We start from the raw sequence: 72,089 nt of genomic DNA, 5'->3' as shown, positions 1-72,089 counted from the left end.
AACTAAATGTTTTAATCATGACTTTTATGATACCATGGCAGATGTTCATAGTACCGCCCCATGAGTGAAGGCGGGCCTGTTTGAATGTGCAGATAAAGCGACCCATTATTACTCCTAGAAACCCTGGAGTAATGCTTTTGGGTACAGTCACTGATCCCATAGGTTTCTACAAGAACCAATTGATCAGGAGTAAAAAGATGATTAAAGACATAAAAAGGTACTATCTTTGAGGACCACAGCCCCTACTTTGGTCTTGTTTGCACTGAACTATTAGGACTGAACTATCGCTGTTTAAAGACAGCAGCATCTTTAAGGTACTACTCCATATGATCTACACATATTATGCCACAAACTTTGTATTGTGATTAAAAGAAAAAAAAGTTTTCTTGAAAATATTTTCAGATTTTATTTTTTTCTGACAGCCACCATGCAAAGATGACTGATTGCTATTGTTCTCAAAATGCTGACGGTAATGCTCATGAAAGGCCAGAGTACGAGTGCGACCCTGTTTTTGATTGTCAAACAAGGTCTATTGTGGACGACATATTTAAACACCATTATAGGGACCATATGGTCCTTCTTCTGGAGAAGATCATTAATGATGCGTGTAATTCTAAACATGATTGTACAGGAGTGGCAATCCTGTGAGAAATCTCAAGAGAGAAATGGACCTTGTGACAGGGCGCCTTAAACTCATGGGCCGATACGATAAATCAATTGACACACCTGTGTGTTCGTAGCAATGGTGCTGTCTGTGCAACCATTACAAAAATTCTGGAGGTGCTGACTGAATTGAGTGATGAGATGAGTTAACGCAGGTTCCCCTTCGGGGGGAACTTCAGCACTATAAGTGGATTTGATTTGTAAAATCCACGCATTGGGAGGATTCGGATCAGAAGCCGCTTGTCTGGAGAGTATTGAACGGGCCAATGAATTAAATTAATTGGCAGCGTAAGCTTGCGCAGGTGTGCGACATCTGCAATTATCTCAGCATATAAGCACACCTGAAGCCAGCAGACGCCATCCTTTTCGCTTCAGATCCTTTCTGAGTGAGTCGATGAGGGTTCCTCTTGCTGATCAGCACTTCAGAGCGAACGAGTGTGTCTCCCGGTCCAGAGTGGGTCTTCGCGGTGGCAGACGGTCGAGCTGGGTTACTCCCTTGCCTGCGGTTCTTTGGGTCCGGTCCTCCAGAGCGGTGCGTATAGTTGCAACTTTCCTAAAAGAGCAACACAGTCGTGCAGCACGTCCTTTTCAGGATGGCGCTCCGACTGTGCGTTTCTGGATGCGGGGGTTTCCTGGCTCCGGATGATGGACACGATCACTGCATTGCATGTTTGGGGGTCCAGCATGTTAATGCGGTGCTCGCGGGCGGTTCATGTCGTCATTGCGATGCCATGACCGTTGCACAGCTAAGATCGCGGCTAACTTTCGCAAGAGAGCAAGCCACCCCAGTTGCCTCCTGTTCTAAAAAAGCAGCGGGCGCTCGGGCAGATCTGAGGGTTTCAGCGGGAGATAATCCGCCGCCCACGGGCTCGCGGACCTCTCGCTCCTCACGGCGCTCCATCCAAGCTTCGGGTGGTGAGAGTGATCCGTCTAACCAGATGGTAGCTCTCACACTCGCTGACACCGGAGATCAGATGTCCTCCGCGGCATCGGAGGGTGGGCTTTCACTGTCCGACGAAGATCCGGACCCGCTCGCCCCCTCCGGGCAGGTGAGCGCTGTCAAATCGGATCCTGAAGCGGACATGTTAGCCGTGCTTTCCCGGGCTGCTTCGGCCGTGGGGTTGGAGATGGTTTATCCCCCAGCTCCGCGGCCGGACCGACTAGATGGGTGCTACGTAGAGGACAAGAAGGCGAAGCCTTCGAAGCCTCTCGTCCCCTTCTTCCCGGAAGTGCACAGTAGGCTCACGCAGTCTTGGAGGGCACCTTTCTCTGCCCGTGCTGCGAGTGCCTCCGCCCTCACCGCCCTTGACGGCGGAGCTGCCAGGGGGTATGAGGCGATCCCGTCAGTGGAGCGCGCTATCGCGGTCAATCTTTGTCCGCGCGGCGCCTCTACGTGGCGGGGTTTGCCCCGCCTCCCGTCCAAAGCCTGTAGGTTGTCTGCCTCCCTCGGAGCCAGAGCTTATAAGGCTGCGGGCCAGGCTGCTTCTGCTTTGCACGCGATGGCCACCTACCAGCGCTACCAAGCGCAGGCGCTACCAAGCGCAGGCGCTGGCCGAGCTGCACGAGGGCGGGTCCAACCCAAGCTTATTACATGAGCTGCGCACCGCGACCGACTATGCTCTTCGGACAACTAAGTCCGCCGCGTGTGCGCTGGGGAGGACGATGTCCACACTTGTGGTTCAGGAACGCCACCTCTGGCTAAACCTGGCCGATATGCGCGACGTTGACAAAGTTCGCTTTCTTGACTCGCCCATATCCCAGGCTGGCCTGTTCGGCGACACCGTCGGTGAATTCACCCAGGAATTCAAGGCGGTGAAAGAGCAGTCGGATGCGATGGGCAATGTCATCTATCGGCGTGGCCGTAAGCCCGCTCCGCCCGCCGAGCCATCCACCTCCGCTGTTCCTCGCCGAGGGCGCCCACCAACGAGTGCTGCCCCGCCCCCGCCTGCGCCTCCGGCCAAGCGGGCGCGGCGTTCACCTCGAAAGCAGGCAGCCCCTCCTGCCCAGGGCGCCGTTAAGTCCGGTAAACGGACCGCGAAGCGTCCCTGAGACAGGCCATCCGGAGAAGAGGAAACTTGCTCTTTCCCCGCTGGAGGGCGGGGCCCCGATAACAACGGTACTTTTCAGTGCCACCAAAACATCAGTAAAAGAGCACTTTTTCCCTTCCCCGGATGTGACTGCATGAGTTCTGCCAGTCCGGGACGCGCTGCCTTCCGGCTCGCAGACTCTACGTGCTTCGCCAGTGGCTCACGAGCGCTGGGGGGACGGTCTCCCTTCCCTCAGCCCTCCAGCCCCCTCTCCGGAGTCAGGGTGCAGAGCCAGAGCGAATCGCTCTCCTCCAGCTCTTCCGCGGGACCCTCGTGCTTCCCGGATCAGCACACCCACTCCGCGCTGCCCCACCGCTGGTACGTCAGCGATTGTAGCGATGACTCCATTAGCGAGGGCTCTGCCTGCCTGGTTAGCGCGGGCCAGCCCCTCGCGGTGGCTCATACGCACAATCAGACTCGGTTACGCGATTCAGTTCGCGAAACGGCCCCCCAAGTTTACGGGCGTGTATTTCTCCAGGGTCAACCCCCTGTCCGCCCCTGTCTTGCGAGAGGAGATTGCTGCCCTCCTGGCGAAGGGTGCAATCGAGCCGGTTCCTCCAGCCGAGATGGAGAGTGGGTTTTACAGCCCATACTTCATCGTACCCAAAAAGAGCGGTGGGTCACGGCCAATCCTAGATCTGCGCGTTTTGAACCGCTGTCTGCACAGGCTGCCGTTCAGAATGCTCACGCAGAGGCGCATTCTCCAATGCGTTCGTCCTCGGGATTGGTTTGCAGCCATAGACCTGAAGGACGCGTATTTCCATGTCTCCATTCTTCCACGCCACCGCCAATTTCTGCGGTTTGCGTTCGAGGGTCGAGCGTGGCAGTACAAGGTCCTCCCCTTCGGGCTCTCTCTGTCTCCGCGGGTCTTCACCAAACTCGCGGAGGGTGCCCTAGCGCCCCTTCGGCTCGCGGGCATTCGCATACTCAATTATCTCGACGACTGGCTGATTTTAGCCCACTCGCGGGAGCAATTGATTATGCACATGGACAAGGTGCTTCGGCATCTCCGCCTACTGGGGCTTCAGGTCAACCGAGAAAAGAGCAAACTCGCCCCCGTGCAGAGGATTTCTTTTCTCGGGATGGAGCTGGACTCGATCACCATGGTAGCGCACCTCTCCGAGGAACGCGCTCGCCTGTTGCTGAACTGTCTGAGGGAGCTCGACAGCAAACTAGTGGTCCCACTGAAGTTCTTTCAGAGGCTCCTGGGGCATATGGCATCCGCAGCCGCCGTCACGCCGCTCGGGTTGCTCCATATGAGACCACTTCAGCACTGGCTTCACGATCGGGTCCCCAGACGCGCATGGCACGCGGGCACACACCGGGTCTCGGTTACTGCGCTGTGTCGCCGCGCCCTCAGCCCTTGGAACGACCCCTCGTTCCTACAGGCCGGTGTGCCTCTAGGACAGGCGTCCAGCCATGTTGTTGTTTCAACAGACGCTTCCAACACGGGTTTGGGGGCCGTGTGTCGCGGGCATGCGGCTGCGGGCCTCTGGAAGGGTGCCCAGCTGCATTGGCATATCAATCGCCTAGAGCTGTTGGCAGTGTTCCTCGCTCTCCACCGCTTTTTACCGGTGCTGGAGCGGCAACACGTGCTGGTCAGGACGGACAGTATGGCGGCGGCGGCGTATATCAACCGCATGGGGGGTATGCGCTCTCGCCGCATGTCTCAGCTCGCCCGCCGTCTGCTCCTCTGGAGTCACCCGCGGCTGAAATCGCTGCGCGCCATTCACGTCCCAGGCACGCTCAATCGTGCAGCCGATGCGCTCTCACGACAGCTGTTACGTCCTGGAGAATGGAGACTCCACCCCGAGTCTGTTCAGCTGATATGGGCGCGATTCGGGGAGGCCCAGATCGATCTGTTTGCTTCCCCCGAGAACGCTCACTGCCAGTTGTTTTTTTCCCTGACCGAGGGCTCTCTCGGCACGGATGCACTGGCCCACAGCTGGCCTCGGGGCATGCGCAAGTATGCGTTTCCCCCAGTGAGCCTGCTCGCGCAGTTTCTGTGCAAGGTCAGGGAGGACGAGGAACAGGTTCTGCTAGTTGCGCCCCTTTGGCCCAACCGGACCTGGATATCAGAGCTCTCACTCCTCGCGACGGCCCTCCCATGGCAGATCCCTTTGAGAGAGGACCTACTCTCTCAGGGACAGGGCACCATCTGGCACCCTCGCCCCGATCTTTGGAACCTCCACGTGTGGTCCCTAGACGCGAGGAAGACTTAGGTAACCTACCGACTGCGGTGGTTAATACCATCACTCAGGCTAGAGCCCCCTCCATGAGGCGCGCCTACGCCCTGAAGTGGAGTCTATTCACTGAATGGTGCGTCTCTCGCAGAGAAGACCCCCGAAATTGCCAGATTAGTGTTGTGCTCTCTTTCCTTCAAGAGAAGTTGGACAGCAGGCTGTCGCCCTCCACTCTCAAGGTTTACGTGGCCGCCATCTCCGCTTATCATAGCGCGGTAGCTGGCGGCACCGTGGGAAAGCATAACCTGGTCATCCAGTTCCTTAGGGGTGCTAGGCGAATTAATCCATCTCGCCCCCCTCTCATGCCCTCTTGGGATGTCGCCCTCGTTCTCACGAGTCTGCGATCCGATCCCTTTGAGCCACTCGAATCAGTATCTCTAAGATTTCTGTCCCTGAAGACAGCTCTGCTGGTTGCGTTGGCCTCCATCAAGAGGGTCGGGGACCTGGAGGCATTTTCGGTCAGTGACTCGTGCCTGGAATTCGGGCCGGATTATTCTCACGTCATCCTGAGACCCCGCCCCGGTTATGTGCCCAAGGTTCCTACCACCCCCTTTAGAGATCAGGTAGTGAACCTGCAAGCGCTGCCCCCGGAGGAGGCAGACCCAGCCCTTTCTTTACTTTGTCCAGTTCGCGCTCTGCGCATTTATGTGGACCGTACTCAGAATTTTAGATCATCTGAGCAGCTCTTTGTCTGTTATGGCGGTCGGCAGCAGGGAAGTGCCGTATCAAAACAAAGATTATCCCACTGGATTGTGGATGCCATTTCACTCGCTTATTCGAGTCGAGGTCAGCCGTGTCCCCCGGGAGTTCGTGCACACTCCACTCGGAGCGTTGCATCCTCTTGGGCGCGTGCACGCGGCGCCTCTCTAACAGACATCTGTAGAGCTGCGGGCTGGGCGACACCCAACACATTTGCAAGGTTTTACAATCTGCGAGTGGAGCCGGTTTCCTCAAGGGTATTAGGTAACCCTTTGGTGATTGAGGAGACAACTCGGTAGGGTGTTGAAACACGCTTGCTGCGCCATTCTCCCTAACACGGAGGTACGTGCGCCTTTTTTATCTGTCAGTAAAGTTCCCCGTCAGGTGAGCCCTGCAGATTCCTCCATGGCCCCCAGCACTGACTCAGCGGAGGAGTCACTTGCTGGCCCACTACGTTGTAGGTCTGCCCACTGGTCAGCCCGCGTTTTGGGTATAGGTGCCTGCTATGCGTGATCCCCACTAGGCGATCCCATATGCTTATTCCGCCACGGTTAAGTCCCCCCCCTGGGCGGACCCGTGTCTTCCCTCCCCGCTAACCACTCTTTTGCTATGCGTACTCCCCCTTTTTAGGGCTAGTCCATATGTAAATTCTGCCATCTATCCCCCCCTTGGGTAACGGATGGCCTCCGCAGCGTCCTCCCTATCGGGATGGCACGCTTCCCAACGTACTGTCGTATTTCCTAGAATTATCTAGATGCTCACGACTTCCCAAAAAATATATCTAAATCCGTAAAACTTCTGTTGAAGTAGGATAAATCAGGGCCAGGGACACGTTGGAGGACCGCGCCCCCCATGATGTGGGTGCGTCACGCTTGCTTGACTATATCCTCATCGGGGGTGTTGGTAAGGTGCAGTCATTATGGCGCTTTCAATGGGCTCCCAATGCGTGGATTTTACAAATCAAATCCACTTATAGTGCTGAAGTTCCCCCCGAAGGGGAACGTTCGAGGTTACTAAAGTAACCCTTCGTTCCCCGAGGAGGGGAACGGAAGCACTATACTCCGTCGCCATAATGACTGTCCCTTAGCTGTTTGAAAGTCTCTTCAGCTTAAAAGGATGGCGTCTGCTGGCTTCAGGTGTGCTTATATGCTGAGATAATTGCAGATGTCGCACACCTGCGCAAGCTTACGCTGCCAATTAATTTCATTCATTGGCCCGTTCAATACTCTCCAGACAAGCGGCTTCTGATCCGAATCCTCCCAATGCGTGGATTTTACAAATCAAATCCACTTATAGTGCTTCCGTTCCCCTCCTCGGGGAACGAAGGGTTACTTTAGTAACCTCGAACGTTCTATGTATGTCTACATATATAACAGATATTTGTGTGTCGCTGGTTTCACAAAACAAAATAACAAATATTGCTGAGATGACCAGCCACATACTAGAACATGACAGAATGCTTTTAGCAGCATTTCTTTGTTGTTTGGTAATATTCAGTAATATCTTTATTGTTCTGGTGTACCCTGTTTTTTCTTCAATGTATGACTGTATATATGTTGTTGTTTTTTTCTTAGTTGATTTGTCTTTATTATTGTAATGCAATCCATGTTTTTTCATTATTTACTACTCTTTTTTAGTGTGTATTTGTTTGAAATAAAAGTTTATCAACTCAAGTGTCTATGCCTTTCCTGTAAAAAATAATCATAAATAAATAAATAAAAAATGAGCTATGTGCAAAACATGATGGTGTGAAACAAATCATAGAAACATTGCCGAAACTGATTAAAGCCCTGTATTTATGCCAAATGTATATTTAATTATTTAGAAAATTAAAATGTTGCATAGTGTGTCAAGGACTGGTCACTTGTTTAAAGCATATGTATAAACTGTAGAACATTTATTAAAATTGGTTAACGTTTAAGACAACCCAATAACACACAGTTCTCATGTATAATGGTTTTGTAGTCAGTTTAGAAAGACAACCTAAAAATTTTTGCCCAATTTAATTTTAAATCTAGATGTACTGACATACAATTTCATAATTTCTCTTTCATTTGAAAAAGTATTTGAACAAAAGGTATACATAATATTGTTGGTTGTCTCTGGTTTAAAACCAAAACATTCACAACTCAAACTTTCATGACAGTTCAAAAGAATACATTTTAATACTCAGTACATTAGACACTGTTGCAGTAGAAATGGTTATTGTGACATTTACTGTATGCATTGTAACGGATGCTATAAGAGTTGTGTGAAATTAGACTTTTAACACATACGCAAAAATGTTTCCAAAGACATTTTTTGTTTAAAAACTGTAGCACTGGTTACTTGAATTAGGTCAAATATTTTGGTGCCCGTGGTCATAAAAACATAATTAAATGTTTCAAAAACATTCTGCATCAGAAGGTAAACAAAATATACTTACTCATGCATTAAAGTTTACTGCAAAGTATTCTTAAAATAAAAAAGTGTTTACTCTTTGTTATTATTGTGCTTTGCTGTCAGTATTGAGTGTAGCATTCAACTACGATACAAATAATTGTGGCTAAGTGTTGTTATTAATGTTACTTGGGACACTTTAGCGGTAAAAAAAAAAAAAAACATAAAAAAATCAGGAGTTGAGCCCCAGCCGTCTGGATGAAACCCAGAAATTCTAACCATTACAACATATTGGTGTAACCAATGTATTTCAAAACATCACTTTTTTTTTTTTTTTTATTTCCCCCAAATGAACCATCGTTGTTCCTAAAAACTCCAGAAGAAAGGGGACAACGTTAAGTAACTTTTGAAAACTGACAGTTTTAAAAACATGTATGTGTCAGGGTTCTGCCACTCTGATCTTGTAAATTCTTGTTTTGGTGGCAGATCTCTGACACTACCCATGTCCGGTCCTGTTTCTGTCTCTGTGTGCGCGCGCGCCGTCGTGGGTGTACGCAGAGTGTGCGCGCTTCTGCTTGACGCGGCCGCGCGCGCGCCCTGCGTCCCTCAGACGCGTGCGCTCTTGTACTCGTGTTTGTGTTTTCGTTTGTCAGCAGCGTGGTGTTTCATTCCCAGCGTCTCAGTCTTGTTGGTTTCGGTTTTGGTCGGCGCTGGGATGAAGCATGCACGCTGCGTGTGTGAGCGCGCGGTGAGTGCTTTCATTCATCCTGTGCTCGTGTCTTGCGTCTTTTGTCAAAGCACGTGGCTCGGTGTTTACATTGTGGTCACGTGCTTTTGTCGTGTGCTTCAGTGTTGTGTTATGTGAGCGCATGGCTTGTATTGTCTCTCTGTGTCATGCGCTCTCCCGTCTATTGTCTAGTCCCACCCTCCTTGTTAACCCATTATTAGTTAATTGTGTTCACCTGTGTGTCAATTTACTTTTTGCTTTATAATCCCCCTCATGTTTTCAGTCCTTTGCCAGTTCGTACTGTCACGGTTGGGTGAGGGGAAAAGGAGCGAGGACTCAAGTGCAAAGAAACAATGGGTATTTATTAATAATAAAATAAAAATAAAAAGCAAAACAAAACTACCCCGAGGGGGAAAACATTAACAAAACACACAAACTTGGCTCAACAAGAACAAGGCAAGACTGGAGCAGGAACACGGGGAGTGTAGACAACGAACTGGCAAAAACTGAAAACATGAGGGGGATTATAAAGCAAAAAGTAAATTGACACACAGGTGAACACAATTAACTAATAATGGGTTAACAAGGAGGGTGGGACTAGACAATAGACGGGAGAGCGCATGACACAGAGAGACAATACAAGCCATGCGCTCACATAACACAACACTGAAGCACACGACAAAAGCACGTGACCACAATGTAAACACCGAGCCACGTGCTTTGACAAAAGACGCAAGACACGAGCACAGGATGAATGAAAGCACTCACCGCGCGCTCACACACGCAGCGTGCATGCTTCATCCCAGCGCCGACCAAAACCGAAACCAACAAGACTGAGACGCTGGGAATGAAACACCACGCTGCTGACAAACGAAAACACAAACACGAGTACAAGAGCGCACGCGTCTGAGGGACGCAGGGCGCGCGCGCGGCCGCGTCAAGCAGAAGCGCGCACACTCTGCGTACACCCACGACGGCGCGCGCGCACACAGAGACAGAAACAGGACCGGACATGGGTAGTGTCAGAGATCTGCCACCAAAACAAGAATTTACAAGACCAGAGTGGCAGAACCCTGACAGTATGCTTTGTTACATACAAACTCTGACAGTGGTGCAAAATTCCAGATTTTTAGCACATGCATAAAACATTTACATTTTGTGTTGAAAAACTGCTAATCAAAAGTTAGTGGAAAATCAAAAGCTTGAATTAGGTCAATGCTATTGGTTTGTAAAAATGAAAACTCCAGTCATGCAGTAAGTTTAATGAATAGTGTTTTAAACAACACTTTTCCAAGTGAAATGCACAGATAAAGCTTTTATATTCAGAGTGAAAAACATTCAGTTAGATTTTAGTTTGATCATTTGAAAATGTGTTTGTCAATAAAAAACATTGTTTAAAGAAACATATACACTCCCAATAAATTGTGTTTAGTGACAATAATCTTGATTAAGTCTATTGGTATAAAAAAAGCATCATTTACACTGTAAAAAAGTAATCAGTCTACTTTTAAGAACTACTTGTAAACTTAACTAATTTTGCCAAATTTGTAGACTTACTAGATTTGACACTGTTTTATGAACATATAAATGGTGGATTCAGTATAGTTAAACTAGAACATTTTACTATTAAACATTAAATAGATTTACCTAATGGCTGGATCTGTACTGTTTTTAGATAAACTGAGTCATTCTTTTCTTCTTTTAATAAATATCAGTGTTATTTCATTATTCTGAATAATATACATATTTCTCTTTATATGATTAAGTATTTGTAATGAATTAAAAACAGTTTGAATCTCAGTAACTAAGTTGCCTAGTAATGCAATTACTACAAGCTATACGTTTTATTTATCTATTTGAAACAGAAATAACAATAATGTCTAAAGATTAATAAGTCCTTTCTGTAAATCTTTTATGTTGAAATTTGTTGAAATTTATGTTGAAACCTTTTATGTAGAAATTACAGAAGATGTATGTAATTAAATTGAAAACATGTTAGTTAAAAGAAAACCATTCATTTTAAAATGTTTTCATAATAAAAGTTTTCATTAATTATAAAGACAACTTGAATTTACATCTGTGTTTTTCAACCAACAGTTTAGAACATTACATTTTTAGATAACATTGTTTTAAAAGGTGTGACAATTTGTTGTCAATAAAGATTAAGATTTGTTATTTACTGGATTAATATTGTAAACATTTTCCCAGAGATGGGCTGAAGGCGCTACGTAAAAAACTTGCTGGATAAGTTAGCGGTTTATTCCGCTGTGGCGAACCCGGATTAATAAAGGGACTAAGCCAACAAAAATATTGTAAACATATTTTAATTTAATACTCCAACAAAGATACATTAAAAAGTTTATGTGTCTTAAAATATGTATTAATGTAGTAATAATGTGGAAAAACAACATAACCTATTAATGAGCATATTTAGTAAATACTGTGTCGTGAATTCCAGCATACAAAGCCAGACCCAAGTTCGCTCGAGCGAGTGCACACATACACACACACACACGCACACATACACACACACACACACACACACGCATACAGTTGACTGCATGTGGATATATAGATATCAGCACACTTTCTAATCACCTAACAACATGTAGTATTTAGGGGGAGACACCCACCACATACAATCAGATATACATATTCTACATCTGATATAAGTCTATCTTTCACAAGCAGTTGATGGGGTGTTATCCAAAGTTTTCCTTATCATCACTCACACGGTTATACACAGACTGTCACACCGAGGAAACACAAACAGGCTAAACATAAAGAAATGTTTATGTTAATAGTTTATTAAATATAATATAATATGATATAATATAATATAATATAATATAATATAATATAATATAATATAATATAATATAATATAATAATGTAATGATATAGTATAATAGAATAATAATGATATATAATATAATGTAATTTAATTTAATATATAATATAAAAAATTATATTATAATAATATAATATTATAATATAATATAATATGATATAATTATAATATAAGTTAATAAAATAATGATTAAATATAACTTAATATCATATAATATAATACAATATAATATTATTTAATAAAATATTAATTTCATATAACCTAATATAATATACAATAATTTAATGTAATATAATAAATAAAATTTACAGCACTAATTAAAATATTAAATAATGGTTCTGATAACAATAATTTACTTACCGTTATTATTATAATAATAATTTTATTTCAGGTTGATTAGAATTTAATTACCGATATTTTTATTACCGGAATCATTAATTTAATTAGTCTGATAAAAATCTAATTACCAGAATTATTATTTAATATTAAACAGATAAGAATCTAATTACCGGAACTATAAAGTTCATATAAAAGGGGCGGGGCTTAGACCGGAAGTCCCACCTTAGGGGCGGGGCTACAATCCATCAAACTTTTTGACAGGTGCCACCCTATAAGACTCTCTCTTTGGTGCATGCGTTTCGAGTCTGTGCATCAGACATTTCAATAACATTGCCCAAATCAACTGAGAAGCACAAGATGACACAATACTAAGAATTTTCTCCGCCCAACATCCTTGATGAGATCGACACATTCAGGGTTTCAAATTGAACTGATGACATGTGCACGTGAGACTGCTAATAGAGAAGAAATGACTCTTTCCTAATGAAATACATTTTAAATGTCAATACTGCACTCTTTTCTGTGTGGCAAGTTTTTAATACTGCTGTTGTATGATTCATATTTCCATGCAAATACAGTAAGAGTTTGACTTCGAATGGGGTGTTATAAACCAAGACAGATGGACTTTCAGGCTGTTGAAACTCTGCTGATAAACTGTTTAAGAATGTTTAGAAATTTTTAATCAAATGTGTAAAACTGTTCGATCAAAAGTGTTTTTGAGATCTAAAATGATAAAGGGTATACAATAAGTGACATGTTTCAATGTACTGTATGGAAAAAGATTGCTTTAAGATTCTTGATGCTTTTAGAAAATGTAGAATGCAGTGCACTAACAAAAATGTACTTCATGAGGTCTAGTGCTGTTTTAGAAAGATTACTTTGTTACATTGGTAAAAATGCTCAGTGATATGGGATGTACTGGTGTTGAAAAAAATAATAATATTAAGTTTTTTTGCTGTTTCATAAAATGTTTTAAAATGTTTAAGCAGCTATTTTTTAAGTTTATGCATCTAGTATGACTGTGATAGTTTAAAACTTTCATCCTCTAAAAAGGTGACAATGTAATTGTTTTGAATCTTTCAATGAGTGTTTGTGATAAAATGTTACAGGTATAAAATTACAATTATCGTGCAGTTTGTACTCATAGAAAAAGATTGCTTTTAATTATTTTAAAATGATGTAATGTTTAAACATTCATCCTGTAAAAATGTTGATATTTAATGTTAAATAAATGTGATAAATGAAATTTAATGTGTATGGAGTACAAATCTGAAATGAAAGGGTACAAAATTCATCCCTATGGAGGAGAAATTGTACCTTTTTTAAAGGTACATTATTGTACCATAGCCCAAGTAAGTAAATTAGTCAGCAGAGGTACATATTTGACCCATGAAGGTACATACTGCTAGGGTACAAATATGTACCCATGTGAAAGGGTACAACAGGTGTACCCTTGAGGGTACTGCCCCAGTGACAAGCCATTGTACCCTTTAAGGTACAAATTTTGCACATTTTTTCTGACAGTGCAGCTGTGCTCTAATCAACCTGAGGTACAGAGTTATGAAATATGTAGTTCATGGGAAGTTACTCTGGTGATGGTGACCTGGGCTGCTTCTTAATTCCACAAATGCAGAAAATGGATTTGTGTTCTCATGGAGACCGGTCTTGCCAGATTAGTTTGGAAGACTGATCTGGGAGACTGCGAGAACACAGAACACTCCGGTGAGAAATGAGACGCTGCATTCTGGTTGGAAAATTATTTAAACATTACAGTACTGATGCAACTATTTATTGTTTTTCCCTTCAGTATATATAACATACACAGAAGCCTTACAAATACACGTTGCACAACACAAATAAAACTGATTTGAATATGAATTTCAGCAAAAAAGCTCCTGTAATGTGTTTATGCCTTTATTAAGATTTTCATGTTAATGCACTCAAAAAAAGCAACTAGGCATGTATTGGATTTACAAAATAAAAATTTGTCAGATTGAAAAGAACAAATCAAGTTTACGTATGTTAAATGATTAATTCATGTTATTTGAAACTGAATCAAGAAATAATCAAATGAATTTGATCAGAACATGTTGATTCAATGAGACTGAGACGCTTCAAATCGACAACTCTCACTCTGGAGAGTCACTTCGCGCATATCAGTAGGTGGCGGTAGTGCGTTTGGATGTCACCATACGAAAACAACAAGAAGAAGTATCACCGCGTGTTTTCGGCACGGTTTGGGAATTGGTTTTCCCAAGAGCTTGAATGTTATGCATGTTATGTTGTTGGCTATATGTTTCCTGTACATTTTATACATTTACATTTTGAATAGGAGTACCAAAGTGAAGAAAGCTGTTTAAACTCAATTGGTAAAAAAAATGATGTTAACGTCCTACAGGTATTGCTTGGGGATCAGTTTTCTTAAGAGCCAAGGTTATTTTATTGGCTAAATGTTTCTTATACATTTTATATTACATATTACAATTTTGGATATTATATAACATTTTGTATCAGAATATTAAAGAAGAAATTTGTTTAAATGTGATTGGTGCCTGCTAAAGGCTATAATAAAAGAAATATATGTATGTATATATATATATATATATATATATATATATATATATATATATATATATATATATATATATATATATATATATATATATATATATATAACATGTTTTCTGTCCTTTTTGTGTTGAATTACTTAATTTTAAATCTTGCTTCATAGTATTGTCATTTAAAAAATGTAATTTAAACATCAATATTGAACAAGAAATTTACTAGCTGATTTAACAAGACATAATTTTGTTAAAGTAAAGCTTTAGTGTTACATTGAGTAAACTAGAATCATTTTAATTAGAATAACACAATACAAACATTTTGAGTCAATTATTTGCAAAGAAGTTAGACTGACATATTGAAACCATGTTATCTACAAATGTGCTTTGTGTTCATACAACATGTTCAAAGCAGTTCAGGTTTACTTGACTGGATTAGATGCATAATGGGTGCCAAGATTAAATCATGTTCATTCAACAAATTTTTTTTTTTTTGAGTGTGTTTACGTTCACAATCTTTTTTAGGGAAAATCCTGAGATAAATTAGTTATATCACTGAGCTTTTACAATAAACAGGTATAAAATGCTGTGTTTTCCACCTCCTTTATTCAGCCACAATGACTTCAGGGATTCTAGAGCAAATTTTGTGCTTAAGTCTGCATCAACACGCCCTCAATATTAAGAACACATCTGGGAACTTTCACACGTTCTCTAATCTTGCGGTCTTGAGTTTTGTAACTGAACTTTGGCAGTGCACAGCAAATTTATTAGAGCAAAATTCTCGGGGTTGAAGCATTTCAGAGCAAAGTGTTGACTTTATGGAGTTAGATTTTAATAAATGGATATAATCAGAGTTAAATGCTAATTTCATTCAGAACAAAATAAAGGAGTTATGTAACCAACACTTGGTAGTGTTATTTCCAACATCCGGGAATCCATGCAGCCCCAGTCACTGAAGAATTTTCCAGATTACATTTTCCAAGGGGGGTGTCAGAACAGCAACTGGTGAGTCGAACTACCTCAATGTTTGCATTTTACTGACTTTTTCTAAGGAAATACAGTTGTAAATATATTAGGTTATTTACTTTAGAATGGAGTGACAATTTAAATCTTGGCACTTCATTTGAGGTTGTTTGTGTATCTAACTGCATTGCTATTGACTTCTTTTCAAGAATGTTTTTCTACATGCTTGCGCATACATGCTGCATTTAAACATCCAATGTACATGTTCAACACCATATTTCTGTCACAGTAAATGCCATTTTGTGCGTTGTTACCCATCAGTACAATAGAATCAACACTTCACCTTTAATTCTTAGTGCCTAAACTAGCAAGGGCTATCTCCTGCCTAAATCCCCAGGGCTGCCTCCTACCACAGAAAGTTTTCCCTTGCTTTGGAGAGTTTCTGAAACATATCTGGTGAGTAAATCAACATATGCTTACTTGTAAAAAGCTTCCTGAATAGAAATATAATTGTTTGGTATTCATGTATGTTATTTGGTTTTTTTAATTTAGATTAGTTTGTAGTCAGGGACATCTTAGTCAACTTTTTCCTCTGGCATGATATTGTGCTTAAAACTATAGACTAAAAATGTGAGTGTGTTAAAATGACTGGGTTTCATGCCTTTTTAGAAATTCAAAAGTTCACCTGCTCAATCATTTGCGTCAACATGGTACAATATATTGGTGTTGTTGTTCTGAAGTGGGGCTCGAGCTATCAAACCACTAATCGAGCTCAGACCTCCCATCCTTGAAGGGTGCTTGAGGCTTTTTTTTTTTTTTTTTAATAAAACTGGGAAGGAGATAGGGAGGTGGAGGTATGCCAAAAAAAAGTCAACTGAAACAGTGCAAAGACGGCTACTTATATAGAGACGTGATAATTGACTGACCCACCTGACTGATCAGGCATCTGATCTCACGAAGGTAATAATTTCTATTTTGAGTGAACTGCTACTTAAATGTTGTTCTGCTTTTTGCTCTTTTACATACACACTTGCAAAGAAAAAAAGTTAATGAAGTTACCAAATTTCATAATTCATGTTTTGCTTTTGTTTATTGTCTGTTATTAATTGTGTACAAATTGCAGCATTGATTGGTCAAATATTGATGTTAATATTTTTATTTGACTTTTATTGACATTTGTGTAGCTTTAATTATTATATTGTGTAAGAAATAATACAGAGAGAATTAAGTCCATAAACGGACAAAAAATGTCCTTGCAGTTTATTATTAAGTTTTTTTTTTTTTTTTTTACCATAATGCACACCACCAACCCAGACAATATACAGTTTCACTTCAGACTATTAAAAGTGTCATTAAAAGTAACTTTTTAAAGACAAAAATTGTTTGAGAAAAGCTCAAGATTACAAGAATGCAATTTACAGGCATAAATAAATGGAAAACAAAAAACAGAAACCACAAAATGCAGAAAACTGTTAGCTTTTAGATAATTTTACACTGTATCTAATATTTGTGGCAAGTCTGCATCAATAAAAAAAATAAAAGATTGCAAGCTCTTCTAAATTTTGCTCCAAATGTTGTGTTAAATTGAGGATTCTAGATAGACAATTGCCTGTTTTTTTCTGTTCATTATAGGTCATGGAAATTAATTTTTTTAGTGAGGGAAAAAAACGGAACTTGATATTTGGCTTAGAGTGAGAACCCTTATATCTGCATAATTTTATGTTATATTCCTTTCAGTTAATTGATTAAATTATGACACATCACCAAGTCGTGTTACTTAACCTAATTATTTAACCTAAATTAATTAACCTAAAGATTTTTTTTCTACTTTTGCATATCCAGTCACCTCAACAAGCTTTGAGAATCAGGTTGTGGATCATCATGTAGATTTTCAAAGCGTGCGTTTAGATTTCTTAAATATGTTATATTTACTTACTGTAAGTGCATCAAATGTGTTTTTTTTATATAATAATAATAATAATAATAATAATAATAATAATAATGATGATAATATAATTATTATTATTCCAAATAAAAAAAGGTGTGAAAAGAAATATTATAAGGTTAACAAATTTTACAAGCAAGTAGAGCTTGTTGATAGTTTAAGGGGGATTTAAGCATTTTCTGCTGATTGCCTATTGTTCTTTTGTTATATTATGAAAACGTTCGAGGTTACTAAAGTAACCCTTCGTTCCCCTTCGGGGGGAACTTCAGCACTATAAGTGGATTTGATGTTAAATCCACATATGGGAGGATTCGGTTCAGAAGCCGCTCGTCTGAAAGAGTATTGAACGGGCCAATGAAAGCCATGAATTGGCAGCGTAAGCCTGCGCAGGTGTGCTGCATCGCCAATTAACTGAGCATATAAGCACACCTGGCGCCAGCAAATGCCATCCTTTTTAAGCTGAAGAGACTTTTAACAGCTAAGGTACAGTCATTATGGCGACGAAGTATAGTGCTTCCGTTCCCCTCCTCGGGGAACGAAGGGTTACTTTAGTAACCTCAAACGTTCCCCTTCGGGGGGAACTTCTGCACTATAAGTGGATTTGATGTTCTAAATCCACGTATGGGAGCCCATTGAAAGCGCCATAATGACTGCACCTTACCAACACCCACCATGAGAGAGCGGTCAGGCAAGCGTGACGCACCCAAATCATGAGAGGCGCGGTCCTCCAACGTGCCCTTGGCCCTAACTTATCCCACTTCAAAAGAAGCTTTACGGAATAGGTATATTTTTTTGGGAGTCGCTAGCGTCTAGATAATTCTAGGAATATACGACAGTACGTTGGGAAGCGTGCCATCCCAGTAGGGAGGACGCTGCGGAGACCATCCGCACCCAATAGGGAGACAAATGGAATTACATATGGACTAACCCTGAGAAGGGGGAGTCCGCATAAGAAGTCGGTTAGCGGATAGGGAAAGCACTGGTCCACCCAGGGGGGGGAACTTAACCGTGGCGGAAAGCATATGGGGATCACCAGCGGGGATTGGCCATAGCAGGCACCTGTACCCAAAAACGCAGGCTGACCAGCGGGCAGACCTAACGTAGTGGGCCAGCAAGTGACTCCTCCGCTGAGTCAGTGCTGGGGGCCTCGGAGGAATCTGCAGGGCTCACCGAAAGGGGAACTTTACTGACAGACAGGAGGGTGCACATCTCTCCGTGTTAGGGAAAAAAGGCACCGCAAGCGTGCTACAACACCCCACCGAGTTGTTTCCTCAATCACTAAAGGTCCCTAACACCCTTGAGGAAACCGGCTCCACTCGCAGATTATAAAACCTTGCAAATGTGTTGGGTGTCGCCCAGCCCGCAGCTCTACAAATGTCTGTTAAAGAAGCACCACGCGCACACGCCCAAGAGGATGCAACGCTCCGAGTGGAGTGCGCACGCAATCCTGGGTGACGCGGCTGGCCTCTGCTTAAATAAGCACATGAAATAGCCTCCACAATCCAGTGGGATAATCGTTGTTTCGATACGGCACTTCCCTGCTGCCGTCCGCCATAACAGACAAAGAGCTGCTCAGAAGATCTAAAATTCTGAGTACGGTCCACATAAACGCGCAGAGCGCGAACTGGACAAAGTAAAGAAAGGGCTGGGTCTGCCTCCTCCGGGGGCAGCGCTTGCAGGGTTACTACCTGATCTCTAAGGGGAGTGGTAGGAACTTTAGGCACATAACAAGGGCGGGGTCTCAGAATGACGTGAGAATAATCCGGCCCGAATTCCAGGCACGAGTCACTGACCGAAAATGCCTCCAGGTCCCCGACCCTCTTAATGGAGGCCAACGGGACCAGCAGAGCTGTCTTCAGGGACAGAAATCTTAAGGATACTGTATTGAGTGGCTCGAAGGGATCAAATCGCAGGCTCGTGAGAACGAGGGCGAGATCCCAAGAGGGCGTGAGAGGGGGGCGAGTTGGATTAATTCGCCTAGCGCTTCTGAGGAACCGGATGATGAGGTTATGCTTTCCCACGGTGCCGCCAGCCACCGCGTCATGGTGAGCGGAGATGGCGGCCACGTAAACCTTGAGAGTGGAGGGCGACAGCCTGCTATCCAGCTTCTCTTGAAGGAAAGAGAGCACAACACTAATCTGGCAGGATCGGGGGTCTTCTCTGCGAGAGACACACCATTCAGTGAATAGACTTCAGGGGGTAGGCGCGCCTCGTAGAGGGGGCTCTAGCCTGAGTGATGGTATCAACCATCGTGGGCGGCAGGTTACCTAAGTCTTCATCGCGTCTATGGACCACACGTGAAGGTTCCAGAGATCGGGGCGAGGGTGCCAGATGGTGCCTTGTCCCTGAGAAAGTAGGTCCTCTCTCAAAGGGATCTGCCATGGGAGGGCCGTCGCGAGGAGTGAGAGCTCTGATATCCAGGTCCGGTTGGGCCAAAGGGGCGCAACTAACAGAACCTGCTTCTCGTCCTCCCTGACCTTGCACAGTAACTGTCAGTCTCACTGGGGGAAACGCATATGCGTATGCCCCGAGGCCAGCTGTGGGCCAGTGCATCCGTGCCGAGAGAGCCCTCGGTCAGGGAATAAAACAACTGGCAATGAGCGTTCTCGGAGGAAGCAACAGATCGATCGCCTCTCGAATCGCGCCCATATCAGCTGAACAGACTCGGGGTGGAGTCTCCATTCTCCAGAGTGAAACTGCTGCTGTGAGAGCACATCGGCTGCACGGTTGAGCATACCTGGGATATGAATGGCGCGCAGCGACTTCAGCCACGGGTGACTCCAGAGGAGCAGACGGCGGGCGAGCTGAGACATGTGGCGAGAGCGCATACCCCCCATGCGGTTTATATATGCTGCCGCCGCCGTACTGTCCGTCCTGACCAGCACGTGTTGCTGCTCCAACACCGGAGAAAAACGGTGGAGAGCGAGGAACACTGCCAACAGCTCTAGGCGATTGATATGCCAATGCAGCTGGGCACCTACCCACAGGCCCGCAGCTGCATGCCCACGACACACGGCTCCCCAGCCTGAGCTGGAAGCATCTGTTGAGACAACAACAAGACTGGACGCCTGTCCCAGAGGCACACCGGCCTGCAGGAACGAGGGGTCGTTCCAGGGGCTGAGGGTGCGGCGACACAGCGCAGTAACCGAGACTCGGTGTATGCCCGCATGCCATGCGCGTCTCGGAACTCGACCTTGAAGCCAGTGCTGAAGTGGTCTCAAATGGAGCAGTCCGAGCGGCGTGACAGCCGCAGCAGAAGCCATATGCCCCAGGAGCCTCTGAAAATATTTCAGGGGGACCACTATTTTGCTGTTGAGCTCCCTCAGACAGCAGCAGGCGAGCGCGCTCTCCGGAGAGGTGCGCTACCATGGTGACCGAGTCCAGCTCCATTCCGAGAAAAGAGATCCTCTGCACCGGGGCGAGTTTGCTCTTTTCCCAGTTGACCTGCAACCCCAATCGGTGAAGATGCCGGAGCACCTCGTCTCTGTGCGCAGTCAATTGCTCCCGAGAGTGGGCTAAAATCAGCCAATCGTCAAGATAATTGAGTACGCGGATGCACGCGAGCCGAAGGGGCGCTAGGGCACCCTCCGCGAGTTTGGTGAAGACCCGCGGAGACAGAGAGAGCCCGAAGGGGAGGACCTTGTACTGTCATGCTCGACCTTCGAACGCAAACCGCAGAAACTGACGGTGGCGTGGAAGAATGGACACATGAAAATACGCGTCCTTCAGGTCTATGGCTGCAAACCAATCCTGAGGGCGGACGCATCAGAGGATGCCCTTCTGCGTAAGCATTCTGAACGACAGCTTGTGAAGGCAGCGGTTTAAAACGCGCAGATCTAGGATTGGCCGTGACCCACCACTCTTTTTGGGTATGATGAAGTACGGGCTGTAAAACCCGCTCTCCATCTCGGCTGGAGGTACCGGCTCGATTGCACCCTTTGCCAGGAGGGCAGCAATCTCCTCTCGCAAGACAGGGGCGGACAGGGGATTGACCCTGGTGAAACACACGCCCGTGAACTTGGGAGGCCGTTTCGAGAACTGAAGTTCGTAGCTGAGTCTGATCGTGCGTATGAGCCACCGCGAGGGACTGGCCCACGCTAACCAGGCAGGCAGAGCCCTCGCTAATTACGTCAGCGCAGAGCGGGTGTGCTGATCCGGGGAGCGCAAGGGTCCCACAGAAGAGCTGGAGAAGAGCGATTCGCTCTGGCTCCGCACCCTGACTATGGAAAAGGGGCTTAGGGGCTGGGAGAGGGGAGACCGTCCCCCCAGCACCCGTGAGCCGCTGGCGGAGCATGTAGACCCTGCGAGCTGAGAGGCGGCGCGTCCCAGACTGGCAGGGCTTGCAGTGCTCGTGAGCCACTGGCGGAGCGCACCTAACCTGCGAGCTAGAGAGCACAGTGTCTCAGACTGGCAGATTTCGGGCTGACACATCCGGGGAAGTGAAAAAGTGCCCTTTCATTTCATGGCAGTAAAAGGTGCCGTTGGAAATGGCGCCCCGCCCTCCAGCAGGGAAGAGCAAGTTCCCTCTTCTCCAGATGACCTGTCCCAGGGACGCTTCGCGGTCCGTTGCCGGACTTAGCGGCGTTCTGGGCAGGGGAAGCTGCCTGCTTCCGAGGTGCTCGACGCGCTCGCTTCGCCAGAGGTGTGTGCGGGGGCGGTGCAGCTCTTGTAGGTGGGCGCCTTCGGCGAGGAGCAGGTATGGATGGCACGGCGGGCGGAGCGGGCTTACGGATCCGCCGATAAGACATCACCCATCAGACTGCTCTCACACTGCCTCGAATTCCTGGGTGAATTCGCAGACAGTGTCGCTGACCAGCTTGGGATATGGGCGAGTCAAGAAAGCGGACTTTGTCGACTTTGCGCATACCAGCCAAGTTTTAGTCAGGGGTGGGGCTCCTGGATCACTAGTGTGGACATCGTCCTCCCCAAACCACACGCAGCAGACTCAGTAGTAGGAAGAGCTAAGTCGGCGGCGGTGCGGAGCTCTTAAGCCTGGGTTGGACCCACCCTCGTGCAGCTCGGCCAGCGCCTGCGCTTGGTAGCGCTGGTAGGTGGCTATCGCATGCAAGGCGGATGCAGCCTGGTCCGTAGCTTTGTAAGCTCTACCTCCGAGGGAGCCGAAAACTCAAAGGCTTTGGATGGGAGACGAGGCAGACCCGCCAAGAAGAGGCGCCGCGCGGATTTACTGCCATCGCGCACTCAACCTGAGGAATCGCCACATACCCCCTGGCCACTCCACCACCAAGAGTGGTGACAGTAGCGGGACACGCAGCATGAGCAGAAAAAAAGTGCTCTTTAAGACCGCGTGAGCCTACTGTGCGTCGCCGGGAAGAAGGGATCGCCCCTCTAGTCGGTCCGGCCGCGGAGCTGGGGGATAAACCATCTCCAACCCACGGCCGAAGCAGCCAGGAAACCCCCGCAACTAGAAACACACAGTCGGAGTGCCGTCCTGAAAAGGACGTGCTGCACGACTGTGTTGCTCTTTTAGGAAAACTGCAACCATACGCACCGCTCTGGAGGACCGGACCCAAAGGGACGCCAGGCAAGGGAGAAAATCCAGCTCGACCATCTGCCGCTGCGTGGACTCGCTCTAGACCGGGAGACACACGTTCGGTCGATGTGGCTGTAGACAGCAAGAGGAACCCTCATGAAGCTCGATCAGAAAAGTCTCTGAAGCGAAAAGGATAGCGTCTGCTGGCGCCAGGTGTGCTTATATGCTCAGTTAATTGCCGATGCAGCACACCTGCGCAGGCTTACGCTGCCAATTCATGGCTTTCATTGGCCCGTTCAATACTCTTTCAGACGAGCGGCTTCTGAACCGAATCTCCCATACGTGGATTTAACATCAAATCCACTTATAGTGCTGAAGTTCCCCCCGAAGGGGAACTTTTGCTTATATTGTTTTCAGAGGTTTGAATAATTATTTCATTTGTTGATTTTATTGCAGCTTATGCGATTATAAGAAATGGCTGATGAAATTGCATTGCCATTTTCATATGGATTTCATTTCATGAAGAGGCTAGTTGTCTTGCTGCCCCAGAGTCGGTAGCTGTCCCTGGAAGGATTCATGACTGACTTTTCTTTATTCACCTCCCCATGCCAGGAAAATGCTAACTTCAGCATAGTTAGTAAAATATGTTAGTACATTATTCACTTCATTTTAACATATTTTTCTCAGAAATCTTACAAAACCTGCAAATTTTCTTGTCATTGAATTAAATTCTTAGATATATGGATATTCTACATTTAATATACAAATTTATGTTTATATTTCACAACTTTTATATGTTTAGTGTATATGAAAACTTGGGTAATTAGAAAGGGAAGTAATTCTTCAATGGAATTTGTTTTGTAAAGTCCCTGGTGTGGAGATCTGAACCTTCATGGCGAGTTTGTAGAGTTTCATGAAGGATCATTAACATGACTGAATGCTGTAGGTGTCAGGACTGAATAAAGGATGGGATGCAGGAAGATACAGAAATAACAGAAAGCTAGTTATGCAGATGTAAGTGTTGTGCAACAAAGACAGATGTCGAGGGACCAGTAGTGAGAGAATCAAGTCGTCTCCTTATAGCTGGAACTTCACTTAGGAAGCTGGTAGAGCTGAAGATAACAGTGGACAGACCTAAATAGAAAACATGGTTACACAGGTGGGCACAATGACAAAACGGAGATAAGACAAGACAAGTGGAGTGGCATGTGTAGATTCACTTGCCAAGTAACAGCAGGAGGCAACAAACAGGATACATAGAACAATAACCAAGTAATGAGTAGCACAGAGAGAGTAAGTAATGGTTATTTAAAATATCAGAAATTAAGAACCATAATTAAACTCACTATTAAACTCTGTGTCAAACACAAGCTGTTGTATTTTGAGTTTAGCCTGTTCTCTGCGTCTGACATCCATTCTCTTCAGGGCAGGCAGTAAACTCTGCAGAAACTGCTGGTCTGCATCTGGTTGTATAAAAGACAGAAAAATAGCTGAAAAATCCAATAGCTTTTACTTCTGGTTTCTTCTCTTCACTCCTCTCCCTAACATTCACCAGGATTTCTCATCTTTTATTTAATCTTTAAATAAATGTAATCAAATTTTCCACACTTAGTACTCTATTTTGACGATCTAGACGCAAAGTCTAAGGGCCCTATCATACACTCGGCGCAATGTGGCGCAAGGCGCGACGCAATTGTTATTTGCTAGTTTCAGCTTGGCGCAATACCCATTTGGTGTTTTGCACCATGCTGTTTAAATAGCAAACAAATTTGTGCTCATATGTGCGCCGATAGGCGTTCTGGTCTAGAAAAGCAGGCGTGTTTTGGCGCATTGCTGGCGCGTTGCTATTTTGAGAAACTGTAATAGTCTGTTCTTTAGACCAAAACAAAGCCGGTCTATTGTCTGGCGTAGAGTTGCGCCTCGCTTACACATTGCTTAATACAAAGAAGATGTAGAGCAATACGCAAATATCTTGACATATGAAAAAGATAAAAAATATTAAGAATATATATAGGATATAATAAGAATATATATAGGATATAAATAAAAATGATTAAAATATTACAAAACATATTAATTTCTAGCCTACATCAATATAAAAACCACTGCCTTTATGCCTTCTTCATCTCAGGAGGCTTTTTCAGTTCATTCATCACAATTTGCTTTTGTATACTGTTATTATTATTAGCAGTATTATTTATTATCTGCATATTTATATTTTTTTTATTAAAAACAAGCTTAGATTTGCACCTGCAGGTTTTAGACCATATGGGGCACAGCTTGTGTATTAGGATATAACTCAGTTGTTTGAGCACACTTGGTTATTATTGTTCATTTTTTTTTTTTGTTTGCTTTAAATTAGAACTGGGGCCTGTTTCAGTAAGGAGGTTCAAACAACTCGGAGTTTAAACTTGAACTCTGAGTTGATTTACCGAGAGATTAAAAACTCTGAGTTTTGGGTTTCAGAACAGCTGATCTGAGTTAGATCAATCAACTTCGAGTAGACCAACTCAGAGTTAAGCGCGCACACCGTGACTATAAAAAGACATTATCAATGGAGCGCAGATATTATGAGTGACTATGGCAACATCTTATAAAAGAGATCACCATTTCTTTCTCCGGCTGAACTTGATCTGCTCATGCAAAATTATAACAAATATTAGCGTATATATTTAAAAAGAAGCAACCATCAGTGAAACAGAGACAGTTAGCATGGGAAAGCAGATGCTCAAGTTAATGCGTAATTTTACATCTAAACTATTTAAATATTTAAGTATAATAAAATAAGTAATGTAATGTGTGATGTTTATAAAATGTTTCTAAATTTTTATACACGTTTATCAGTTTTAATAGATTTAGCAGTGCACTTGTGTGTCTGCCTTTATTATTGATCAAGTGATAGAGGTTGATATAACATTTAGAAGGTAAGCAGTACTAAAAATAATTTTTAGAAAGAATAATAATCCCATTAATCTAGTAACAGTACATGTCAAAGGTTAAGCTAATTATTTGTGAAAAAGGACAAGCCATTCTCGTACGTGACTTTGTTCTGTGTGTGACAAAAATGTAGGTAATATCTGTTTCCATCCAAATATATTACATAAATTTGTGCAAAACTGGAATAACGCCTAAAATATGCAAATAAAGCAGCGTTTTCATCCAACAAGTCGAAGAGAACACAATCGTCACTTTCTGATTAACTTGCGCCAAATATCAACTGTAAAAACAGAATTTACTGTAGTAGAAGAAGCTGCGCCAATTATTTTTTATTTAATAAATGTACTTGCGCCTCAGAAGACAATGCTGACACGCAATGATCACGTGGGGGCGTTTGAAGCCATGAGACACGGAGACTCTTGACACACTCCATACACTCGGAGGTCATTAATAATATACACTAATACTGAAACTGTAAAGGCATTTTAGAATGACCAAAACAACATTTAAGATGTTCTGCAGTGTGCTCAGTCTGCTGGTTTGTCCATTCACACACATTTTCATCATCATCTCTAACAAACCTTTTTTTAATGCACTTATTGTAATTTGTTAAGTGTTTCCTTCGTAGTTCATGCGCATCTTTTCTTATCAAATAAAAGTTTAACCTACTCAGTTATGCACGTTTTATTATGCATATTTTCAAAAGTTATGTGAATCATGACGTTTCCATCAATCGTTTCTATGCACATCTCCAAAATGAGCTCTAAAATAGGTGTGGAGACGTAAGGCTAAGGCTAAGAAATACCACTTCGTCTTTAAAAAAGGGGAGGAGACCGACAGAAACTGAAATCTGAGTTTAGAGAATAAAACCTGAATCTGACCAGGTTAGATTCACAGAGTAAGTGACCACAGTAACTGACTCTGAGTTAAAGTTACCTCTCTTTCAGAAACAGCCTTGACTTACCCTGATTTCTCCAGTTTAACAAACCTGCCATTTTGAAATGGAAAACCCAGAGTTTCTCTCATTTCAGGGTTAAAATACTCTGAGTTTTCACTTAACCTCCTTTCTGAAACAGGCGCCTGAATTTAGAAATAGAAATATTTATTGTCAGGATTCAGCCCTTACAGCCCTGTCACTCATGTCTGTGTTTAATAGGTGCGTTCGACATGAAGCTCAGCTGCAGCCGGTGATCAACGACATTAGCCGAGCGCGGGCGGGGGCGGAGTTGAGAACGGAGCCGTCAAGACGGACAGCTGGACACTTCGGGACTCAATGTTGCTGCAGTCATGATGACCGATCACATGGCGTCATCATATTTTTTTGTTATTTTTATTTATAACAACAAAACATTTACAAGTCAAACAGAATACAGTCTCTACAAACTGTTGTTCCTTCTTAAACAATGAGGGACAATTATGAGTAAAATATATAACAAATGCATGAGAGAAATAAGAGGAAATGAGAGGTTAATATAAACATACAAACGAACAGGTCTATTAAATACAAAGCAATAAGCATAAATTCTAGGAGTTAAACATCAATCTTTAGGCTAATACTTCTTGTTTGAATCTGCTAAAAAAGGGTTTACATATATGTACAATTATATATATAAAATTTTCCAATGTAAAAAGCAAAACAAGGTGTTTTGATTAGGTCTTAATAAATGACATTATTTTGGATGATAAATGAATTTTCAAAAAAGCATTTTAATCCAAAAAGATTGTGTTGAAAAGAACAAAAGGTAAAATAAGTGAGCGATGTAGAAGTTTCCCAGAAAGAGCAGGTAGCCTTTAAACTGCTAGACAGGAAATAAAATATATATTTATATTATAATAATAAAACCATTTTATAATTATTTAATAAAATAGTTATTTAGCTTAATTTGTTAAGAGAGCTTTAGGGTGGCAGGATCAATGATGATGATTATTTTATTTCAAGTCTGTAAGACTTATTTAGGTTATTCACTAAAATATCCACTAAAATATATCATTTTAATCGTTCATGGAGATGAATGCAGTAAATGGTCTGTATAAAAAAGTAAAAAATAAACCTGTGCAAACAAGCTAACCTTTATAACCAGATTATTGATATATGATACTGCAGTAAAATATTTCTAGTCTTTTAATAAGCAAGATGTGTACAGGATAGAGAGGGTGTAAAAAGTGAATTGTTTGTTTTGAAACTTTTGAATCGGAATTTGTCCAACTATAAACCCGAAATACACGTGTTTGTTGTCATGTGGTGAACTCGGCCAATCGTGTAATATCGGTGTCGTCATCAAAGCTCCTGCAGTCGCTCTTCAGAAGCTGCACGGTCTGAGTTTGCCGTCTGATCTCGGAGCGCTGTCGCGGTACTTTGATGCCACATGTGACAGTCACGTGGCGTTGGCGCAGCATCAATCCGGACAAGATTTATAACCAGCATGCACCGCTTTAAGACAGATTTCGATCGATCTGCGCAGCGCTGCATGAAGTCGAACGCACCTAGTGTCTCTTTGTTTGTTTTGTGTATTAGCACATGGTTGTCTCTTTTGTTGTGTTGGCCATGTGCTCCCCTTGTCTTGACTCCTTGTTTACCTATGCTTGTTTAGTCCTGGTTTGTTTAATTATGTTCACCTGTTCCTCATGCTCTCTACTTCCTTATATTGAGTTCATTTTCCACTTGTCTTTGCCGGTTCATCATACTATCTTTCGTGTGCATGTCTAGCTTATCTTGTTTAGTGCATGATAGAGTTTTTTTTTTCATATAGTCTGGTTTTGTTTCTTTTGTCTAGTCCTGGTCTAGTACAAGTCTTTTTTATCTTTATCTTGAATTAATTCATCCTTTTGATTCGGTTTATTTATTTTTCTTCTTTCAGTAAGGTTACTGTCGTTTTCAATTTAATTTGTTTGCAGCTCAAGACTAATTTCAAGTTTTCATTTTGCCATTTTTGTGATCCTTAGACTCAGTCTAGCCTTAGTCTTCAGTTAGTTCTTTATTTTTTAATTCCTGTTCCTGTGTTTTGCTTTCTGATTTATTTCTAGTTATAGCTTATTTCTTTAAGCCTTTTGTTTAAGTTTCAGTAGTTTCATTTAGTTCCTTATTTGTTTAATTATTTTTTTAGCTATATTTTCCCCCCTCTTAAATATTTCTCATATTTACTTAGTTCTAGTTTGTTTTTTGCTTGCTCTTCTTTTTAATTTTCTTGTTTCCCCAGCCGTCTAGTCCTGTTGTGTTGCTTGTGTCACTTCCCTCCTGAATCATCGCTGGTTGTGGATCCCCTTTCCTTCATAATCCATCTGTTTGCCACCCCTGTCCCTAACCAGAGGTTCGGCTAGCTACCTATTGACTGCTTGGCCTGAAGTTTGGAATCCCCCTTTCCTGACCAGCCTGTGTTACCCCCTTAAGACACTCCCCTCTGTATTATCCTGAATTCCTGAGTCTCCTCCCCTCACCAGCCTGTTCTCCTGCCATCGTCCTGCACTATGGATTGTCCTTCTGCATAGCCTTGTTTACCTCCTGAAAATAAACCTTGTGTTCTCCTGTCAATTCTGCATTTGAGTCCTCCTTGCTTACCGTGACATTTTATAGGCTAATTGATGTCTGAGTGTACAAGGTTTCCCTATCCACGAGAGCGAAAGTGAAAGTAGATCATTTATCTCTCATTTCCTGCGCTGCAGATGCTCTGTTTAACTGTTTTCTCTCTAGTGAAATGCTCAGTTTTTCCACTTCCACTTACTTTACATCATTTAAATAGCAAATGCGCTTATGGCGTGACACAACTGGCTCTTAAGCAGTGGCGGTTCTAGAACAGAGTGACTGGGGGGGGCCGGGCAGGGGCCACTTGTACTTTTAGGGGGTACACTTTAACATACATCACAAACTATTTAAACAATTATTTAAAGTGATTTTTTATGCATCACTCTGCAGTCTTCATAAACATTTATTCATTAATTTTCTTTTCGGCTTAGTCCCTTTATTAATCTTGGTTCACCACAGTGGAATGAACCGTCAACTCATCCAGCATATGTTTTATGCAGCGGATGTCTTCCAGCTGCAACCCATCACTGGGAAACACCCTACACTAATACAACGCGGACAATTTAACTTAACCAATTCACCTATACCACATGTTTTTGGACTGTGGGGGAAACCGAAGCCCCCCGAGGAAACCCACGCCAACACAGGGAGAACATGCAATGTAACTTAATCAGCTACGTCAGTGGCACTAATCAATCCACAATAATTTAGTGACTGCTATTTATTTATATATTTATTAAAATATTGTGCATTTACGCAAGTACATTTAAATGAATAATGTCAACAGCAAAATCATATTGGGGCGGCCACAGGGTTGGCTAGAGTTTACACAGGGGTGGCCATGGCAGTGGCCCACCCCTTAAAGGCGCGCTTGGAATAGACAGTGGATGTAAAGAATACATTTTATTTTAAAAACATTTAAACAAAAATAAACGCAAGCAGAAATGTAACTGTGATAAAAATTAGGAAAAACTTGATAAGGTATTATAGCCTATAGTGAGTCAGCTCATTAGAATTTTGCCTGCTGAAGAGCCGATCGCTCAGCTCCCAGCTGGAGACTCAGCTACTGTGGCATTGGAGACACACATCTCCGTTCCCTATTCAGGGAACGTAGGTTACGTACGTAACCAGGACATTCCCCTTCATAAGGTATAAACAGACTTTGGGAGACTGTATGGAAAGCATCACATCAGCCAAAGCCCGTTGCGCTACTGATGTGTAGTTTGAAAAAAACAAAGTGTGAGCGCACTGACATCACCAAGAGCGCAACCTTTTAACGTCCCCTAGACCCAACATATTACCATTACATGGGAATAATGTTTAATGTTTAATTGGAGGTCGTAAGTGTGCTTTTACCTGGCTAATATAAACTAGGGATTTTTGGAAATATGACAGTACGGTGGGAAATCGTCAGTCCCTGCAGGGGGAGAATGCAGCGGAGACCTTGAAGACAGCGAGTGACTCTGCCGTTCTGATGCAGTTAGGGAGTTCATTCCACCAACTGGGCAGATTGAACGCGAGAGTTCGCGAAAGTAATTCATTTACAGAAGGCAAGTTTTTGGAGGGCACATACATCTGCAGAAGTGAGAGCAGATAAGAATGAGCAAAGCCAGAAGACGCTTTGTAGGCAAACATCAGAGCTTTGAATTTGATGCGAGCAGCAACTGGCAGCCAGTGCAAACGGATGAGCAGCGGAGTGACATGTGCTCTTTTACCTTCATTGAAGACCACTCGTGCTGCTGCATTCTGGAGCAGTTGAAGAGGTTTGATAGAGTTAGCTGGAAGCCCGGCTAGTAGAAAGTTACAGTAATCCAGTTTGGAGAGAACAAGAGCTTGAACAAGGAGTTGAGCTGCATGTTCAGATAAGAAGGGTCGGATCTTTATGATGTTACAGAGTGCGAATCTGCACGATCGAGCAGTTCTAGAAATGTGGTCAGAGAAGTTTAGTTGGTCATCAATCGTTACTCCAAGGCTTTTCACCATTTTGGATGCAGTAATGGTTGCCCCGTCCATCTGGATTGAAAAGTTATGGTGTAGAGTCGAGTTGGCAGAAACTACAAGCATTTCCGTTTTTGCGAGGTTCAGCTGAAGATGATGATCTTTCATCCAGTGTGAAATATCCAACAGGCAGGCTGAGATACGAGCTGGAACCGAGGGATCATCAGGATGAAAAGAGAGGTATAGCTGGGTATCATCAGCATAGCAGTGGTAGGAGAATCCATGTCTCTGGATGACTGGTCCTAGAGATGATGTGTAGATGGAGAAGAGAAGTGGCCCAAGAACAGAGCCTTGAGGTACCCCAGTGTTTAGATGCTGTAGGTTGGACACCTCTCCTCTCCAAGACACCCTGAATGACCTGTCAGAGAGGTAAGATCTGAACCATTGTATAACAGTGCCCGCAACGCCCAGTGACTCAAGCGTAGATAGCAGGATCTGGTGGTTGACAGTGTCAAAAGCAGCTGACAAGTCCAGCAAAATGAGGACTGATGATTTAGAGTCTGCTTTAGCCAGTCTGAGATCCTCCACGACCGAGAGCAGGGCAGTCTCAGTTGAGTGGCCTTTCTTAAAGCCGGATTGCTTGTTGTCCATGAGATTGTTTTGAGTAAGAAAGTCCAGAACTTGATTAAACACTACTTTCTCCAGAATCGTGGCCATGAATGGAAGCAGGGATACTGGTCTGTAGTTTTCAAGTAGCGTATGGTCCAGGTTGGGTTTCTTTAGCAGTGGGGTTACCCTAGCCTGCTTAAATGTAGTGGGGAATAAACCAGAGTCAAGAGATGTGTTAATTATGTGAGTCAGTGTTGGTATGACTGCAGGAGAGATGGCTTGCAAGAGATGAGAGGGAATGGGATCGAGTGGACAGGTGGTTGCATGGCTAGATAGCACAAGTTTGGACACCTCAGACTCAGAGAGCTGAGAAAAAGAGGTGAGTGTGTGTGGTGTTGGTGTTGTATCTTGCGTGTTTGTTGTAGGTGCAGCAAATTGAGCACTGATTTTTGCAGTTTTGGTGCAGAAGAATGTAGCAAAGTCATCAGTAGTAAGTGTGGAGGATGCGGGTGGAGGAGGAGGATAGAGGAGGGAGGAAAATGTTTTAAAAAGTAGGCGAGGATTAGTGGCATTGTTGATTTTCAGACGGTAATACGTCTGCTTTGCCGAAGTAACCTCAGCTGAGAAAGAGGACAGAAGAGTTTGGTATGTTAAGAGATGTGCAGGATTTTTAGTTTTCCGCCAAATTCTCTCTGCAGCCCGAAGTTTTGAGCGATGCTCACGGAGAGCATCCGAGAGCCAGGGTGCAGGAGGACTGGCACGGGCTGGCCTGGATGCAAGAGGACATAATCGGTCTAGACATGATGCTAGTGTGGAGCAGAGTGTATTAGTGGCACTGTTCGTATCAAGTGCAGAGAGTTTGCAAGATGGAGGAAGAGAATCTGAAACAATGGTGGATAGTCTATTGGGTGAGAGAGATCGTAGGTTTCTGCGAAAGGTAACCAGTGTTGGAGTGTGTGGCGGCTCAGGAGTAATGTGGATGTTGAGAGACAGAAGGAAATGATCCGATATTTGTAGTGGAGTTTGTCGGACTGCAAAATAGAATTGATTGCACCAATAAATGCCAAAAAGGTGCCAGAAGTCTGGGTGGATTGGCATGATTTTAAAGGCAGAGGAAATGTCTACTTTGGCTAGCCAGACGTTATGACCGGCTATCTTTATGAGAGAGATCACTTGATCAATGTTGTGATAATTAAGCGAATATTCATCCAATGGGATAGTGCTGTTAATGCTAGGAAAAGAGGAATTGTATGGGGACGAAAGGTCGACTATAAGGTGTTTTTTGACAGATTTTTTTTTTTTTTTTTTGAGTAGCGACACCAATGGGTCTAATGTGTGAGACATTAAATATAGGAGCCTTAAATGGTCCAATCATGAAGTTGTCGAATTCTTTTTTAAGATAGACGATGCGATATCCATGCGAGGCATCTTAATAATGGCATGGGTAAGTGGAAATGCATGGTCCGCTTCGTTGGCACAATGTGCAAGAATGGTAGGGGTGGGCGTTCATCCCCCCACGAGATGGCAGATGGATGGAGAGCTGAGGATATGGGGTGTGGTTTGTCTGGTCGTCCTGGAAAACTGGTACCTCTTGAAGACTGAGCATGTGAAGTGATTGTGAAGTGGAGTATAAACTTCTATTTATGACAATCAAGTTTGATTCTTTGCCGTTGCCGCATCCGACTGACTTGCTATATAATCTTATATATGACACTTTGTATATCAACACATGAGTCACTGGCGTATTACAATTGGAGTTCTGTGCTTGATGGCATAATGTTTTTCAATAGCTGGCTAATATTTACTGGTTGGGTAATAATCTTTTCAGAAGTTAAATGGCTACTGGAGTTTTTTTTCCATTGCCAACACCAAATTTTATAAGACTTAAAAGCAATGTCACCACTTAGTAAAACTGTATATGGACTGTTAGTAATTGGCTTTACTTTAATCCATGAATAACATTTTGTTGTAATCTCGGCCAACTGACCCGAGGCTCGACCCAACAACCTTCTTGCTGTGAGGCGACAGCACCACCTACTGCGCCACTGCCTCGCCTGTTTGGAAAATTATATATATATATATATATATATATATATATATATATATATATATATATATATATATATATATATATATATATATATATATATATATATATATATATATATATATAATATGTGGCATCCTAGTCAGCCCCTGCTGTGAGTTGATTTCACCAAAGAAGCTGGGTTGATGTGTCTGTGTGGTGCTAGGGTTGCATTGAATAAACTCTTAGCAATTATTACCCAGAAAATAACCCAAGTTTGGGTTACATAGCACTACCCAAAAACTACCCAAGACTGTGAAAATAACCCCAAAAAAAGTACCCAAATGCCTTAACCCTCTGAGGTCGAAGACCGCGTATACGCGTTTTGACCTGTGGTGGCGTCAAACTGCTGAAACGAACTTAAATTACACTTTCAGTTTTAATCGTACAGATAAGATCAATACATCAATTGAATCTGTTATGTGTCTACTTTTTGTTGTGTACACTCACAACAACAACAAACGTGTGTGCTTTTGCAAAATAAGGAAAACAAACTGATCTGTCTTTTCTCTCCGTGAACTGCTTTTAGAAACGCTTCAGTAAAATGCGCTGAAACTCTGCGAATACAAAACGCACAGAGCTGAGACATGTATTTCTAGAAAGCTTAAAGTGTCTGCTTATAAACGCAGCTATGCATGTTGAAAACAAACATTGTTTGATAAAGTAATCAGTATGAAATCAACGCTATGTCTAGTTTCTCAGTCTGATCTCATTAGTTTTAATGCGACCACGCCCACTAGGCATTGTTATTACAAGCGACTGAGGCGCGAGCAGACTGTGGTCAGAAAAACACGTCACTAAAATGAAAGGAAACTTGGCAAATAGTCAACAAAGATGATGATTTCTGATATCTATATAAAGCTTGATATGTCTACTTTTGCATTAACCAATTCAAGTTGAAAACAAATGATCTCTGTTTATGTAATCCGTATAAAAGTAAGGACTGTACGGATTCTCCTATATCACTTCATTACAGCAGCGTTGTCCCGCCTCTCAGTAAGCACGCTTCATATATGAATGCAGATGTGAAAACAACGGAGGTAAAGGACCAGCGGCAACGAGAGCTAAAATAGACAAGAAGTGTTCCGAGTTTGGTCAGTAATGAGAGTAATGTTGGTCTGTGTTATGCCAACAAACTATTAGATGAAGATGTAGCCTTCAAGGTCACAAAAATGTTTAAAAATGCTACAAAAGTGGACCAGGATCAAATAATCCTGCGTCTGTGTGTCTCTGCTGATGTCAAGACGAAGGCCAGTTGTTACAGCGAAATACTGCCTTTTTCCTGCGCCCCTCCTCATCACAAGATACCTGTCTGCAAGACTACATTTCTAAGTGTCCTTTGTAAGTTTATTCTTTAAATAATTTCTGTGAATACCGAATGAGAGAATGATCACTTGCGCCAAAAGCTTTTTCACCTGCTTTCTTTTGCTCAGTTAATTTTGTTAACATGGATTAATCATCATTCTTTAAAAAATAACATTGCTCTAATATGAGATTACCAAAACTAACTCAGAATCGTATTATTATAATTCAAACTTTGTATATACTATGCCAGATATTTATGATGTATTTTTTTAACCAATTTAAGATGTTTGACAATTTTAAGATAATATGTTGCATTTTGGCATGTTTTTTGACTTATTTATAAACTATTTATAGACATAACGTTAAATAAAAAATATCCTGGGTTTGAAGAATATTGTGTTCCTGGACTTCACTGAGCTTAATAGTTTAATGTATAAAATTGTGAATGAACTTGACTGTTGATGTCTTAAATAATAATGTCAAAAAACCAACATTTCTCAAAATGGATAATCTCATTTTGCAACTAAACTCTTCATTTACAAAAAAAAAAAAAAAATCAGTAGATTTGCTATGTGTAAGTTTAAAAGTTTGCAGAGTTTTATAGAGTGTACAGACTCTCACAAAAGTATCTCCAGTTATTTTGTGTGATTAATATATTTTAAATAAACTGCAAACAAAAAAGTATATAAATTTTCCTCTGATTCCTTCTTGAAACTCTTCCCTCCTAGTCACATACTGTACCTGTCTGATGGCTCATTATGCAGCTCATAATGCATGTTGATTTTCTCTTCATCAGTGATGGAGTGACTGATATAAATGTAATTATATATATTTATATTTGTCATTTACAGTGAACCATCTTCACCACAAACCCAACAGTTCAAGTACAGGAGGAGGCCACCGACTGGACACCTGTGTTAACAAGACAAGTCAAGGCAGTCTTCAGAGTTAATGGGATTGTGATTGGCCGAGTTATTGGTGTGGACGAATATACATTTTTGACATATCCATCTTATTAGAAGAACACCTTGATGATTCTGCAGTGGAATGTTTTGAGTGACTGTGGATGGTGAAAAGCCTCAATCTACTCCAGTTACCAGAGTGATCAACCTTGTTTTTTGTTTATGTACATGCTTTTGGATAATAATCACAATCATCAAGTTAATCCAGCACACTGCTGTCATTCATGCATAAAGCAGATTTTTGGTCCTAATGATTATTATTGACTATTAAAAAACATTTTTAAGTTATGAGTGCGTTACATGTCATGTTTATCAAAAGCATAAACATATTGTGTTACAAGAAATTACAGCTCTACTTGAGAAAGCTGAGGAGTAATCTACTGATGTTGAGGAAGAGGCTACTGATGTTTTTGGTTTTTCTGCACTGTTGAAGCAATTTATAGAGAAACTTTGCCTTCATTCTGAAATATAGAGAAAATGTTGATGACAAATTATTTATTATGACTGAATATTCTGATTAAAGACAAACACTTTGGACTTTATAAAGTGCAGTACTTCAATGTATGTAGCCTGTGTAATGCGTTTGTGGTCTTTGCATTAGTGTAGATTATTTACTATACGCGAGTGAACATTTTTTTATTTGTTATCTAAGTTGTTCTTTTTATTGTTTTAGATGTCTGCTTTATACTTGCTGTGTAATTTTATTTCTTAACACATTCCGTTGTGAGTTGTAATGAAATATTTTTGCATTTCTAAAATAAAAAAAATGAACATCTGTGAACCAAAATATTTTATTTATTTATTTGTGCATGCAGTCACCAAAGGATCAAAATGCCTGGGTCAGTACCCTTAAAATGCTATAATAAGGTATATTTTCGTACCTTCAGTGACTAAAATTTTGTTCCTTGGGGGTACAAAATTGTTCCTTAAATGGTACAAATGTAGATGGTACAATTTTGTACCTCTAAATAAAGGTACAAAATTGTACCCTTAACGGTACCACCCCAGTGACGGGCCATTTGTACCCTAAAAGGTACAATTTTGTACCTTTACTACTGAGAGTGTGTAGTTTTTACTGGTGGAAATGTAATTCTTAATATCAATAATTCAGTTGTTGATATCAAAAATGTAAATTCATCATTACTATGCACATTAATGAATTCATACATGCACATATCTACAAAGCAATTTGTGGGACCTGAAATAACAATTATTACTAATGAAAATTAAATTTTAACTTGTAAGAATTAAGTTACAGATATCAAGAAATATGTTTATTACTAGTTGAAATTTCATTTTTGATATTATAAATGTTTTGTAATGACGTCATTTTTTATATCAAGAATTCAGGTTTGTACAAGTGGGAATGCAAAATCATCGTTTTTGATATCAAAAATGTAATCGTTGATATCAAAAAATTATGTTTAGCCATTTTGAAAAATTACATTCTTGATATCAACAATCTGCATTCCTGATGTCAGAAACTAATTGATTGATATCAACAATTATATTGTAACTAGTAAAAATGTCTATTCCTGATATCAAGAACTTAATTTCATCTTCAGATGGGGAACGGAAATGCTATGTGGAAAACCTTCCACTATGGGGTTTTCGTCAGAGACTGAAAGAGTATAAAATCGGGCCAATGAAATGTCAAATGAATTGGCGGTGTCAGCATGCACAGCTGGCGTCAATGACAATCAGTCAAGTATAAAGATGCGGCTAGTGCAATGCTCGACCTCCTTTTCGCTTTCAGAGCCTTTCACAAGCATCTGAGAGAGTCTTTGAGGGTTCTCCTACCTGTGTTTACAGAAAGAGATCGAGAAGCAGCTTCTCCTGGTCCAGAGCACGTATACGCAGTGGCAGACGGTCGAGCTGGGTTTTTGTCCCTTCCCTGGCATTCTTTGGGTCTATTCCTCCAAGAGCGGTTTGTATATAGGGAAAAGCTTTCCTAAAAGAGCAACACGGTTTTGCAGCGCGTCTTTTTCAAGACGTCGGTCCGACATTTTGCTTCTGGATGCGGTAGTTTCCTATACCCGGATGATGGGCACAAGCACAGCGTTTCATGTCTGGGGGGTCCAGCATGTTAATACGGTACACGCGGGCAGTGCATGCTGTGACTGTGATGTCATGTCTGTTGTGCAGTTTAGATTGCTCGCTCTTGCAAAAGAGCCATCCACCTCAGTTGTCCCTCGCACTGCGGTTGGCACTCGGGCAGATCTGAGGATTACAGTGGGAGTAAATCCGCCGCCTTCGGGCTGCAGACATCTCGTTCCTCCACGTGCTCCATCCAAGCTTCAGGTGAAGAGAAGCTCTCTGTCTTAAGATGGTCGCTCTCTCACTTGATGGCACCGAGGATCAGATGTCCACCGCTGCGTAATTGGATGGGTCAATTGGAAGTCATTGTCTGATGAGGATGCGAACCCACTCGCTCCCTCCGGGGTGGAAAGCACGGCATTGGCATCTAAAAAGCAGACATGATGGCCGTCCTTTCCCGGGCTGCTTCAGCTGTGGGCCTGGAGATAGTTATGACTAGATGGGTGTAAAAAGCTTTTTTTCCTGGATGCGCACAGTGGACTTACACAGTGTGCTGCGTGTTCCTCCACCCTCACCTTGCATGCTATGGCCACCTACCAGCGCTATCAAGCGCAGGCGCTGGCCTTCTATTAAGAGGGTTGTGGACCTGGAGGTATTTTCGGTCAGTGACTCATGCCTAGAATTCGGGCCGGCCTACTCTCACGTTGTCCTGAGACCCCAGCCCGGCTATGTGCCCAAGGTTCCTACCCCGCTGTTTTAGGATCAGGAAGTGAGCCTGCAATCCCTGCCTGCGGAGGAGGCAGACCCAGCCCTTCATTATTGTGTACTGTTCTTGCTTGTGAATCTATGTAGACAGCACTCAGAGCCTAAGATCCTCTGGCCAGCTCTTCGTCTGGTATGGTGGTCGGCAGAAGGGAAGTGCAGTATCTAAACTGAGGTTGGGCCACTGGAGAGTGGATGCCATCTCCCTCGCTTATCTGAGCCAGGGTGAGCCGTGTCCCCCAGGGGTGAGAGCGCACTCCACTCGGAGCATTGCATCCCCTTGGGCGTTAGCACGTGGCGCTTCTCTGACAGACATTTGCAGAGCTGCGGGCTGGGCAACACCTAATACATTTGCAAGGTTTTACAATCTGCAAATGGAACTGGTTTCCTCAAGGGTATTAGGTAACCCTTTGGTGATTGAGGAAACAACTCAGTTAAGGTGTTGAAACACGCTTGCTGCACCATTCTCCCTAACACGGAGGTATGTGTGCTTTTTCAGCTTTGTCAGTTCAGTTCCCCGTCAGGTGAGCCCTGCAGATTCCTCCATGGCCCCCAGCACTGACTCAGCGGAGGAGTCACTTGCTGGCCCACTACGTTGTAGGTCTGCCCGCTGGTCAGCCCGCGTTCTGGGTATAGGTGCCTGCTATGCGTGATCCCTTGCGGGCGATCCCATAGGCTCACTCAACCACAGTTTAGTCCCCCCTGTGTTAAAATGGGCTCGTGTCGTCCCTCCCCGCTAACCATCCTCTTATGTACCCCTCCCCCGTTTCCGGGGCTGGGCCTCAGGCTGTCACCAGGTCTCCCCTCCTTGGGTAGCAGGTGAACTCTGCAGTGTCAATCTATCGGGACTAAATGCTTTCTCAATGTACTGTCGTATTAAAACCCTTTTTACTGGGTTATTTTCGACTCCCCAAAAAATATAGCTAAACCTGAACAGGTAAGTAAGGTAAGTAAGGGCCAGGGGACATGTTGGAAACTAAAGGGTTGTAACCCCGAGGGGGGGGAACAGAAATGCTATGTACCTTCACCACAATGATCGTCCCTTAGCTGTTAAGCGTGAAAGTCTCCTCAGCTCAAAAGGAGGTCGAGCATTGCACTAGCCACGTCTTTATACTTGACTGATTGTCATTGACGCCATCTGTGCATGCTGATGCAGCCAATTCATTTGGCATTTCAATGTCCCGATTTTATACTCTTTCAGATGATTGGTTTCTGATGAAAACCCATAGTGAAAGATTTTCCACATAGCATTTCTGTTCCCCCCCTAGGGGAACGAGGGGAAATGTGAATTCTTGATATCTGCAATTATATTTCAACATGTTAATTTGTTATTTCTGATATGTAAAAAGGTATTTCTGATATCAACAATTAGGGAAGTAATTTTTGATTTATAAATTACTAATTTCACTAGTACCAATTACATTCATGATATCAGAAATTAACATTTTCACCAGCGAAAAAACAATTGTTGATATCAAAAATGAACATCTTTACTAGTTGAAAAGTAATACTTGATATGTCAGGGTTCTGCCACTCTGGTCTTGTAAATTCTTGTTTTGGTGGCAGAGCTCGGACACTAGCCGTGTCCCTCAGACGCACGCGCTCTTGTACTCGTGTTTGTGTTTTCGTCTGTCTGCAGCGTGGTGTTTCATTCCCAGCGTCTCAGTCTAGTTAGTTTCGGTTCTGGTCGGCAGTGGTGCAAAAAGGGGGTATGCAGTATATGCGGCGCATAGGGGCGCCAAACATGGGGGGGCGCTATTGTGCAAAAACTATTTTTTAAATTATACATATTATTATACATATTAAACAAAATAAATAAATTTTTTGGTTAAAAATGTTTATTCTGCATTTTATATAAATATACAATTGTATTTTATTTAATAAAAAAATTATACCACCCCTCCTTCGTCATTGACCATTTGATTGATCCGTTGCTTGGTTACAGTCATTTAAAAATGGAGAGAAGAGTAAAGAGACGTGGAGCGCAAAATAGAAAACAAAAAGAGAACAAACAATGCCTTAAAATAAAAACTGCCATGACAAATTGGATAATAAGGAATTGGTTGGCTTAACCCACACTATTATTACCACACTTTTAATCAACTTCTAATGTTTTTGGGAGCAACGGGCAGCCATATAATTAATTATTCATTATCGCCAGTCAGTCACTGCATGCATGGGCTTTTACTTAAGTTAACGTTAAACATAAATGCAGACAAAGTGGTTTTGTCCAGGCAGGGGGGCAGTAACGCACGGCCACACCTGAACTGTGTCCAAAATCGCATATTTGCATCTATACTGTGCGAAAAGTTAACTTTATGGTAAACGCTTTTGATAGTAGTAAATTTATGGACCGTCAGCTTCAAAAGAGAAAATTTTTATTCACTGCATTTAAATATTGATTACAGTTAACGTTAGTTATTTACTAAAGAGCAACAAATGAATTTAGTTTGACTCTCTGTTTTGTTTGATAAGAGAGGTGCGAGTCTGCAATGAAAACATTTGTTTTGTTTATGCTAATTTAAGATAATATTACTTGTGTTTTAAATAAAACATGTTTACATATTATTGTGTATTTGTCTATTTACACACCTGAATCTTAAAGTATGCGCTTTCATTCATGTTCAAATCGCGTGTTTAGAAGCCGTCTTTATCACTATGGAGTGAGTCCATCACTCAGCACCGTTATACTGATTCAGAGGCTGCATAAGGGCGGCAATAGACTCATAAAGCTTTACTGGAAAGGAATGCGGCTGTTTTTACATTAATTTCAACATGCTGTCAATCCAAAATAATGTGAAAGCTTAATTCTCTTAAACAGTTCTTGCATCACATTTGAGATCGGCATTGTGTAGCTGCTACTTTCACTTTTCATAGAAACATTACAAATGCGGGAGAAATACAGGAAAAAACACACACGGAAGAGCGGATAGAATAATAAAATATGGTAGAAATAATATGGCAAAAACGAGAGGGTTTATAGGTATGAATTGCATACGTTGGCACACACATTTTAATTCAAAATCATTCAAAACAAAAACATGCAGTCTCACATCCAGGTTCATGTAAAAGTTTTATCAAAATAAACTGTCAAATCATACTTACAGTTGAGCTCAAAAGGTTTGAGTAATCTTAAAAATTTTCTTTATTATTATTAATTAACTATTTTGCAAAAATAAGAGGGATCACACAAAATGTATGTTTAAAAGTAGGCTACAACCCTAAATATTAGGGCCAGACAGAATCTGCAAACATATCTTGCTATTTCTGCTGAGAATTACAGGTAGAAAATACTACTTTACCAACTGTATTGTAAATAAATCATATCAACATTTTAATATTACTATTATTATATCACAGTAATATTAGTGAAATGAATTTAAATACTGAGTAAAAATAAATGTACACAAATTTACACAAGTAAATACATAGACTCAATGATGGGCTAAAAATCTGTAGAAAACTGCAGATGTCTGCGCATGTAGACTCTGTGTGGGCCTACTGAATATATTTTAAACAAAAAAGAAAATAATACTTGGATTAAAAAATTCCCCTATATAAATTTTAGATACCTAATTATTATGATTCTTAACCCTGTTAAAACTGACACGAAGAAATAGTCAGAATATTAAAATTTTTGGAACTGTCATGTTTATTAATCCTATCACGATACATTTTTATACCATATACATGTTTTTTATAAATTAACTATGTATCATATTGATACATCAGGCCTTTTGGTAACTTTTTCTGCTTAAAACTAGTTCAATTTAGTTCGCAAAAAGTTTGCCTATAACATTTTGATCCAAAAAAAAAATATAGAGACAAACTGCCTGAAATGTTTTATTTGTACTAGCTATAATTTACAAGCTACAATCTACAGCAGCAGCAGCAACAACTGCAGAAACAACAAATGCAGCAACAACAACAACTACTACTATTACTTAGTGGTGGGCAAAGCGAGGCTTCGTGAAACACTGAAACTATCGAAGCAAATGTGTCGAAGCATCGAAACGTTTCGAAACACCACTCTACGGTGACACCTAGTGGTCATTGTATTTGTATTTCACTGAAACAGCTTCAGCGAAGAACAGTTGAGCAAATTGAGGTATCAAACTCCACTTTGTAGCCAGGAGTCATCAGATAGTTTAGTCGAGCGGTTAGAGTTCGTGACAACCATGCGGGAAAAATGGGTTCGAATCCAGACTGACACAATTGTGTTGAAATGCTTTAATACCAGTTGGTAATGCTTTGTTATTGTATCGTTTTGTTTCAACATTGCTCTGACATCCGAATAAACACCTTGTAAATAAATTTGTATTGTTTTGTTCATAAAACAGGGTTGTTACTAGATCAGATACAGTTGTGGCCAGAAGTTAACAATAATTATTTATATTATTAATTAAATTTCCCATTGTATTTTATTAACGTCTATCCAAAACCTAAACCCATCACAGTACTGTAAAACTATGAATTATTGTTTTACAATGTTACAAAAATGATGCTAAATTGATGGCATATCCACAGCTGTATCCTATCTAGGCTACACCATAAAACAGTAACATGATTAAAATACATAAAATCATGATTTTGGAGTATTTGTACTAGTCGAGATTCGAACCCAAAACAAATTTGACATATAGTACCATAGTGCACACGCACGGTCCACTAGGCCATACTAGACAGTGTCAAAATTAAGATCATGCCAGTCAAATGCAGATTCTCCGGGTCTTGAAACGCCTCTGAAATGATTGATGCTTTGAATCGCTTTTGTCACGTGACCAAGTGTTTCGAAACACTTTAGTCACGTGACCTGGGTGTTTCGGATCATGCTTCGGTGCAGTGTTTCGAAACACTTGCGCTTCGGGATCTCGACACTGTGTTGAAACGTCAGTTTCACGTCAGCCATTCCTACTATTACTACTTCAAAACAACTCCAACAATTGCATCAACAACTTCAACAAAACATCAAACCTTCCACTTCAACGCATCTGCTGTGTCTTCAACCATATTCTCCAGCAAATGACAGCCAAAACTCCAAAGCCATCGCAATGAAACTGAACCATTACCTTCTTCCTAGCGGTGCACATGCTATGCACATGAAGGGAAGCTTTGCAATATAACTTTACCAAACATTTAGACTAAAACATTTATAAATCTTTTGAATAACAAGACTAGCGTAAACAATGATTTTAACTAAAGATACTTGCCTCTTGCCCGTCCACTGATCCATAACATTTAACAGCTTGTTTGCTAGAATGTTCAGCAGAGCAACAGCTCAAGTCATAAACAATGGTGAACTTGATCAACAAAATGGCCGCCGGGCTCTTTCACCTTTGGCACGCTTGACTGGCTCTCCTTTAAGCCAATAGCTGTAAGGAAAAGCGTCACCATCCAATAAGCTCTCTGGAGAAGGTCCCACCCTCTCTCTTGACTCTATTGCAAGTCTTATGAACGAATTTAGGCCGGACCCGCTTGTGAATGAAGTTAAGATACCAACAAATGTTTTTCATGGATTAAAGTAAAGCCAATTACTAACATTCCATTCAGTTTTACTAAGTGGTGACATCGCCCTTGAAGTCTTATAGAGTTCAGAGTTTGATGTTAGAAAAAAAAAATAATAATTTATACACAGAGCACTGAGGTCTAATTACACTAGACCAGTGACTCATTTATTCATACACTAGTGTCTTATGTAAGCTTATAATGGCAAGTCAGTTGGATGTGAAACAGCAACAAAACAAACTTCCCGATTGGCTGCTATGAATAGGAGGACATTTCTGACAACGGATCTTCAGTAAACACTTCCAGGACCACCAGACAAACCATACCCCTTATCCTCAGCTCTCCATTCATTTGCCATTTTGAGGGGAGATGAATGCTCACCTCTACCATCCTTGCACGTAGCGACATCAAGCTATCAGACCATGCATTAATAAAAAGACCATGACATTTGGCTGCAGAACCTGACCCTCATCCAACCCATTACATTTTATATGCTCTTCAAATACAATCACACTCTACATAAAGGATGCATTTCCACTCACATGGCTCACATCCTCGATGCCATATTTCTCAAATTGCTTTGAATTACATTGTCACCCTGATACTAACTTCTGATTTCTGATTTCAGGTCTAACCCAATGATCTAACCCGGGCGTTTCAGCTCTCCCTTCCTTAATCTTTTTCTGCTCCAATCTACAATCTGCGACTAACGAACCTGCAACAGTGAATTCGTTAATCAAAAAAGAATCGATAATAAATTCATGATAGTACTATTCTTGCCCCACTGTTCAGCGTTCGTGTATTAGTCCTATTGACATTGCGACTTGAGAATTCTCTAGCAAAAACCCTTGATTATTGGTCTCCGCTCCTCACAATTCTATATTCCTAGCATTAACAGCACCATTCCATCAGACGAATACTCGCTGAATTATCATGATACAGACCAAGCAATTTCGCTCATCAGTTTAGTCGGTCGCAATGCTTGGCTTGCAAAAATCGACATTTCATCTGCCTTTAAAATCATGCCAATTCACCCAGACTTCTGGCACCTTTTTGGCATTCATTGGTGTTCACAATTTTACTTTGCAGTCCGATTAACTTTCGGCTGCAAAAGTAGTCCTAAAATTTTAGATATGCTTTCAGAAGCATTATGCTGGATTTTATCTAATAACTACGAAATCCCGCATAATCCATCTCCTCGATGATTTTCTCCTCATTTCCCCACCTTCTTCACCTCCAGCTAAACACCTATCGATCACCCAAAAGGTTTTCGAAAATCTAGGCATCCCCCTCGCAGAGGAGAAACAGCCGGTCCCAGCACTTCCATAGAATTTCTGGGCATCAACTTAGATTCGAATAAATTTCAAGCATCCCTTTCCAAAGAAAAGTTCGACCATATAATCTCTTTATCTCAAATTTTCCTCGAGAAACAATCATGCACCAAACGCGAACTGCTATCTATTCTCGGACATTTCAATTTTGCGATGCGCATAATTCCCCAAGGCCGCCCGTTTATTACTCACCTCCTTCAGCTGTCCTCCTCTGTCCCCGGTTTAGAAGATACCATATATCTTTCTAAACCCAGTCGCAATGAACTCAGCTTATGGATCTCCTTCCTTAAGCAATGGAACAGCTGTTCCTTTTTCTATAGCGACCTAATTTCTTCCCCGGTGGATATTAATTAATTCACTGACGCTGCCCCCTCAGTCGGGTTCGGCGGCTTTTACCAAGGTCACTGGTTTGCTTCAACGTGGCCCCCGCAGATGCTCAGTCTACCCAGAAATCAGCAATAATCTGCGCTTTCGAACTCTACCCCATAGTCGCAGCAGCGCTTTTATGGGGAGATGAATGGTCCGCCTCAGCATTCTCGTTCATTGCGACAACGAAGCCACCGTTTATTGCATTAATGAAGGACGCTCGCACGCACTTCCAATTATGCCCTTACTAAGATGCCTCGTTTGGACGGCAGCCAAAAAGCAATTCATTATGACTGCTAGACATGTTCCAGTTTGCAAAAATCAAATTGCTAATTCTCTCTCTCGCTTTCTTTTCCAGAAATTTCGGCTCTTGGTACCGGAAGCAGACCAGCATCCAACACCTGTTCCACTCTATTCACAAATGATATTGCCATAAAACTTCCATATCTCTGATCCTTTACGCTGTCGCACCAAGGACCCTTGAGTCGTATCTCACAGCATGGAAATCTTATAAATATTTTCCATACCCTGTATCACATACAGTTCCCAGATTTTTCATTGCTTACCATCACCTCATTTATTTCCCACCTCCATACAGCCAAAAATATCCAGGCAAGCTCCATTAAAAGCTACCTTAGTGGGGTCAAGTTTTTTCATAAATTGATTTACGTGGCCACCTTAGAAGCCATTTCTAACGCTCAAACTTCCCTCCTCATTAAGGTATCCAGAAATCACCCCCCCCCCTTCCTGACACTAGACTACCCATTACACTCAATATTTTAGTAAAGTGCATACGCACACTGCGCAAAGGATACCTCTCACTCCACACAGCCCGTACACTAGACGCCATGTTTACCCTGGCTTTTTTGGCTTCCTGAGGTGTTCAGAAATGGCTATCACATCCAATTTCAACCCCGCAATACACCACACTATATCTTATCTAACACTGCTGAATGCTGAAACACTCGCCTTTTTCATTAAGCAAAGCAAAACAGATCAGACAAGCAAAGGGCATTTTATTTACATATTTAACATTTTTCCCCCACACAGCCATTCCAAACTCTCTTAGCTTTTCTCCATTCAAGGAGAGCAAAGGAGTCTGACCCACATGCCCCACGTTTTACTGATGACGCTAACCGTCCAGTAACTCGTTTTTTGTTTCAAAAACATCTGAAAGAAGTCCTTCGCCTTTCGGGCGTTTCCCCCGAATTATATTCCAGCCACTCATTTAGAATTGGCGCAGCCACCACAGCAGCTCACAAAGGTCTATCCTCGCACCAAATCCAGACCCTAGTCTGTTGGTCCTCCAATGCCTTCAAAGCTTACATTCGCCTCAGCCGATCCCACCTCAAGACAGCCCAGCTAGCCCTACTCAGCTAAATTCCAAACTCCAGCTAGGGGTACGAGCTCGACCCTAAGTAGGCTGGAGTGCGCGTGTGTGTGTGCTTGTGTATGGGTGCGCATGGGAATGTGTGTGGTTGCTCGCGCAGATACAGCGTGTGGTTGCACACGTATACATGCTTATTTGCACGTAGACATGTATATAGGTGTGGGCGTACGTTTAAATATGCATATGCACGTGCAAGCAAATGAGTATGTGAGCCTATGGGCATTACATGTTGTGCAGGTTGCATGTATGCTCTTAACTTTCCTTTCAAACCTACAATGCTCCTTCCCTCACCATGCTCTGACCTCCGCAGGGGTCCAATCCGAGCTTCGACTCTCGCGAGTCACCCCTAGCCCATCCCCGGCCACCCCTTCACTACCACCTCCAGTAAGAGCCTGCACTACCCCCTCCCTCTTCCCGACTCTTACTGCCCCCCCCCCCCCAATAGCTCTGACCCCCGCAGGGGTCGCGCTGAGCTTCGACTCTCGCAAGAGTCACCATTTGGGCCGCCCCCCCCACCCAGGCCATTACAAATGGTATGTACACGCATGTTATACGCATACATCCGATGTATACCTGTTCCGATGCGTGTGCATGCATATGCCGAAACAGGAATAGACGCACGTGCATGCTCACGCACGCAGGTTATTCCCTCTCTCCTTTTCTTCCTTTGGCGTTGAGTTCCTCCGCCCTCTCTTCTCTTCCTTTCTCATAGGCCATCAATCCTCAGCTTTATCTCCTGCAGGAGTGACTAAAACGAGCTTCGACTCTCGCAAGAGTCAATCACCGCCCATGCCCGGCCCTTACCATGTAATAACCATATATATTCATATATATATTTATATATATGCATATATACTCCTATATTCTCCTTCTTTCTGGCGTCGAGATTCTCCGCCTGGCAATTATTTGCCCCTTCTTTCTTCCTTACAGCGTGAGTGCTTCCGCTACCTTTACCCTTCTCTGATCTTCCCCCTTATCTCCTTACCCTCCTATTTCCTCAATTCCTTTCCAGCGTTGAGTTCTCCGCTGTTTCTTTCAGCGTCACTCTTTCGATATGTTCTTCCTTTCATTAGGCCCTCAATCCTCAGCTCTAGCTCCCGCAGGGGCGACTAAAACGAGCTTCAACTCCTGCCGGAGTTCAGGCCCTAGCCACCTCCCACCCTCTCATGCAAGAGTCTCCACCGCCCAAACCTTCCCGACTCTTGCTTGAGCAATCAAACCCCAGCTCCCACCCCCGCAGGGGTGTATATATTTGAGCCTTGACTCTCGCGGAGTCAATCCAGCCCTGCCTTCACCCCGCCTAGGCTCTAGCAGCCTACTTTGCTCTGCTCCCGTAGGAGCTTCTCTTCCTAAGCTATCAACGTTATATCCAGCAGCCGGATATGGCTTGTTACACCTGCTTTTTGGGGGGCTCTTCAATACGCGGCTGCTGTTCCGAGCTATACAAAGGCATTTTGGGGAGTTCTCGAGATCTACCTGAGCTCAAACTCCCCTCCCGCTTTGCAACAAACAAATTTCGAGAGGATCACGTGCTTATGATTGCTAGCAGCTGACCCGCATTATCTAATTCACTACGATCCAATCAGATGACTCCTAAACTACTATAAATACCCTGGGGTTTATTCCTTTGCTATCTTCGTTTTGAAGAGTCCCCCCTTTCTCCCCTACTCCTACTTCTTAGACGGGTGACACGGTGGCCCAGTGCATAGCACTGTCGCCTCACAGCAAGAATGTCTCTGGTTCCTGGCTCTACCAAAACTAGCAGACATTTCTGTGTGGAGTTTGCACTTCTCCCTGTGCTCACGTGGGTTTCCCCCGGGTTCCCCGGTTTCCTCCCATCGCCTAAAAACATGCAATTAAGTCAATTGAACAATCCAAATTGTCAACATAGACACGCTTCTAGTTAGTAATTAATTTCAAGAGCATTCACTTGCTACAGCAGCGGAGTTCTCGAGATCTACCTGAGCTCAAACTCCCCTCCCGCCTTGCAACGGGAGGGAGCCCTGGGCTCGAGGATCTCATGAGCTCAGGGCTCTCTCCCAGGACAGCATGCCAAACAAGCTTTTATAATTAATCATCAGCTAAGTGTGAACTCTTGAAATCCTTAGTTATCTGCATTGGGGTCCTCACTCCTTTTTTTCCCTCACAGACTGTGACATGATATCAACAATTAAATTACTGATATCAACAATTACATTTTTCAAATCAACAATTAAATTATTGATATCATGAATTTCATTTTAACTAGTAAGAAATCAATTTTTTATATCAACAATTAAATTTGAATGGCAGCCTATGGTGACATTTAACTAGTGAAAATACAGTTCTTGATATTAAAAATGTAATTCTTAATATCAACAATTCAATTTTTTATTTCAACAATTACCTTTTTTACATCATGAACTGAATTGTTGATATCAAGAATGTTGATTGCTGATATCTAAATTGAATTGTTGACATCAAGAATACATATTCTGAGAAGGAATAAAAGTCAAAACGGTTTGCCATAATCAGATTATTAATTACTTTACTTTGAAGTCACTTTTAAAACACATAAAATTTACCCATTAATATACAAAATAACCTGCAGCTCTTTCGGTAATTTAATATTCACAAAAATACATTACAGTGGGTTTATTACAGCAGCTTGATAGATTCAAAAGACAAAGAGTTCAACCAAAACTTAAAATTCTCTCATCATTCAGTGGTTCAAAACCTGTTTTTTTACACAAATGAAGACATGAAGAAAACTGAATATTTGCAATCATTGACATCCATAATATGAAAAAGCACTGCAGTGTTTGGCTGGTCTGGGTTTGTTTGAGGTAATTAGTCTACCGAAATGTGTATATTCAATACAAGCTAATTGGTCAGTACGAGTCACTCTTGAGACTCGTGGTTTTTAACTGGTGCCTCCGGACAATGCGAGGGCATGCAATATGTGCTCCATTGGAAATAATGAATTTGTGTGCGCAAAAGACACAATATGTAAACAGCTCCATAAGCAGCCACACTTCTCTTTACATTCAAAAGATAACTTCACTCCCGATCCTGCAGAAAAATCCTATTTAGCCTGTTTAGGCTGAGTTGGACTGCCGTGTTTCTGGGTCGACGGTGCATCTTTGGTGAAGAGTATTGTCATACAATGCTTTCTGTTTAAGGGCTTGAACATGTTGCTGGTCGAGTTAAAGCAGTAGAAAGTTTTTTTAGAGACTGCATGACATAGACTGACTTTCACATTAATATTTTTGTTTTTACCATTCTAAACAGCAACCATTTCAGCTCACGTTCTCCAGCTATTTAAAAGCACATGCTTACAGAGGCGGAAAGTAATGAATTACATTTACTCACATTACTGTACTTAAGTAGTTTTTTTTTTTTAATTTGTACTTTTTAGAGTAGGGTTTAAAATCTGTAATTTTACTTTTACTTAAGTATGATTTGCCTAAAGTATTGTACTTCACTACATTTTAAATCACATGCGTTACTGAGTAAAAAATAAATATACAAAGAAATGCAATGGAAAAAGAAATCCCATACATAATATATATATAATGTGTAAAAGGTGAAGCACTATGAATATATATTTAAAAGAAAATATGTCAAATAAATGATCAGATCTCTGTGTGGAGCACAGGCTGTTATACTCCTTGTGCAAACAAAAATCTTTCAGAATAATTACAATAATAGCAAAATGTATTTGAAAACAGACATTTTGAAAAGTCATACTTTAATTCATAAGAGTCATACTTTATTATGGTTATTTTGGTTGAAGTAACCTTAAAGTAATACAAAAGTAGTGTAATGCATTTCTGAGATATTAATATTGTAATGTAATCAATTACAAAAAAAACATGACAGTAACTTTTAATATATAATGTATTACATTTTGAAAGCATTTTCCCAACTGTGTTTGTAACATTGCTAATGTTAGTTAGCACAAGATTAGATATTAACGGGCATTTGGAGCAAATTTTGTTTGTTTATTTATGTTTTGTTATTTCCCAAATGGCACACTATACACTATGCACTCATGCACTATGTACTTATGCACTTACACACACAGCAGGATAGTATATGTATGTAGTGGCGTCCCAAATGGCACACTAATGTTTTTTTACTAAGCGGAAATTCAAACCGTTTCCCTGATGACGTTTGACGGTTGCCAAATCAGTGAAATAAACGACTGAATTATCAGATAATACCTGCCGTGAGTATAACCACATTTACCATCGGGAGGCGCTATAATCACTCTAACAGGAGAATTTTGCTTTCACCATCCAAAATAAATGAAGTTATTTAACATGTGCGTCCGATAGCTCCGCCCCTTCCGCTACGTATGCAAACCTGCGGTCGTTGAGTGTGTGAAGTGTCCATCATTACACACTTCATTTTAGCGGCTGAATGAGTGCATCATCCGGGTAATTAAAGTGCACTTAATGATTTTAGAGTTTTCAGTGTGAACACAATATTTACACGCGGCTGGATGTGCGCTATGCACATCAATTTGCAGCATTTATGACATTGTATAACAATAGGCGACACAGTGGCGCATTAGGGAGTGTTGTTGCCTCACAGCAAAAAGGTTGCTGGTTCGAGCCTCGGCTGGGTCAGTTGTGTTTCTGTGTGGAGTTTGCATATTCTCCCTGTCTTCGCGTGGGTTTCCTCTGGGCGCTGCGGTTTCCCCCACAGTCTAAACACATGCACTATAGGGAAATTGGGTACGCTAAATATTGTCTAGTGTATGAGTGTGAATAAGTGTGTGTGGGTTTCCCAGTGATGGGTTGCAGCTGGAAGGGCATCTGCTGCGTAAAACATATGTTGGATAAGTTGGCGGTTCATTCCACTGTGGCGACCCCTGATTAATAAAGGGACTAAGCCAAAAAAGAAAATGAATGAATAAATATATATAAATAATTTATATCTTTACAGTTCTGTGATGGTTGGGTTTAGGGTTGGGTGGGGGTAGGCTTTAAAAAATACAAATTATTGGGTAATTTAATAGATAGCATAAAAAATTCTACTGTATGTTACTGTAACTGTTGGGTTTAAGTTGGGTTGGGGGTAGACGTTGATAAAATACAACAAATGTGAAATTTAAATAATGTAAATAATTTTCGTTAACTTTCTGTCGCAACTGTATCTGATCTAGCAACAACCAAAATATTAGGGTAAAACAAACTATCATATTTTAAAGACATGGCGGAAGGAAATAGACTTTAATGCAGTGCTTTTTGTCCGATCTGAAACCCACTTCATATTGTATATCTAACATGCAGTGAAGATCGCTGATATTTAAAGAAATCAGATCTTAAACGTGACAATTTTAAAATGGAAAGACGTCATCGGAAGCCATTAGACAGCCTCACTGAAAATTAAAAGTCTGATACTGTACCTTCATTATATGGCAACCTTAGCATGACGTCAAGAACTGACTGCTCAATAATGTTACACGATCCAAATGTTTGATAATCTTCAAGCTCAGTTTGACCAAAAACCACCTTCAGTCTCGCTGGATCTGACAACAATATAGAACACAAACTTTAAGACCAATGAGATAAACAATTTACATTTTCTATATTTCAAATATTTATTATAACAGTCATAGAAATCTTCAGCCTACCATTTACTCCAGGAAAAAAAGTCAGTGCTCGTATCTTCAGTTCTCTAATGGTGAAGTTATCAAATTGTGCATAGGATGTTCCCACAGTTATTCCATATGTCTCAATTCCATTAATCTTGATTAGGACCAGAAGCAACATTCTGATTATGTCAAAGCAGGACGTTTTTTGAAAACGCAGGTCACCCAAAACTAAAGCTTTTCACTTTCACTTTAAATACTTTTGCAAGTGACTCAAAAACGGGGTGGGCGGGGTTTTTTCTGACTAAAATCTTTTGTTTATTTACAGATATAAAAACATAAAATAAAATAAATAATAGAAAATCTATTAACTTCATCAACTATAAATACACAACATCTTATTATTTTCTAATTCTGATTGCAATATAGTAACAAATACACTTAATAAAATTATATGATATATGTAATATAAGATAAAAAAATAAACCTAAATGGAATTGAATAAACAAATTTGCTAATCTATCACCAAAACATAGTCATGAATATGTCATAATATGTCCCTAATCATGTGAAGAATATATTATCATAGAAATAACAAACATGGTATTTTATTTCTACTCAAACCAGTTGGTAAATCATCATCAGACTACCATATTTTCTCACAGATAAAGACGAAAGTAAAATGATTGTAAATATGTCAGTCATTACTTCAAAGAAAAGCAATGTTTACAAAATTTTCCCCACTAAGTGATGAAGGATAAACATAAGCAACAAATTTAATCAGTCAATAAAATATATACAGATTAAGAAAAACATGTTGAAAAACAGCTAACATGACTGGCAGCTCAGATATAAAGCATGTAGAACTGAAATATGGTGTTTAGTCTCATGCAAAAAAAAACACAAGTCAACATTCTAAACAAACATTCTGGCAGAACTGGACATAGTACAAGGATGCCTTCATTTTCATTGAGAGAACAACATGTTGCAGCAGCAAAACTCTAGCACTTTTTCTTTATTTTAATTTATTTAACCTCTTTTTAGTAAATACATGTGGATATATACATTTAGTATATATACATAACTTTTGCACTGACTTATGGAGATTTAGCAAAAAAACATATACTTAATCATTTTAAATATGGTAGTTATTTTTATTGTAAAACATTGTCAATGTTTTTTTGTTTTTGTTTTTTTTGCTAAAATTTGTCTATTAGAACAGTGTTGTGTCAAGAAATTGAAACTTGGTTAGAACACATTGTTAGTCGTTAATGTCTTTATATCTTTTTTAACAACCCTGATTAAAACAAATAAAATATAATATGTTTATTGGTTGCATTGTTATGAACATTTCATTGGTGAACTATTTGTTATGTACTGCTTATGTGTCGTGTAAAGAAACAAAAACTCAGAGGCACGTTCCAGGTGTTTGTGTTCCTCCCTGAGGCTGATGACTGAGTTTTAAGAAGCTGACAGATTCATAAATTTTTGCAGATAAACCTGCAGAAAGAACAGGACAAACAAGCTCATAACATACTTTCATTTTCAACAAGAGAAAATGAGTTTGGTAACTACAAACAAGCTTCTGTTCATTGATTATAACTTCCGCAAAAATACTCATAGAAAAATAATTACTGATGTGTAAAATTTATGCACGTTTGAATTATATAATTCATAATTAATTGATTAGGGCCCTTTTGAGATCATGGTGGAGTTCAGCTCTTGCACAGGTAAAAGTTTGAGATGCTGAAGGTATTTCTTATTGATTAATTACTAATATTTATTTTAATATAATATATTAATTATTATTAATAATATATTAATTATTTTAATAATATATATATTTTAATAATATTATTATTTAGACACAATTGCCTTTCAAAAGAGAATGAATCCTGGTAGAATGAGTGTCAAAGAAAAGAGTATGTTTAGCTGAATTTGAGCACTAAGAAAGTTTATGAGTAATATTTACATAAACAACATGCTCACACCTTGCGCTTCTCTGATTATAATAGTTAATTTACTGTGACTGTTGTTTAATTCATTTGTATTTTCTGGATGTAGTCACATGATCTTCAGTGTGTTCTTCTGTGCAACAGCACCTTCTGTTGCTCATCAGCTCATCATCATCATCAGAGATGGTCATCAACTGTTTCTGATGATTTCATTTCAATCACACAAAGATGATCCAGGTGAGTGTGTTTTACCTGTTGATCAATACTGAGTGTGTTTAACCAGTGTTCCCCTTTGGATGAGGAACTTCAATGCTATAAGTGTCAGGGAACAGAACGGACACAAGTGCAGGTCTTTCTCAAATTTATTAGTAACAAAAATGACCCAATAGGGCCTAAGCACAGGGAGAAAAAATCTAATCAAAAAATTCTAAATCAAAAGTTCAACAAAAACTGCTCCGAAGAGGATAGAAATCTTACTGGGATCCTTAAAGAGGCTCAAGTAAATAAAATTAACAGAATGAAATGAAAACAAAATTTAAGATTACTCAGAAGAAATAGTTCAAAAACTGTCAACAAAAACCGCTCCGTAGAGGGGAAAAAAAGAGTCTCTCAGGGTGTAGTTTCAAATTCACTCGGCAGGGGGCGATACAGCGATATACTGGATCCGGCTGGCGGCAGAGCTGAGAGGGAGAAGAAGAGTGGAATGTGACGGAAAGGAAATCCTGATCCCAGAGATCGGAGACAATCGGCCAACCATGGTGGATAAACAAAACGGAAACAGGTCCTGGAGATGACAGAGAGGGGTCAAAACGAATTAAAAATAAAAGGAATGACCAACCAGAAGACGGGCTCGAAACAACAGGAACTGACTGGACTGGACTAGTGAAACAGAGAGCACGCTGACCACAAACAAACGACAACGATCTGACAAATGACAACAAGAGGAGAGCAAACTAAATAGAGGGAAAATTACGAGAAGACAGGTGAGTGAAATTGGTTTAATTGAATAATAGGGATGAGTGGGAAGATGGGTGGAGACGTGTCAAAGCAAGCATGTAATGAGAGAGCGATCAAAACACCACACGTGCTGAATAACATGTAAACAAATGCAAAACACAAACCCAGGTGATCAGACAGAGGACCTGACAATAAGTGGATTTTAATCCACGAATGGGGATTTCGTTTCAGAAAGCCAATCATCTGAAAGAGTATATAACTGGCCAATGAAATGCCAAATGAGTTGGCAGCGTAAGCTTGCGCACCTGAAGCTTATTGTCAATTAGCTCTGCATATAAGCACAGGGAAAGCAAGGAAACGCCATCCTTTTAAGCTGAAGAGACTGACACTTACAGCTAAGGAACAATCATTATGGTGATGCTATATAGCATTTCCGTTACCCTCCTCGGGGAACGAGGGTTACATAAGTAACCAGAGCATTCCCCTTCGGATGGGGAACTTCAATGCTATCAGCGGATTTATTTAATCCACGAATGGGGAAATGAATCAGCTTCCAGAAATGATCAGATGTGCTCCAACATTAATGACCCACGTACCCTTTATAAGCAGCTCACACTCACACAACCAGTGTTTAGCCCCGGCCAGCATTAATGAGCGTTCTATCCTGCCTGATCTCCCGTTTACTACTTAAGCCTGTTACACGGACTCTGATACTCGCTGCCTGCCCTCAACCAAAGCCTGTTACATGGACTCTGATACTCGCTGCATGCCTCTGACCCATGCCTGGTAATCACTCTGTGTCTGTCAATCGCCAGCCCATATTCATTGATGTGTATGTTGTATGTTGCACAGTCGTGCGTGCTGTATGTTGAGTAAAGTGTGACTTAATAAATACTGCAAATGGATCCCTCCATGTCAGTCTTCCCTTTACAGAAGACTTCGCCCAACATGGATCCCGCAGCCATACAGGTTTTGTCTAACGAAGTCACAGCTCAAGCTCAGGTATTGACCACTCATCAAAAGCAACAAACGCACTTAACTCAGTTGACAGACGAACTTGTGAAATCACTGCAAAACCTGCAAGCTGCTCCCACAGCGCAACTCACCGCCAACTACTCTCTGAGTCCACCTGTTGTGACACAACCCCCGACGGTCTCCGGAGCTCGATTGGCATTTCCTGACAAATTCTCAGGTAACCCAGCAAAATGTAAAGGCTTTCTGTTGCAATGTAAACTGTTTATCGCCCAACAGCCCCATCTGTTAAAGGACGAGAATGGAAAAATTGCTTTTGTGTGCTCACTGCTCACTGGGAAAGCATTAGACTGGGCTACTGCAGTTTGGCCAGACAGTACCCCGATATTTCCCTCATTTAATGACTTTCTCAAACGTTTTTGCACTGTGTTCGATCACCCTGAGGGTGGTCGTAATGCTGGTGAGGAGCTATTGTGTATCCAACAGGGCGATCGCTCTGCAGCTGAATTCGCACTGCATTTCCGCACTCTGGCAGCGCAAACAGGCTGGGCTGATGATCCACTTACTACGCTCTACAGAAAGGCTCTGAAACCAAAACTGCAAAAAGAGATGGCATGTCGTGACGAGGGAAAAACACTGGACCAGCTGATCGAACTATCCATAAGGTTAGACATTTTCCTCCGCACTCGTAACCCACTGTGCTCAATTGCTTCCAGTCCTGTATCTCCTGAAACCTCCGCTGAACCTATGCAACTGGGCAGAACCCGTCTAAACCCTGAGGAACGTGAACGAAGGAGGAGAAATCACCTGTGCATCTATTGCAGACTTCCAGGTCATACTAAGGTTTTATGTCCCAAAAAGCCTCCCCCTAAAACCTTTCCGGTGAGTGCTACCACAATGTTCACGACCACTAGTGACATTATGAGTATACCTGTCAGTTTGAAACACAAAGGAGATGAGATTGAGACCTTGGCCATGATCGATTCAGGAGCCGCTAGCAACTTTATCGACCACACGTTTGCTATCACTCACTCCATTCCTCTAACCTCCTGTGATTCCTCCCTAGCCATCACTGCTGTAGACGGGCGCCCACTAGGAGAGGGACACATAAAATTCAAGACTCAACCAATCTCTCTTCAAACAGGCTCTCTCCATGAAGAGGAGATTTCTCATCTTGCCATCGACTCCCCTCGACACTCTGTAATCCTCGGGTTACCATGGTTACAACTACACGACCCTCAAGTTTCCTGGAGAACTGGTAAGATTATTAAATGGAGCGATCATTGCTTTACCCAGTGCCTGCATTCTGTTTCCCCAGTCCAGATCAACACGTATACCAGCACCGAAGACCCTGAACTCTGTCAAATTCCTGAGGCTTATCATGACTTAACCGAGGCTTTTAATAAGCAGAAAGCCACCAAGCTCCCTCCTCATCGTGAAAATGACGTTGCCATCGAACTACTGCCAGGCACCACGCCCCCTCGTGGTCGAATTTTCCCTCTCTCTCAACCTGAGACTGAAGCTATGAATACTTACATCTCCGAGGAGCTAGAAAAGGGCTTTATCAGACCATCTACATCACCTGCTTCAGCTGGCTTCTTCTTCGTTAAAAAGAAGGATGGCAGTTTACGCCCCTGCATCGACTACCGAGGATTAAACGAATATACTGTCAAATATCGCTATCCCTTACCATTGGTTCCAGCAGCCCTCGAACAGCTCTGCTCAGCCCAGTATTTCACCAAATTGGACCTCCGCAGTGCTTACATCCTTATCCGTATCCGACAGGGAGACGAGTGGAAAACCGGGTTCTCTACCATCAACGGCCACTACGAGTACCTCGTTATGCCCTTCGGCCTAGCAAACAGTCCTTCCGTGTTCCAGGCTTTTGTAAATGAGATATTCAGAGACATGCTCAACCAATGGGTCATAGTGTACATTGACGACATCTTGGTCTACTCCAATTCCTTATCAGAGCATATCCAACATGTCAGAGTGGTGCTCAAACGCCTCATCCAGAACCAGTCATACGCTAAAATTTCCAAGTGCAGGTTCCATCAAACATATCGTTCCTGGGTTACATCATCAGCCCCGAAGGCATGGCCATGGACCAACAGAAAGTCGATTCAGTTATGCAATGGCCACAACCAGAAACTATCCGACAACTGCAACGATTCCTGGGCTTTGCCAATTTCTATCGACGATTCATAAGAAACTTTAGCTCAGTAGCTGCTCCACTTACTGCTATGGTCAAGGCTAATAATGCCCGCCTCAAGTGGAACCCAGACGCCACTCGAGCATTTACCCAGCTCAAAACCCGCTTCTCCAGTGCACCCATTCTGCGTAATCCTGATCCCGAGCAACCTTTTGTGGTTGAAATCGACGCATCCAACACTGGCATTGGAGCCATTCTGTCCCAGAGATCCCTATCTACGAAGAAACTCCATCCCTGTGCTTTCTACTCTCGCAAACTCAACTCCGCGGAGAGGAACTATGACGTGGGAAACCGTGAACTCCTCGCTATGAAGGCTGCCTTAGAGGAGTGGAGACATTGGCTCGAGGGCGCCAAACATCCTTTCACCGTCATCACAGACCATAAAAACCTGGAATACATTTGATCCTGCAAAGTCTGAACCCTAGACAGGCAAGATGGGCTTTGTTCTTTACACGCTTCGACTTTCAAGTCACGTACATCCCTGGCTCGAAGAACGTTAAGGCAGACGCTCTCTCCCACCTCTCAGATGAGGAAACATTAGATGACGGTGATGAACCCATTCTTAAAGATCCCCTGATCATCGCTCCTATTCAGTGGGACATCGAGCATGAGATTTTACAAGCCTCTGAACACAGTCCCACTCAGCACTCCTGTCCTGCAAATAAGATCTTTGTTCCCCCGGCACTCCGTGAAAAACTCATCGCAGAGGTACATAATCACCCCAGCTCCGGTCACCCAGGCAGCACTGCTACAGCACAATTAATTCAATCCCGATACTGGTGGTCATCTATCAATAAGGACATCATTAATTTCATTAATAAGTGCTCACCCTGTCAGATGTCCAAACACTCCCGTCACTGTCCAGCTGGACTGCTCCAACCCCTGGAGGTGCCACGTCGTCCCTGGTCACACATTGCCATAGATTTCGTCACTGACTTACTTCAATCGCAAGGAAAGACCACCATCCTCACTGTTGTGGACTGATTTTCTAAATCCTGTCGCCTTATTCCCATAGCCAAACTGCCTACAGCCCTGGAAACGGCCGAACTGCTCTGTGAATTTGTGTTCCGATATTATGGTCTTCCTGAAGACATCGTCTCGGATCGAGGGTCCCAGTTTACCTCCCGACTCTGGTCCGCCTTTTTCAGTAACCTTCAAGTGAACATTAGCCTCACATCCGGCTACCATCCCCAATCCAACGGCCAAACAGAGCGCCTGAATCAGGAGATCGGCAGATTCCTCCGCACATACTGTCATTCCAACCAGGTTGAATGGGCAAAATTCCTCATGTGGGCAGAATACGCTCAAAACTCCCTGAGAAAGGCATCAACAGGTTTGACTCCATTCCAGTGCGTCCTAGGCTTTCAACCTCCTCTCTTCCCCTGGTCCGGCGAGACCACTGAACTTCCGGCTGTCGATACATGGTTCAGAAGGTGCGAGGAAGTGTGGAACGCAGCTCACACCCATCTCTCTCACGCCGTCCGCCGATTCAAAGAACAAGCCGACCGACACCCTCGTCCTGGTCCCACGTATTCCCCAGGACAGTGGGTATGGCTCTCCACCCGTGACCTACGCCTCAGACTACCCTGCAAGAAGCTCAGCCCCAGGTACGTGGGTCCTTTCCAAATAGACAAACAAATATCTCCTGTTTCGTTCCGACTGACACTCCCTAATCAATACCGTATTTCTCCCACTTTCCATGTCTCCCTGCTCAAGCCTGCTGTTGGTCCAGCCGAGGCGGATAGGGAGGTGGCAGCCGGTGAACAGGGTCCCCCGCCTCTCATGATCGACGGAGAGGAGGCCTATCAGATCCACGAGATCCTGAGATCCAGACGCCGGGGTGGACAACTCCAATACCTCATCGATTGGGAGGGGTACGGCCCGGAGGAAAGATCATGGATCAACCGTAAGGACATTCTTGACTCGACACTACTGGAAGAGTTCCACTTGCAACATCCGGATATGCCGGCCCCTCGCCCCCGTGGAAGACCCCGGCGTCGAGATTCTCCTCACTTCAGGAGCCGTTCGTTGGGGGGGGGGCTCTGTCACCGACTCGGTCCCAGTCATTCCCCTCGCTGGCCAGCAGAGGCCACCATCTCCAGACTTCTAACATTACGTCATCCTTTCACTCTGATTCCAGCACACCTGATCTCCATTCCGTTAATGACCCACGTACCCTTTATAAGCAGCTCACACTCACACAACCAGTGCGAAGTCTTGTTTAGCCCCGGCCAGCATTACTGAGCGTTCTATCCTGCTTGATCTCCCGTTTACTACTTAAGCCTGTTACACGGACTCTGATACTCGCTGCCTGCCTCTGACCCATGCCTGGTAATCACTCTGTGTCTGTCAATCGCCAGCCCATATTCATTGATTTGTATGTTGTATGTTGCACAGTCGTGCGTGCTGTATGTTGAGTAAAGTGTGACTTAATAAATACTGCAAATGGATCCCTCCGTGTCAGTCTCCCCGTTGCACACTTATACTATGGACAGATTTTATATTATCAGTGTCCTTTAGTGACTGATGGAGCTCTAAAACCGGCTGCAATTAATGCACACAAGCATTTGGAAACCCTGAAAAAATATTATATTAAAAAATGTAGGTGTGTGTGCGTGAATGTATACATATGTACGACGTCATACATCTTAAAACATAGATATATTTTCCTACAAAAGACAAAGCTGCCACTTATAATATTATACAGAAAAATGTGAGGGTGCAGAAAGAGAGAAAAACTCAAGATCTGTAAGTGAGATTCGAACTCGCTCCGCTGTGAGCTTCGTTGTTCATTAATGAAGCACTGTCCACTACACTACTGCCGTGCTCTGTATCATCTGTGTAATGATACGCAGTAATGTATGACCAAGGAACTGTACAAAAGTGTATAAAACAGTTCAATGCCAGGCATACTGTACAGGTGGTCATACTGCCACATTGTACAGTTGCCTAAAATGCCCTGACGCGAATACAAAGAGCTGCACTGAATGTTTTTTATGGTAAGCGCAGACCCGCGGTTTGTCACATTTGATTTCAAAAAGGTTTGTTAAATACATTAACATTATGAATTTGGTTATGAAAAAAACTATGCACTTATAACCCTCTCACAACGAAAAAACTTGTATCTGTGTGTCCACATCCATAAATATTCTCATCAAAAGAGCACGCAATGCTCAGTAAACTCTCTAAAACAGACAAACTCTGAAACATAGCAACTTACTCTCTGAACATAACCTGCTCCGGTTATGTTTAGAAAATAAGTTGCTATGGCTATTTAACATACCCAGAAGTTACCTCCGATTTTGGAACCAAAGCTGAGGTTATCCACCTACTTACTCTCAAACTTACCCGGGTATGTCACATAACCTGCTTTCTGGAATACCCCCCTGGACGTTTTGATTTGTCTGCAGTTTCTATGATTTATAGCTCAAGGCTGCAGGACCCAAGGAAAATAGCTCTTCTATATATGTACACATATATATACACACACACATCACACATCTGTAAACATAATAGTTTTATTTCTTTTATCTCTGCCATGATGACAGCACATAATATTTGACTAGATATTTATCAAGACACTATTATTCAGCTTAAAGTGACCTGAGTAATACATGAGATGCATACCTGTTGCTGTTATTGTTCATTCATTTATTCATTTTCTTTTTGACTTAGTCCCCTTATGAATCAGGGGTTGTCACAAAGGAATGAACTGCTAACTTATTCAGCATTGCTATTAATTACTACTATAACATGTATAACTGTTTGGGCATTGCTGGTAACATTATAATTAATCTAGTGATGACTGAGTCATACCACAGGCAGCTCAGGTATGAAGGGTGTGAACGTCTAAAACAAAAGTCTGATGTTCCATCTCACGCAAGAAAAACCACAAGAAAACATTCCCAACAAAGTATTCTGGCAGAACAGGACTGATCTGATGCTTTCATTTACACCAAGAGAACAACATGTTTCTTTAACAAAACACTATCACTTTCTGTTTATTTTAATTTATTTCACTTTTGTTCAGCAAGCTCACATGTGGAAATAAACATTATCAGTACAAAACTAAATAAATTGCATAATTTAATAAAACAAAATAAAGTTTTTCAAGCTCATGGTGCTTTAAGGGAATCTTGAAATAATTTATTATCACTAATCCTTAAAAATACTGAATAGTAATTTTCTATAGTGACATACTTTCTGGTTCACTGAAAGAAAATGTGTTTGGTAACAATGATAAAAGGTCAAAACCATCAATATGATAAATAATAAATCAGATTTATTTTGCTTTTAAGCTTTCTGTTCATTATTGATGTCTTCACTGAGATGTTGGTGGGAAAGGAATAAGACTAACATGCTGCCCTGCATTTTCTGCTGAAAGTGTTAATTATTGATTCAATTTTCTTCCTTCCAGAAAAGAAAAACTGTTTCTCCTTTAGCATGAGTTTTGACTCAAATACAGTATATTCCTTCATAATATCATAAACTGGTAGAATGCTAAAAACTTCCGTTTACAGCGTGTACAACTGGTAATTTGCGCTCCGAAAATGGGTTTCAATAACGTTTTTAATGGATAACAGAGTGTTTTTGTGACACACAACTTAGAAATGTGTCTGTCAAAGCCGTTATAATCTGTCACATGTGGTTCAAGTGCGTCAGAAATACGAGAAAAACGTTCTCCTAGTTCACGTGTCTGCCGTCAGAAATACAGTGTGTGTGTGAGATCCCGGCCTGTCAGCTGTTAGCTCAGCGTCTCTTCAATACACACACATACAATTATAGAGCAAACCGTATAATTAGCATGAAACTTATGAAAGTCATGCAATTTACAAAAATGAGCAATAAAAGTCTGTTATTGATCCTCTGCTGCTGATTTGCTGTTCTTTCTAATCTCGAGTCAATTGTGTTTTATTTCGTGTGTTGTTTTCACCATGGTTTGTGTTTTTCTGTCATTTGGAAATGACACTAGCCTGTATTTTCACTTTGTCACAGTTATTAAATCAGTGTGTCAGTGGCACAGTACAGGCTACGTGTGTGTGTCAAACATTTTAGTGAACTACATTAGTTTGGGCTGGTTATATATGTGAAATAAAGAGAAAATGTTGACTTTAGCGATGACGAGGCTTCATTTAAACTGCAGAAGATGCCGTCTGACACCGAGGGGAAAACGCCTCACAGCAGCTGTTTCTTTTTTTTTTCTGTTCTTTTAATGATCAGTCCAGGAGATGCTGCTGATGGACAACAGTATTAGTTCAAAGAGGATAAAAGCAGGTAAAATAGATTAAAACTATCGTTTCAAAGCTGTCTAAATGTGACTGTTTACACGCATCAGCTGCCGACTGGAAGTTCTCAGCATTCTCCTTGCGCATACACCTAAAGCATCATGGGTAATTTTGCGTTCCAAGAAAAAGGTCTATAATGGATTATCAAAAGTTTGTCTTGCTGTGATTTTAACATTTGTTTTAGCTCTGTATTTATGTGTAAAGCAGTTTTGGAAAACTTTGAGACTAATAACCTTTCCAGAAGTACATGTAAAGACTTTATCATCTGTATATTTATCTATCTATATTTAAAATATCTCAAAAACAGATGCGAGTATAAAACAAAATTGTGTATCATCAAACGAGTTAATACACAGAATATTGTGTCCTATTTCTCAATTCATGGTTTAAGAGTAGTATTTATATAACATCCTCACATCTTGTGCTTCTGTGATTGAAAGAGTTGATTTCGTGTTACTGTTAGTTGATTGTGCATTAATTATCTGGCCTTTGTTTTCTGGTGTTGATTTTTCTCAGATCTGCTGTAAAGCTTCATCTGCAGTCAGAGGATCATCAGTGTGTTCTTTAGAGCAACAGTACCATCTGCTGATGAATTTCTTTGAAACCTTCCATCAACAGCTCTATTGGATCAACCCCTTCACCATTAACCTGACTCAGTGAAGTAAACAATGTGACAGCAACAGCTTTTCTCTGAGCAGGTTTTAGCTTCTCTTATTTCCTGCTACTCCAACTGTACATAAGGAGGTATTTTATAAAAATTGTAACTTGTGTTTCTCTTTGATTTTATTGTGATTTTGTACAGTTTTCATACAGAAAGTCCCGTCTTGAAAAGGATCCACTGTTTAAATCATGTGTGCAGATATTCTGTCAGAAGTTCAGCACATATCTGTTGATTGTTTCCACCCAGCAATATAGACTGATTTCACGCGGCCGCCATTTTTAAAAGTGAAGTCAAGGCTGCGGTGGGAAGAAACCCAGAAGTATCGTTGGGAGTTACATAGGAATGTTGTGTAACTGGCTGTATATCTTTTCAGCGAAGAGAAAGTGACACAAATTGATCATTTCTCCGCCTTCTTAGTGACCGGAAGGTGCATTCTGAGTCAATGGTAAAAATAAAAAGGGATATCAGAGCTGATTTTAGCTAAGTTAAGGGAAATGGCACTAGTTAGCTAACGTTTTCTTTCCCAAACACACGTTTTAGATTCCATTTATTAAACTCGAGTTAATAAACTGATTATTTCATTATATTAGACTCGTCATGATACTGAATTACAAGAAAAATCAGCAATTCCCCTCTTACATTTAACGCACTGTTGATGGCTTTCTTAAAACAGCGCTGATTTGCCATTGTGTTCACGTGTTCAACAGAAATGACAGTGATTGGCGAGAACGTCATCAGTTCACTGTTTACTGAGCACAAACACAGATGAGCGATCTGCTTGATGACTCGACATGTTCACGGCTGTATCTCGCTCCAGTGTCCATGTTTGCACTGGGTGAAGAGCAGTAAACTGAGTGCAAACACAGATACATGGAGACTGAAGTGCGAAGCAGCCATGAAGATCAATCAAGTCATCCGCGCTCAGCAGTGCTTTAATGTTAGCGAGAAATAGATGGTTTTAAAACTTCAGTACCAGGACAACACTATTACAGACAACACGAGAGTGTGCTACAGAGGACTGCAGTGTTTATCACTCACCAGGTTACACTGTTAAAAATCGTCCCGTTAAAAAACGGTAAAATACTGGCAGCTGCAGTTGCCAGCAATGTACTGTTATTTTACAGTATGTTGCTGTAAAAATACATGGACTACATTGATATACACAATACTCAAGTGAACTCATTTTTTTTACTGAAAGCAACTGCCTCAAATTTGCCAACTGCTGTATGAGTTTATGAAGTAATGTGCTATATATGCTTAGAAGGATACTTATAATGATAACTTATTTTAGATAATTAGAAAATTTCTGTTTACTCAAATGTCTTAAATTTCGCATCAGCACACACACAAGTAAAGTTGGAATTAACACAGAGAGATTCTGACTGCATCAGCAACTGAACAGCTGCTGTCTTTACATAAAGAAACATGCAGAATAACATCAGTAGGTCGTTGTTCATCTTTAACTCATACGCTGGCTCTACTCTCCTCCACAACTAGAAATACACTTGAACTCTAATTTTAAACATTTAAATATATTTATGACTAATTTAAAGTATAATAGTAATATATTAAAAGAATATACAAATTGTAAAAACAAAAGTGTGCTAAATACTGTATTAAAAGTGCTCTATTTTCCCAAACTAATTTTGTATTTAATGTACTTAAAATTAGTATTAAGTACTTTTTAAGATAAACTTAAGTACATCTAAGTGTACTCAACGGTGTTATTATGAGAGAAAATGAAGCTGATCAAAAATGTGCTTTTAACATACTAAACATTTATTTAAAGAATATATTTTGAAGGAATCCCAGGTGAAAAAATATCTAATTAAATGCATTTAAAATACACTTAAATACCTGCAGATACATTTTCAGTTCATTGTTATTTTTTGTGTTAAATAAAAGTTTGATGGTTTTACACTATAAATATAATAATTAAAAGTATGTTTATACTTCAGTAGGACTTTAGTACACTTGACAAAAGTATACTAAATACCAGTAATACTTAAATAAATGTTTAGTGTACTACAATAAAGTACACTACAGAGAAAACACCCAGAAGAGTTTTATTAGTGTGTTTTTCAAAAGTGTGCTTTAAATGCTTTAAACATTAGTTGATTTTAGTACACTGTTTACATACTAATCCTAAATTTAAAATAAGTTAATATAATAAAAATATATCAGTAATGTATTGTAGTAGAAGTACATTTTCCCTAAAGTTGTACTTAAGTACACTTAATGTGAATGCAATATTATCACTAACACTTAAATAGATTTTGAGTGTGGTAATTTTAAGTTTATATTAAATTGACTTTATTGCGTGAGGGATATTAATGATTGGCTTACCTCAAATTCCCTGAAACTCAACATGGACAAAACTGAGATGATTTTTATTGGCCTCCAGCACTTACCAGCAATATTTCTACCAGTTTCTCCTGTGAGATTGCTGACTCGCTGTAACGCCGGGGAGTGACACTGACAACAGAAGGTAGGATCCAATGTGCAGGTTTATTCACAGTCAGGCAAGCAGTGGTCAATACGGGAGCAAACAGGTGTGTGAGGACAATCCAGAATCATAGTCAATTTAACAAGCAAGAGGTCAAAAGGCAGGGGGCAGACAAGGAAAACTAAATAAACAAGGCTAGGTTCAAAACACAGAGAAACAAGACCAGAATAACGCGTTGTAATGTCACCTTACAGATAAACAAGACTCTGCAAACTGAAGGGGTGAATGTGTGGCTTAAATAGTGTGTGTTAATCAGTCTCTGGAAGTCCTCAGGTGTGCAAATGTAATCAAGCTAGATGAGAAAGCAGGTGTGTGGGTGAAGAGCATGTATGAAGTTGAAGTCCATTAACTGGCAGATTTGTAGTTTAATGAGTGAGTGTTTACCAGCGACATCTGGTGGTTTGTTCACTGGTAAACATGACACTCGCACATTAAAACATCTACTTCTGTAAAAAATGTAGAAGTAATCTTCGACTCCACACTCTCTTTACAGTCACACATTAAATCTGTCACTAAATCTGCATTCTTTCACTTACGTCACATTTCACAACTGCGTCTCTTCATCAGTAGCAAGGATGCTGAGACTGTCATCCATGCATTTGTCTCCTCACGCATCGACTACTGTAATGCTCTTTTCATCAGTCTGCCTGCTGGCCTCATCTCTAGATTATAGAATATTCAAAACTCTGCAGCTAGAATACTCACTCATACCAAACGTTCAGCTCACATAACCCCAATCTTGTATGATCTCCACTGGCTCCCGGTTGCATACCGGATTAAATTCAAAATTCTCCTCCTTGCATTTAGATCCTTAAATAACCTAGCACTCTTTATGGTCTGCTGACTCTGGCCTTCTCGCTGTCCCTCGGTACCGCCTCTCTTCAATGGGGGGCAGATCATTTAGGCCCCGTTTACACTAGTGCGTTTTAGTTTTAAAACGGCGTTTTAGAATGAAAACGATCCGCGTCCACACTCGCGTTTTACCCAGCGTTTCTGAACTGCTCTCCGTCCACACCAAAACGCTGAAAACGCACAACACGTGACCACACACACACTCTCAGGCAAGCGATGCAGCCCATCTACCCAGATGAGAGCTGTGCTAGTCGGACTGCTCATCAAGCATCTCCCGCTGGATCTAATCTCACTATATTTATTAAACCTGATATTTCATTCATCTTGTTGTCTTTATCTAACAACATATTCCCTGACTTTGGGCATTGGAATCTATTACTTGTTCTCAGGTAACGTGTTTTGGCTGAGCGCAAAGATAAGTTAATGATTAATGTAAGCACGTACATTCTGTATATTGACTGATCGCTTGCCTTTATTTCCTACAATGTATAAACTTATTGTATGTTATACTTTTATAATTATCGACTATTAAAACTGATATTCAGCAAAAGAGAGGGTGCGTTTCGTATTTTCACTGAAATTGAAAGGAGGCAGTTGTTATCGGCTCCGTTTTGTTATAAATATCCACACAGTGAAGATGACGCTCATATATGCAGCACGACGCCTCAACATGTCTGCTGTCTAAGTTGCTAATATTAAAATGAAAATAGGCAGTTCCTTAAATCATGTTTACATTTTATTGTTGAGAAAGTGAAACAACGTAGCCAGGGTGATGTGAATGAAGTTATAAAGTACACTGTTCCCTTTGAAGATTTACCCGTGTCCTCGGTATAGTCTGTTTACCATATCAAACTGAGAAGAAGAGATGCAGCCTTGATCAAACTTGCGAAGTCTGAACTTACAGGGAGATAATGCAGGACTGAACTGTGTATGTTAGGCTACTTAATATTCAGGAATAGCCCCAATCAGAGAGGCGAACGTCTGCAGCCCCGCCTCCGTTTTCAGATGTCTCCGTTTTCCATCATCCACACTGAGACGGAGCAGCAGCGTTTCAGAATGAAAACGGCCTCTCCAGCGTTTTCGAAACGCTCCGTTTTCGGCGCTCGAGAACTCCGGCGTAGTGTGGACGGATGGCGTAACCGTAGCAAAACTTATGCGTTTTCAAACTAAAACGTATTAGTGTAAACGGGGCCTCAGAGAAGATAGACTCCAGAGGAGGAGAGGAGAGGAGCAGGAGAGAAGCAGGCCAGAAAAAAAGAGGGCAGGAAAAGAGACAGAGCTCGAGTTTACCACATATTTTGTATCTTTCTTGACCATGCGACTTAAGACATTCAAACTGACCAATGTGACCACACCATAAAACCCCCAAAGTCCACACAACAGGCCCTGATCTTATCAGTATCTGGCTTTGTAGACAGTATGGACCTTCTTGAGTCAAAAAGCATGTTTTGTCATATAAACAAATGCATATGATAATTTAGCCTTTTACAACTGTAAGGAAATATTAATTCACTTTATTAGTTTTGTTAATGAGGTAATGAGGTAAACACATCACCTTTTCTGTGTCAAATATTAAATAAAGACTGATAGAAATGTTCAGCCTACCGTTTACTCCAGGAAAGAATTTCACTGCTTTTTCCTTCAGTTCTGTGATGGTGAAGTTCTCAAACTCTTCACTCGATGACGCCACTGATAATACTTCAATCCTGTTTCCATTAATCCTAATGCGGACCTGAAACGCCATTCTGTACCTGACTGTAAACTCAGGTGAGCAAACCCGGAAATAAAACCTTCTTCTTCTTTTGCTTTACTGGCGGGCTGGTGTCATATGCACATGCCGCCACCTACAGTTCATACACTATCATGCTTACCTAAACTTCTCCATCAGGACTCAGCTGGCACTGCGTGTTCAGCTCCTCCTGCTTCCAGACTTAGTCCCTCTGGGTCCATTTAATACATTTTAATTCAAACTATTTATTACATTCTTTCCCTCAATATATAAATATTGTATTAATACCCTATACCCTAAACCATCCCTATTAACATTTGTAACGGCTCCTGAATATTTTCTTCTGATTAAAAGAATCACGCTTCAACTGATGTCTCAAAGTTTAATGTCTTCATGGTTATCATCGTCATCATCATGACATCTTCATGTTAATTTGACAACGTTGAAACAGCGTGACACCCATTGGACACAATATCTTGACATTTACATGATGACACCGTGAAAAAACTGAAACAAATAAAAACAATCACATACAAAACGTCAATATTTTGCCTTTCTTTACAGCAGTTTAACTGAATTTGTTTCTTATCAAACCAGCATTAATATACACAGTCCTAAACTTCACAAATCAGCTGGTGGAACACAAACACACAAACAATAAACAGCATACCTTGTGCATCTTCTAATCAAAGTCCAGGAGTCATTAAGATGTTTTCAGTTTGTTCTTCTTTTATATAAAACCATACGAAGTTCCTTTCTTCTTTACAAAAGCATATTGCTGCTTGTGTTAACTGCTCGTGTTAGCTGCTCATATTAACTTCCCGTTTTACCTGATAACCACACGGTTAACAAGATCACGTGACAGTAAACTTAACTACCTCTGTATCACCTGTAGGTGTCACCTTTATCCAATTTTTTTTATATACTTTATTTTTATTTCTTTTAAGGAGAGAAGAAAAAATAAATAAAAAAATAAAAAATAAAAAAAACACAAAAAGTAGGTTTAAAAAAAAAGAATAAAATTAGGTAATTAATACAATAAAACACCAGAACTTAAATGAACGGTTGACAGGTCACATATTTCCTTACAGGTCACATGAACAAATACATATATAAATCAGGTTACACTGTGTAAAGGCATAAGTACAATCCATTTCTCCCAATATTGCAGGTATTTGTCCATTTGTAGTTTTAAAGAAAAAGTCATCCTCTCCATATTTTGAACATTAGATATGATATCCAACCCTTCAGATTTTGTAGGGGGTTCCAATTGTAGCCACTTTCGAGTCACAGTTTTCTTACTGGTTGCTAGGAGTATTTTTAATAAGTACTTGTCTTTTACCGTTAGGTTGGCTGCAATATTTCCCAGATAAATTGTTGTAAAAGAAAGATCCACATCATCACCAAAAATATTACGTATTATTTGCTTTACATCCTTCCAATATGGCTGGATGGCTGGGCAACTCCAAAATATGTGAAAGTGGTTTGCCAAGTCTTCTCCACATTTCCTCCAGCACTGCCCCCTGTCCTTGTCCTGTGTTTGCATGTATGTTAATTTGGGGGTTATAAAGTATCTGGTAAGATTCTTCCAGCAAAAATCTCTCCACATACCAGAATTGGAAGAGGTGGCCTGTACTGAGCAGATATTCAACCAATCTTCCTCTGAGATAACTAGGTTGGATT

At 41.5% G+C, this 72,089-nt stretch overlaps 1 protein-coding gene across 1 annotated transcript; it reads right to left on the bottom strand.

Moving 5' to 3' along the window:
• Window positions 1-16,741: 16,741 nt before the first annotated feature.
• LOC147837607 (uncharacterized) lies at window positions 16,742-53,511 on the bottom strand. The gene is made up of 4 exons (XM_087311306.1): window positions 53,320-53,511; window positions 53,092-53,214; window positions 24,295-24,411; window positions 16,742-24,082 (listed from the first exon to the last, which is right to left on the bottom strand). The coding sequence occupies exons 1-4, from the start codon at window positions 53,456-53,458 to the stop codon at window positions 23,949-23,951; spliced, it is 513 nt and encodes a 170-aa protein (XP_087167432.1). The 5' UTR covers window positions 53,459-53,511; the 3' UTR covers window positions 16,742-23,948.
• Between the last annotated feature and the right edge of the window lie 18,578 nt (window positions 53,512-72,089).

The sequence above is a fragment of the Danio rerio genome, chromosome 25 (genome assembly GCF_052040795.2).
Source record: "Danio rerio strain M-AB ecotype USA chromosome 25, GRCz13ab, whole genome shotgun sequence".
Classification (NCBI taxonomy): domain Eukaryota; kingdom Metazoa; phylum Chordata; class Actinopteri; order Cypriniformes; family Danionidae; genus Danio; species Danio rerio.
The sequence above is the reverse complement of the archived record's forward strand: the minus strand, read 5'-3'. Positions and strand labels throughout refer to the sequence as shown.

Coding starts and splice junctions, on each gene's coding strand:
- LOC147837607 (XM_087311306.1), bottom strand. CDS start 53,458: ATGTTGCTTCTGGTCCTAATCAAGATTAATGGAATTGAGACATATGGA. Junction 53,215..53,319: donor TTTTTTTCCTGGAGTAAATG/GTAGGCTGAAGA, acceptor TATTGTTGTCAG/ATCCAGCGAGACTGAAGGTG. Junction 24,412..53,091: donor AAGGTTGCCATATAATGAAG/GTACAGTATCAG, acceptor TTATACAACCAG/ATGCAGACCAGCAGTTTCTG.